The 72,089-nt window shown below is 43.6% G+C and overlaps 2 protein-coding genes across 2 annotated transcripts in view; both read right to left on the minus strand.

The window, feature by feature from the left end:
• Nucleotides 1-11,921: 11,921 nt before the first annotated feature.
• Nucleotides 11,922-40,769, minus strand: LRRD1 (leucine rich repeats and death domain containing 1; the record flags this gene model as incomplete). The annotated part of the gene is made up of 5 exons (XM_082257804.1): nucleotides 11,922-12,158; nucleotides 15,381-15,501; nucleotides 18,356-18,517; nucleotides 20,091-20,289; nucleotides 39,261-40,769. The coding sequence occupies 5 exons, from the start codon at nucleotides 40,767-40,769 to the stop codon at nucleotides 11,975-11,977; spliced, it is 2,175 nt and encodes a 724-aa protein (XP_082113930.1). The 3' UTR covers nucleotides 11,922-11,974.
• Nucleotides 40,770-65,810: 25,041 nt separating this feature from the next.
• Nucleotides 65,811-72,089, minus strand: part of GATAD1 (GATA zinc finger domain containing 1) — a 13,343-nt gene continuing 7,064 nt past the window's right edge. The window contains exons 4-6 of the mRNA XM_082259276.1: nucleotides 72,082-72,089; nucleotides 70,113-70,296; nucleotides 65,811-66,116 (exon numbers count right to left, since the gene is read on the minus strand). The exon at nucleotides 72,082-72,089 is cut by the window's right edge and continues 52 nt beyond it. Of these exons, the coding sequence (XP_082115402.1) occupies nucleotides 65,926-66,116; nucleotides 70,113-70,296; nucleotides 72,082-72,089 (383 nt within the window). The 3' untranslated portion in view covers nucleotides 65,811-65,925. The remainder of the gene's footprint in view (nucleotides 66,117-70,112; nucleotides 70,297-72,081) is intronic.

The following is a 72,089-nucleotide window of genomic DNA, read 5'->3' on the forward strand; positions in this document are numbered from 1 at the left end:
GGTCAGGTCCAAAGAAAAGGAAACATTAACTAACAGTGGGATTTTCAACTTGAGTTCGGCACTTTTAACATCAGAGGAACATCACACGTGGAAGTGAGGATAGGAGCTGTGGCGTGATGACGCGCACGCCCGCTCTGGAGTGAACCCTCGCTGAACCTAGTCGCTGCCTGCCGCTGATGCACTCACGGCCAGGTTGGGGTGCCAAAGGACCCTGAGCCTGAGATCCCCCCGCCGCAGAGCCGACTGAAGGGCCCTGGCTATTGGCCTGATTGACTCCCCCAACACGTGTAAATTGCTTGGAAACATTTTTCCTGAGAGGGGGAGGCCAGGATGAAGACCCCTGAGAGGAAGAAATGTCCCTGAAAGAACTGTTCTCTCATAGATACTTGGCAGAGACCACTTGCCGCTGTACAGTATATGTCTGATAGTTTGCTGTATACTCTGACTGATTACTGTACAACTGGACTGGCTGCTATATACTTTGACTGGCTGCTGTGTTCTCTGATTGGTTGCTGTATACTCTGATCAACTACGATATAAGCTATACATTTAGCGGAAAGCTTTACTTTTTTTTTTGTCTTAAAGGGACAGGGTTAATATTTGATTCATGCTGGTGCCCTTTTAAATATACAACCGATTCCATCTACGATTAAAGATGAGAGGTAAATCTAAAACCAATAAAGAAAAACAACCCGCCTCTAGCCCAGGTGGCATTCAGCGTTACATGTCAGCAGAGATCAGCATTGTGGAAGAAGGCCCTGATAATCTTAGACAAGGGGTCCCAGGGTGGAATGAGATGGGAAAGCAAAATCTATATTCTATAAGAGCCTCCAATAAGGAGGATTAGTGGCCCAGGGGCAACTAGACCCAAAAGTATTGGAGGGGCCTCTTAAGGGGGTCCTAAGATGCAAAACTTATTATAAAGTGATGGTGACTTGGATGATCCCCAAGCAAGCTTACCACTGACCAAGGAAGTATTAGCGGGACATTTGGCTAAAATGGAACTATCTTTGAAATCAGATATTGCAGCAGTCTGAACAGATATTGGAAAGGTACTTGGCCGAGTAGAGGAATTGGAACCCGCTGTCTGGAAAAGGATATGCTAGTTGCCCCTTTGGCCACCCATGGTTTTGATTAATTTAGTATCATATAATGTTTGGGGCCTTAATACATCTAGTAAAAGGCACAAGGTTACTAGAGAACTGCTCCACTATGGGATAGGAATAGCTTGTTTACAAGAAACACATATCACACATGCCTCATGGATTAAATTATCATCTCACCACTTCCCTGTGTGGTTTTATGGTGATATGTCCTCAAACCACTCACAAGGAGTGGCGATTGAGCTTGATAGAAGTAGAGTATTTGTGCTAAAGGAGCTAAAGGAGCAACTGGCAGACTCTGAGGGAAGGTTTCTGTTTATTAAGGGGAAACTATTCGATATGGAGTGTACTCTTGCAAATATTTATGCACCCAAAAAAAAAGCCGAATAAGTTTAATAATTTTTTTTTCAATTGTGGACATTTAAAGAAGGGAGGCTTATTGTAGCGGGAGACTTTAATATGGGAATAGACCCACGTATGGATTCATCGACGGGATTTTCTCATCTCCCACTACAATGGCAGAATGAATTTCAAAGTTTACTAGGGGAATATCAGCTGGTCGATGCTTGGTGGATTAGACACCCAAAAACAAAAGAGACTACACTTGTTACTCCTCGGTACATGGGTCCTATTCAAGGATTGATTATATTTTAATAGAACATCAATTTTTAACCTCCCTCAATGATATGTCTATTTTGCCTATTACACTCTCTGATCATGCCCTATGATGGTCCAGTTAGACTTATCAACAGTAGTACCTAGAGAAAGGGCCTGGAAATTAAATGAATCCCTTATCCAAGATCCCATAATAATAGAGAAGGTGGAAAAGGAATTGGATAGTATTTTTGCAATAAATGATACATTGGAGAGCTCACGAGCTACTCTTAGGGAAACACATAAGGCTTATCTAAGAAGGCTATTGATAGGCATTGGGACACAAAGAAAGAGGGAAAAGAAGGAGAGGAAGAGTCAGCTATTAAGGGAAATTAATATTTTAGAACAACGGGCTAGAAATAATGGTACCCCAGAGCAGCGGGAATTCATTGAGAAGAGAGGAGAACTAATGGCGCTTATGGAGTATGAGAAAAAAAAATAATTTCATATAGTGATGAAGGAAAAATATTAATGGGGAATAAACCTAGGAAATGGCTAGCAAAAGCAGTATGGGAGAAAAAAAAACACATCTTATATTCCAAAAATTAAAGATAAGAACGGGCAAATAGTACACTCATCCCCGGACATTGCTCATGTATTCCACTCATACTATAGCCAGCTGTATAATGTCAGACGTCAGACAAAATAAGGAAGGTAGTGAAAGTTAAAGGGAAGATCCGGCGATGGGGAAATATCTGTGGAAACTCGACCATCCAAGGCTGTCTAAGAAGGAGCTTGAGGATTTAGAGGCCCCGATTACACAGGAGGAGGAGGAATGGGCAATAATGAATGTTGCACTGGGGAAGAGCCGGGACCCGGATGGATATCCTATCATGTACTATTAAAAGGTTCCAAAAAATGTTGTTACCTAAATTATGTGTGTATTTCAATACAGTCGGGAAAGAGGAGAATTTGAGGGAAGAATCTCTTCTCGCTCATATAACTCTTATCCTGAAAGAAGGGAAAGATCCATCGGCACCGACAAGCTATAGACCAATATCCCTTTTAAACACTGATATAAAAATATTTGCAAAAATTATAGCAGAAAGGTTAAAACCCTTATTGCCAAGATGGATACATAATAATCAGGTAGGCTTTGTTTCTGGGCGAGAGGGGAGGGACAATAGCCTCAAGTCTCTTTTTTTGATTCATGAAGTGAAGGGGAAGGGCATTCCGGCCATTTTACTATCAGTAGGTGCTGAAAAGGCTTTTGATAGGGTAGATTGGAGCTTAATGCTGGAGACTCTGAGGTACCTAGGTATTGGAGATAGGATGAGGGGTTGAATGCCTTTTATCGTCATCCAGGGGCAAGAATAAGGGTGAATGGCAGTCTATCCTCCCCCTTTGAGCTATATAATGGAACTAGGCAAGGGTGCCCCCTGTCCCCCATGTTATTTGTTCTGGCTTTAGAACCCCTTTTGACGTCAGTTTGTACAAATCTAGATATCAAAGGGGTTTGAGTTGGGAACAGTGAGTATAAACTGGCTGCATATGCGGATGATATATTATTTTACATAACAAACCCTATGTTAACTCTCCCACTGGTGCTAGGGGATTTAGACAGATATGGGGAACTATCAAACTTTAAAGTTATTATAGCTAAATCGTAAATTTTGAATATCACAATATCAAAGAACGAACAACAGGCAATTCAGCCCAAATTCCCCTTTGTATGCTGCAGAGGGGAATTGGGATATCTTGGAATTAAATTAACTAGATCTTTAGCAACCTTATTTAAAGCTAATTGCCCATACTGAACAAGGTGAAAGAACAACTAAATCTCTTGAGATATAGACCCCTCTAATGGCTGGGTAGCGTCAATGCAGTAAAAATGAACATTCTCCCTAAACTTATCTATATATTCCAAATGGTCCCAATCACCCCTCACACCACCCCCCCCCCCCCCCCGCTTATTTTAGAAAATGAAGAGTAATAATATTGAAATATATTTGGGCGCATAAACATCCTAGAATTGCCTATACAGTATTAATGAAGGGAAAAAGGGCCAAGGGGGGTTGCAGCGCCCGACTTTAAGAAATACTATCAGGCAATCTCTATAGCACGAATAGGAGATTGGATTCCTAGTAAGGAAGGCAGGAGCTGGGTGGGAATTTAAGATACACAGAGTGGGACAGATGTAGGAAAGATTGTCTTGATCCCACAGGCATATCGGGATCTGGCAAATAGCACAAGTATGTTGACTAGAAACATGTTAAGAATATGGGATAGTTTATGTAGAAAGTTGCACTGGGATTATAATGCACCTTTGATTTCACTAATAGACACAAATTATTTTAAACCTAGGAAAGAAGATTATTTATATTTTGTAAAGATGGGCGAAAAGGGAAGTGATACAACTGCAAGATATAATGGTAGGGAACAGAATGTGCACATTTTCAGAGATAACACAAAAATGGGGGAATATGCTACTGGATAAATGGTGATACACACAATTGCACCACTTTGTGCACTCCTTACCACAACTTCTGCGGGGGAGGGATAATATGAGACCTCTGCCACTGGAGAAGCTACTTGGCTCCCCCACATGCATTAAACATAGTATATCAAAGATGTATAAGATCCTAATGAAAGAACTTGAACCTATACATCCACCTTATTTAGGGAAATGGGAATAGGAATTAGGACCCCTTCAAGATGTAGAAAAGAGGTAGAAAGTTTTAAAACTTGCCTGTTATTCCTCGGTGGATTTTAGGACAACAGAGATGTGTTATAAACTATTTTCTAGGTGGTACCTTACCCCGCAGAGAGCCCAGAGGTTCGGTGCAGAGATATCCTCAATGTGCTAGAGAGAATGCAAAGCTCCTGGAAAGTTTGCGCATTTGTGGTGGGAGTGCACAAAGATACAAGCTTTTTGGAAAGAGGCCACTAGGTTAATACATCAGATTACAGGAGATTGTATTCAGGTAGATCCTTGGATTTGTTTGTTTCACAACACATAAGAAAAGGTGACAGTATATAAAAATACGCTAGTGCCCCACTTATTGAATGCTGCTAAAAGCTTGATTCTGGCACGCTGGCGAGCCCCAGAAGCTCCAAGCATGAGGGAATGGGCCGTAAGGGTGGATTGGGGGAGAGATGATATCCACAGCAGAGGACTCTTGTGAGAAATACCTAGAAACTTTGGGGGATTGGTTAAGATTTAGAAAAAACAGAGGAATATATAAAGATATTGGGTAAGTGAGATAGTTTGGTATGTACTCTAGGAGAAAAATCACATGGACCTTATAGGCCCAGGATATGGGTAGGTGAAATAAAATAAAAGAGAGAGGTTATGACGTAAAGAAGATATTAGAGAATAGAGTGGAGGGGATTTGGTTTAAGATGTGGGTTTTTTTTGTTTTTTTCAGGTGGATGGGAAGGTGGTGATTGAGATGGTAAAGCTTTTTAAAGCACTGTTTGAATATAACTGTTGAATTTTGTAATAACCTGAATTGTTATGTATGCTGGTGAAAAGTTAAAATATGAATATATATAGAAAAAACATCACAAGAACAAAGGGTTCTAAACCAAGGATTGAAATTCGCACCACTACGTAAACTTAATAAATTTGAAACGTTCATTTACGTACATAAATGTGTTCGAAAAATGAACATCAGAGACATTTTTTGGTTAATCCTGCAGTTAACCAAAATCTGACATGTTATACCTCTTCTGCTCCCAACTCTGAGGTTCAACATACCAGTTTAACTAATGCCTCTTTATTTACCCCCCAGGGGAATGCAGCCCCTTAGCTTCAAGTGTTTAAGAAGATGGTTCTGAGAGATGTGGATCTCCAAGTGCAGGTCTGATACAGATTTGCAAAAGGGCATTCAACAGATCTGTGAACGTAAAGATATAGTTGTCCCGGACAAAGGAGGTGGTATTGTTTTGCTTAACAAATGCGATTATTTAGAGGAGATGCATAGGCTCCTCTCAGATCATTCTACTTATGTTCCATTGTTATCAAATCCTACAGTGAATTATAAGAAGGATTTAAAAAATATTATTGATGAAGGTTTTAAATTGGGTATCATAAGTAGAAAAGAAAGAGCACACCTGATACCGTATCTCCCAGGGTTCCAGTCATACATTACTTACCGAAAATCCAGAAAAATCTCTCCAAACCCCCTACCTGCCCTATTATTAGTGGCATCGACTCAGTGACTGCAAGGATAGGAACATATGGAGATACAGTATCTCACAAAAGTGAGTACACCCCTCACATTTTTATAAATATTTTATTATATCTTTTCATGTGACAACACTGAAGAAATTACACTTTGCTACAATGTAAAGTGTGAGAGTACAGCTTGTATAACAGTATAAATTTGCTGTCCCCCTCAAAATAACTCAACACACAGCTAATAATGTCTAAACCGCTGGCAACAAAAGTGAGTACACCCCTAAGTTTAAATGTCCCAATTGGGCCCAAAGTGTCAATATTTTGTGTGGCCACCATTTTTTCCCAACGCTGCCTTAACCCTCTTGGCCATGGAGTTCACCAGAGCTTCCCAGGTTACCCCTTACCCTCTTCCACTCCTCCATGACAACATCACAGAGCTGGTGGATGTTAGAGACCTTGCGCTCCTCCACCTTCCGTTTGATGATGCCCCACAGATGCACAATAGGGTTTAGGTTTGGAGACATGCTTGGCTAGTCCATCACCTTTACCCTCAGCTTCTTTAGCAAGGCAGTTGTTGTATTGGAGGTGTGTTGGGGGTTGTTATCATGTTGGAATACTGCCCTGCGGCCCAGTGTCCGAAGGAAGGGGATCATGCTCTGCTTCAGTATGTCACAGTACATGTTGGCATTCATGGTTCCCTCAATGAACTGTAGCTCACCAGTGCTGGCCGCACTCATGCAGCCCCAGACCATGACACTTCCACTACCATACTTGACTGTAGGCAAGACAAGCTTGTCTTTGTACTCCTCACCTGGTTGCCAGCATACACGCTTGACACCATCTGAACCAAATAAGTTTATCTTGGTCTCATCAGACCACAGGACATGGTTCCAGTAATCCATGTCCTTAGTCTGCTTGTCTTCAGCAAACTGTTTGTGGACTTTCTTGTGCATCTTTAAAAGAGGCTTCCTTCTGGGACAACAACCATGAAAACCAATTTGATGCAGTATGTGGCATATGGTCTGAGCACTGACAGGCTTACCCCCAACCTCTTCAACCTCTGCAGCAATGCTGTCAGCGCTCATACATCTATTTCCCAAAGGCAACCTCTGGTTATGACGCTGAGCAGGTGCACTCAACTCCTTTGGTCGACCATAGCGAGGCCTGTTCTGAGTGGAACCTGTCCTGTTAAACCGCTGTATGGTCTTGGCCACCGTGCTGCAGCTTAGTTTCAAGGTCTTGGCAAACTTCTTATAGCCAGCCCATCTTTATGTAGAGCAACAATTCTTTTTTCAGATCCTTAGAGAGTTCTTTGCCATGAGGTACCATGTTGAACTTCCAGTGACCAGTATGAGAGAGTGAGAGCAATAACACCAAATTTAACACACCTGCTCCCCATTCACACCTGAGACCTTGTAACACTAACGAGTCACATGACACAGAGGAGGGAAAATGGCTAATTGGGCCCAATTTGAACATTTTCACTTAGGGGTGTACTCACTTTTGTTGCCAGCGGTTTAGACATTAATGGCTGTGTGTTGAGTTATTTTAAGGGGACAGCAAATTTACATTGTTATACAAGCTGTACACTCACTACTTTACATTGAAGCAAAGTGTAATTTCTTCAGTTTTGTCACATGAAAAGATATAATAAAATATTTACAAAAATGTGAGGAGTGTACTCACTTTTGTGAGATACTGTAAGTTCCTGCAACCTTTGGTTGTGAAGACTCCATATTATCTTATGGATACCACTCAGGTTATTAATTTACTGCAGGGTATAGAATGGAGGGCCAATTACATTTTGGCCACGGCAGACGTGGGCCTCCTTCTATACTATCATTTATCCCTATCATGGTTTAGAAGCTGTCAAATATCAAGGTGGCTCTCTTCCCATGCTTCAGAGGGATTTTTTGAATAATTTGCTGACATTTGCCAGTAGTCACAACTATTTTTGGTTTGGAGGAAGTTTTTATTTACAAAATCGGGGTGTTTTCCTAGCTTAGCCAACTTATTTATGACTTGCTGGGAGAAGGAGGTGATTTGGGATAATCCCCCAGGAGGAACTGCAGCTCTGGAAAAGATACATAGATGACGTGTTCTTGGTTTGGGAAGGTGACCAAGATTCTCTTGTAGCATTTTTTCAATCCTTAAATCAAAACAATAAGGGTATTTCCTTGCAGTATGAGAGGAGCGATTCTCATATACATTTTTTGGATTTAAATGTTCAGGTTCAGGAGGGACAGCTTATTACCACCACGTACTTCAAGGAGACAGATCATAATACTTTTATTCTTCTATCAAGTTGTCATCATAGGTCCTGGTTAAATGCAGTCCCTAAAGGTCAATTTCAATGAATTAGGCGTAACTGCAGGAATATTACGGACTTCCATTAACAAGCCAATACTCTAAGGACCAGATTTTTAGAGAAGGGTTACTCTGCAGATGACATTGACAATACTATTACATCAGTGGCCACCATGGATAGGGAGACTATGCAACGTAAGACTAATGTTACGAATAGAGACCTGATAGATAGCAAATTTGGTTTTTCCATGACTACTAAGTATTCTAACCAGCATTTATCTATTAAACAAATCCTCAAAAAACATTGGGGTATCCTTAAAAATGATAGGGTTTTGAGCCCCATTCTTCCGGATCACCCTGTTGTAATATTCAAAGGGGCTCCAGCTTTATGACATAGGGTGGCACCCAATGTTATCGACCGTCCTAAAACAATTTCTTTCTTCCAGTCCATGTTTTTTTCCTTGCAGAAATGTAGCATTTGCCAAATTAATTCATTTAAAGGTAGGACGTGCTCTACTTTTTAGTCAACACATACACAAACAGTATATGATATAAATGTGTTTATTACATGCACTTCTAAATTTGTCATTTACATGATACAATGTCCCTGCTCTAAATAGTACATTGGACGTACTAAACGGGAGTTACATATACGTCTCTTTGAACATGTTGGTAATATCAAACGTGGGTTCAAGGGACATAACCTGTCCAAACATTATGCTAGTTAAAGAAAAAAATTTAGTAGGCACACAATGTTTTGCTCTAGATAGAGTGGTGCCCCATTGGAGAGGTACCATAATGGTTAGATCTATATCCCAGTTAGAAACTCGGTGGATTTTTGACATGAAATCTTATGTCCCCTTCGGCTTAAACGTCGATTGGGAATGCTTAACTTTTGTTGTATATATTTTTCATTAATTTTATGATATTTTTAATTCATGATGTTTTTAAAATTTTTACGGTATTCCTGCCTTTTGGTTTCTCCCCGGTGTCCATAATTTAAGTATACTTAAAGTATTTTTAATTATATCTTTCACAAAGATTGTTTTTATATACCTTTATGATTGTTTGATTACATTGCGCGGTATATTCTTATTTTGCCACTAGATGGCATTTATATGTATTATTTCCTGCTTTGGGCTATTTGTTTCCTCCCTTCATTAGTTTCTATTAGGAATGGATATTGACCAGCAGTTAAAATGGCGGACTTGTCTTTAAATGCTGTTATGCGGGATGACGAACCGTTTGGACCAACCCCAGAAGACGTTATCTGTGATGAAACGCATAGGGCGGGGTCCACAATGGTGACGTCATCGTGCAATCTGTACCTGATTGGCTGGTTCCTTGCTGAAGCTGAAAGCACAAGGATAAGCCTGCAGGAACGCCACAACTGTCTGTTTACATTCCGATTTATACTTTGGAGTCTGTAAGTGCATCAATCATACCTACTGTTGTAGATAAATATATTTAATAAAATATATTCCTCGCGCCTAGGAGTGCCTAATCAAGTAGGTGATGTGGCTATTAAATATAATGTAATGTATGGATGAGCAGCTGCTATAGGTGCAAAGTGAATATATAAAAAATCCCAAGCTAAATGAGATAATTTAGCGCTTGCTGATATGTGCAGGGGACTGGGAGAGTAAAAATGACAATATAATGTGATCTAAAATTCTCTAAAACTTTAAAAGAGCTGTACCATTAAGACATAAATATCATAGGATTAATTATGTGCCAAAATCAAATCCAAAAATTCACAGTGACAATAAATTGCTGAGTGACATATAAAATAGTTCATAAGTGGTTCAGTGATAAATATTCCAAAAAATGCCAAGAGAAGATGAAAAAGTGCTGGTGCTAAATCTTCCAATGAACCAGGATCTCCAATCATGCAGATATTAGGGTAAGATGTACACTCACCAGATGAGGAGGGTCTCAACTACCTTACGGCAAAGAGACCGATAGCGCTTTAGTGACCCTCCAGGTCAGAATGCTGGCAACTGCTGGGCTCCTGTCCCTCTCCGCTGGGATCCTCCAAACGAGATGTGCGGATTCCACACGGTATCCCCAGGTGTTTTAAGGAAAGAAGGACATGCTCCCAATAGTGCAGTACCATTAAACAAAGTTTATTCAATAAAAAAGTTGACAAAGCCGGTAAAAAATATAAGCAAATCGCTGTGCATAACCCTCTCTTGGATCTCTGTAGCGTGGAGAGCGGTTTGCGTTCCAAACTACTTCCGGGTTTGACGGCGTGTGTTCCACCTGACGTGGGTTTCGTATTGTCACTGTGAATTTTTGGATTTGATTTTGGCACATAATTAATCCTATGATATGTTTTTTTTTTTTTTTTTGATATTTATGTCTTAATGGTACAGCTCTTTTAAAGTTTTAGAGAATTTTAGATCACATTATATTGTAATTTTTACTCTCCCAGTCCCCTGCACATATCAGCAAGCACTATATTATCTCATTTAGCTTGGGATTTTTTATATAATCTTACCTACTATTAACGTTTTATCCTTTATCACACTATGGGAGCGCTTTGTGTTTTTTATTTTTTGGGACTCAACTACATCTTCTGAGCGGTGCCCATCCATTATGACCTGTGAGAGATTGTATCTTGTCATGCTCCATTAAACCACCTATAATCTAGTGGTCTTGTAATCTGGTAAGCAGATTTATGTGCTCACTTTGGGTGTGAAGTAAATATTTTCCAGTCACCCTTTACTATTATACATATCTGCCTCCACCGGTTATTCCTTCCCTGCTAAGACTACTTCTATGGATCCGGCCTTTTACCCACCTCTTTGGACTTTTTAAGTACTGGTTTTTATATGAATGTTTATTTGGTAATATAGCCCTGCACTTTCTGTCTGTAGGTCTATGCAATACCCTAAATTATGGACTTTTTCTCTTGAAGGTCTCTTGAAACATAGCAGTCCTGTGCCCTGTGCCACATAACTGTATATCTACAGTGTGAGATCATCTAAAGCAGGGGTCTACAAACTGTCTAAACAAAGGGGCAGTTTACTAATAAAGCCTCATACCAGTGGTAGGAAAAGTGAACCAAGGACCAAATAAAGGCAAGAAAAGGGCTGCATTCATCACGCAGGCCACCGATTGGAGACCACTAATCTAAAGTACTACTGTGTTTAACTGCAAATTTCACCAGATTTGAAGATGTTGTTACTGTGATGCTCACTGTTCTTGCTGGAGATAAAGTGGGAGTGCAGGTATCTAACTGCTTGAAGTTCCTGCAGCTCTCCTGTTAACACCTGGTCATTTACTCACCAGTCATTAGGGGTAGATCTTATTTAAGGGAGTAAAGTCCTTTTTTTTAACAAGATGGCCACCTCCACAGAAAGACACAGTGCAGAAAAGACATGTTAGGTTAGTAATCGGGGAAAAGATCAGCTGAAAGGTAATTCGAGACAATACTGGTGACCATTCATTTGTCCTCTGCTTGCCTTTTTTTTTAACACACTCAATAATACTAATACAGACTCAATGTAAGGATCATGCAGAGATATAGAACTTTTCAGTGTCTCAGGTTGGTAAATAATTGTATTTAGCAACATTGTCTTTTAATTAGGCAGAAGTTCTTCTTTAAAATAAATGATGTGGCAGTTTCCTTCAAATGATTACCCTTGCGCACACACACACACACTGATAGTTGTGGGTACCAGGCAGGTTTGCGAGAAGCCATAGATCAGACTAAAATGGACTGAGGTTGATATAAATTAATTTAGCATTCCTGTATACACGGTGAAGTATCACATTTTGGACCTCACAGTTTTATTGATTTTGCATTGAGTTTTAGCATGTTGGCTTTTAGTGCAATGTCGTGTAAGTCAGCCATCACCAACACCCTAATTAGCTGTTCGGAAATGGCTGCCGGACTTATATTAGGCTGTCTGACAGTTCTCCAGAGGTTCAACGCATGCAGGACCTTGTCTGGTAGCTGCAGAGATCTGAAACATAAATGGACATTCATTAGTAAGTGTGTGTGGACAGTGCTGAGGTTGTGTTGGTGTTTCTCTAGCAATTAAATGTATTATAACCTGTCTACAAATTATATATTATGTTATGTGTATATACCGTATTTTCCGGTGTATAAGACGACTGGGCGTATAAGACGACCCCCCTAATTTTCAAGTTAAAACATAGGTTTTGGGCTATACTCGCCGTATAAGAATACCCCCCTTTCGAAGCAAGGCAACACCATTGAAAAACCTCAGATTTCTCATAGCTCTCCAAGGTACCCCAAGTACTGTAATACATGAAATCTCTCATAATATCTCCAAGGTACCCTAAGTATAAGTATTACCAGTAGATGTAATCTCAAGACGCTGGCTGTGTGGGAATCCTGTACCGGTATACCGTATGTACCGTAGCTTCGGCTACATACAGTAAACTGCGCTGAGCCAATCACAGTGAGCGATGTATTCTATTATTGATGCAAAGCCTGCTCGGATTGGCAGAGTCAGAGAGGCGGGCTGATGTTACTCCACCAATCCGAGCAGGCTTTGCATTCAATAATAGAATACATCGCTATCCCTGATTGGCTCAGCGCGGTACACTGTATGTAGCCGAAGCTACGGTACATACGGTATACCGGTACAGGATTCCCACACAGCCTTGAGAGATTACATCTACCGGTAATACTTATACTTAGGTTAACTTGGAGATAAGACGACGCCCCATTTTTTGGTGATTTTTTTGAGGTTCAAAAGTAGTCTTATAGTAGTCTTATGCCTCGTTTCCACTGAGTGGTACGGTTCAGTTCAGTACGGTACGGTTCGGTACGGTACACATTGCGTTTCCACTGCCAATAGTACCCTTTCATGATAGGCGTGGTGTAGCAGGAAAGCTGTGATAGAGAATTCTCTGTCAACCAATCAAAGTTCTGCAGAGTGTAGCTCCACCCAGTTGGTACGGTACTAATGTTCTTGGTACCCCAACGAAAGGGTAACAAAAAAGTGGTACGGTACGGTTCGGAATTAGGGTACCATTCATAATGGAAACGGCATAAATAGCGTACCGTACCGAACGGAACCGTACCAGAAAGCTCAGTGGAAAACGGGGCATTATACGCCAGAAAATACAGTGCATGCAAAAAAAAAAATATTGGTTCTAGTTTTGGTGTGTTGTGGTCCTGTCACCAGTAATGTGAATTATCTAAGTCACCAGTCAGTGGTTTTGGCTCTCCTTGTCCAAAGAACATAACTTCACTTCAAAGCCTTCAAAGGTTTTCCTGCACTTAGAGGTCATGGCCCTCATGTTTGTTACAGTGATGACAGATGACATGCAGAAAGAAAACTAAACCAAATTACTAATTTACCATTGAAGAAAGTAGTCTTTAATACAGACAAAGGTCTGGCCAAGTGGAATTAAAGAAACCCTGTCAGGTCTTTAAAACCAGACCTCCCCTGCAAGGAGAGTATAGTCACCACTCTGGCCTACTGTGTCTCCTACCATCCAGTGCTGAGGCCTCCAAAAGCTTCTTTGGCATTAGACACTTCCAGAAGTGTCAGATGCTGGTGTCTGCTGTTATAAGTGGGTTTCTTCCTCAGGACTTAAAAGTCATGTGGGGTCAAAGACAGAAACAATAGTGCACAGTGGGGGGACACAGGCATCCAACATTCCCGCAAGCTCCAAATTCCAAAAGGGGCTTTCAGAGGCTGGCGCTGCAGCACTGGAATGGAGGACAGGTAGAGAAACAGGTGCCAGAGGAGTGCTTGTTTTAAATCTTTAGACCAGCCTTTCTCAACTTTTTCGACACAGGGAACCCTTGAAATAACTTTCCGCTCTCAAGGAACCCCTGCTGAAAATTACTATATCTACAACTCGTGATACATTAGTGTGATGGTCATCGGGAAGAAAGCTCCTTACATTTGTGGACTTTGGGGGGAAAAAATCCTTACAGATGGCTAAAAAGATGAATAGTGTCAGTGGGAACTTATCTGAGAGGCAAAAATTGGTAATAGCTAAAGGAACCCCTAGCAACCTTTGGGGAAACCCTGGTTGAGATACCCTGCTTTAGAGACTTGACAATGGGCTTTTTAAGGCATATTACAGGCATCATTAAAACAAACAGCACAATTCTGAAGACAGGAGAAAAGAGTATGAAGCACTATGTGTTATAATAAGGAACTGTTTTAATACAGAGGTATGAGAAACTGTTTGCAATGGGTATAAAGCACTAAATATAATTTTAGTGTGTAAATGTAATGTAAATTAAGAGGTAAAAGGCATTATGGATAATACAGAGGAATGAGGAAACTTTATGTCATAGAGAGGTATTAGGCACAACATGTGAAAGTCAGTGTGGATGCAAGGCAAATACATTGAAAACCCATATAAAATGCATTTCAAACATTATATCTCTCTACAGGAGAGGAAAGAAGTACATCATATTCTGCACCATAAAGTATAATATTCTGGCCTATGTGGGCACCAAAGCAAAGGGCTTGTTTCTATTTCCTGATGGTGAGGGACTTGCAACTCCATATCACCTGCACTACCTCCACTCCACAATATTTCCCACAGATGTCAGTCCCTGAGGCACAGAAAGTTGAGTAGAGTCAGACTAAAGCCCCGTACACACGTACTGATCGTCGGCCGAACGATCGGCCGTCTTTTGTCCAGGGCTGTCGTGTCTGTTGAAAACTGCAAAAGACTGCACACGAATTTTGTCGGCCAACAACAGCCGACTGCAGAAGTGATGTCATGTGATGGTTAACTTTCCTTGTCTTTTTTCTTTTCTGAGCATGCCCAGTCTTGCTAATCTGCTGTCTGTCGGCCGAAATCTGTACTGACTGGCGAACAATCGGCCGTTCTGGTGTTGGCCAACAAAAATTTTAATACCTGCACGACAGATTCTGTTGGGCCGAAAATGCGCTGTCGGCTGTCGGAAGCATCATACTAACAAGCCTACAATCGGCCGATCAGTCGTCGGCCGAATATTTACGGCCAACAATCGGTACGTGTGTACGGGGCTTTAGAATAAAATAAACTAAAGGTGGTTCCAGTGGGGACACATAATGGATGTCTGGGGTATATTTATGTGCAAAAGTGTATTTCTTGAAATATGAGAAACTCGTTTTTTTTTGAGAAATGCAAAACAGAAAATAAAAGTTATGCAAGAAAAAATTCACTGAAGGGATAGGATAATGTATTAATTAATTTCTTACTTGTTCTTGAATATTGCTTTGACATCTTCACCTCGAAGCTGAAGTTTAGTGCATAGAAATGTAAAATCATCTGTAAAAAGACTGCTTGAAACTATCTTAAAAATCTTCTGCATAATCCTTTCTACAATAAAAAAATATATACGGATATGAAACAGCATCTCCAGGCGACCCATTAAAATCAATTGGTGAACTCCTAGGACTCTTTGACATGGCCGCTCCGTATGTCCATATATCACCCCATCCGTTAGCGGATGATATACGGACATAATGCATGTCAATGAGATTGCGGTTGTCAGCGGATGACCATTAGCAGACATCCGATTTGCGTCCTTTCAGTTCTGTCCCGTTTTTTGGAACAGAACAGAACCCTATTTTTCTTCCGTTTAAAAAACGGAACGGATGCAAAATCGGATGTCAGCGGTGTCATCCGCTGACATCCGCAATCCCCATAGGCATACATTATGTCCGTATATCATCCGCAAACGGATGGGATGATATGCGGACAAGTGTCACCCGTGTCCGTGAAAAAAAAAAAAAAAGTGCCGAAGCGGAGAAAAAAAATGGAGCGACCGTGTGAAAGAGGCCTTAATGTCACTGTAGACATACCACAACCAAGGTAAAAACTGAAACACCATTGAATTTACCTTCATATTTAAGGCTTAAATGAAAAAACAACATTGTGCATTACCTTTAAGTATAATTTATTTGTAAAAAAAACACAAAGTTATACTCACAATTCAACTATAATCAAAGACTCGTAAACTCACCAGGACACCAACTACTTCACGAATGCAGAACACATTCAGTAACCGGACAGGGAGGGTCAATAGCTTACATGTTTCAAGGCTTATACCCTCTTCCTCAGAGCTCTAAATAAGGGGGTATGTCCCTCGAAACACATAAGCTCTTGCTTCTGCCGTAAAGTGTCATCCAGGAATCGGATTGCCACTTACACGTGTCATCAGTTTACTGCACTTTAGCACTGAAGTGTGTAGTTCTATTTGATTGGATCAAATTTACAGATATATAATTGCTCATGAACAGAATTATCAGAATTTTTAAGAGTGCTTTTGAGTAGAACTGCTGTCTCTTTAGAACTGATCGCTCTGTACTGTGTAGCCTTCCTCTCTGAGACTGGAAATTTAGGTGAATTTATAACAATTCAGAAAAATATTTATACTGGTCCGGACACCGGGGACTTGTGCCCTGGCTCTCTTTTTTAGCTCCCCAGGTCTGCAACACACACACTGACATGCAGTAGTCTCTTCCACAGGTTTTATGGCCCACAGCCATGTGGAAACACCTGCATGTTGTAAAGTTCTTTCTTTGAACATACAGATACAGAAGGGCACAGAGCTAAAGTAAGCTCTCCTAGGCCCCTCCTTGAATACCTTGTGATAAAGGACACACGTGAGGAAAACCTAGGAGGTCTCTCTGTAGTTTTACCCTAGGTGGAGGGGCGGGGGTTGGATGCAGAAGAGGGTCTTTGGGTTTGGAATGAGGGACGAATATGATTTGTGTTGGGTAGGGTTTGCTAAAAAGAATGAGGTATTTTGCTTCAAAATATTAGGTTGGGTGTTTGGGGGGTGGATGAGAGGGGGAGACTTCATGCAAGGAGTGGGATTTTTGCTTAGGAGGGCAGAGATTTTTGCTTAGGGGAGTAAGGGAGGGGGGATTATTGCTAGAGGTCATTTTTGCTCTTGGAGAAGGAGGCAGAGTTTTTTTTTCCCGAGGTAGAGATTTTTGCTTGGGAGGGGAGAGAGTTTTCTCTGGAGGAGGGATTTTTACATGCAGAGAGGGGACATTAGCCTGCGGAGAAGGGGGGAATAAAATAATTTGTGTTTGTTGGGTGGTTGAATTGTTGCTGGGGTAATAGCCCTGATCTCTGCACTCTGCAGGTAGGTCTGTATGTTATAAATATTAATAAAGGTACAGCGCCAACATGTGTAAACACAAATGTTGAGAAGATCCAATTCAGTGAAAAGTCCCACAAATGATGATGATACAACCCAAAGGTTGAGAACCAAGAAATCCAGCACCAGGAGATGGGATCAAGGTAGGAGGAAAAAATCACTGCGTGCATCAAATAAAAGGGGTGTCCACTTACCAGAACAAATTGACCTCCGGTTAGGCTAGGTCAAAATAGGCGTATATCCAAAAGTTTCCCCTGAAATGGGCAGATCTCCAGTATGTGATCAAACTAATCGCTGCAGGTAGCGATTCAAAAACTCCACTCAATAGTCAGCCTTAATGCCCCATAAACAGTATATTACTTCACTTCAGGAGCAAATGTCCAAAAAAATTAGGTGGTAGCAAAGCAGCAGCGATCATTTATCTGCACTCTGTCCTCTGTATGGAGAGCTCTGTCTTCAGTCTTCACCATTCATTCATCATTCTCTTATTTCTCTGTCCCTCTTCCCTCCATACATGCAGCATGTCCTTCTATTACACTCTATGTCTGTATGTTAAATATGCCTGACCCCTGCACTCTGAATTGTGTTTTAGGAAACACTGGGTACTGTACACTTGGGGCACAACATACAGAGTCCAGTGGTCCGAGAAGTATGCAATGTACAGCACAACATACAAAGTGCAATGGTCAGGAATATGCCATATACAATGTATATTACATACTCCTGACCACCAGTCTCTTTATACTGTGCTGTGTGTTGTATACTTAGGGGTCCATATTGGGGTCCATACTATTGCTTTAAACAAAACAAAATAAGACGACTACACATTTATAAAACACATATTTACAATTGCAAATTTAGAAATGTGAATTGCACTCCTCTGTCTATGGGAGTTCTCAGTTTTCTGTGAATGTTGGATATGTGAACTAAAAGATTCCTATATCTTGGGGACTTTATTGTTGAGATAAGTTAAATACGCATTTTTTTTCCAGTGGAAAAAAAAAATGGGCAGTCTTTACTACATGATGTTCTTGTGGCCCCTATAGTCATGTTTTTGCTCACCTTCCCTGATGTCAATAGCCTGTAAGTAGCACCCGATAGGGTGGAGCTGTCTCCCTTCACACACAAGACGTGGAGGTCTCATCATTGGATTTTTATCAAGATCAATTGTATGCAGTTTCTTCAGGCGGTGGATGTCTCCTGGCAATGAAGTTAGCTTGTTACCTATAAAAGATTATTTATTTATATTGTCATATCTGCACTGTAATTTGGAAACAGAAGCTGAAGATGCCAATAAGAACAGCTTTGCAGTGCAGTGTTACAATATTATTATACCCACACATGGCAGAAGTGCTTCTCTGTGATCAGTACCCCCCAACGTCCAACCCAAGCACTTACACGCATCTGCAAATTTAAGAGTAAGGGGTGTGCTATGAAATATATATTAAATATAATAATTAAGAGCAAAAAATAACTTTTATTATTATTATGTATTAAAAAAAATATATATATACATATATATATATATATATATATATATATATATATATATATATATATATATATATAACATTTATTATTATTTAATAAATATGCACATTTATGATCAATTAAAGTGTATATATTCCCTAATAATATACACCTATTTTTTGTTCCATTTTGGTCTAATGAACAAAATATTTACCCACCAAATAATTGGTGGTTAAACAGATCGCTGAAAGTGTTTTTCATATCTACTCAAAGTGCTCAAAATAAATTTAGTAAGATGATTTAGTAACCTATATCAAATATATTATTAATATTCCAATTTTATTATTAATATTAATAATAATACATTAAATACATTTAGTAACCTAAATAACATGTATCATTGTTATAAAATTAAATGTATTATTATTATTAATAATAATAATAATAATTATTATTATTATTATTAATAATAATAATTAAATGCATTTAGTAACCTGTGCTCTATGACTGTGCTGCAAAAATAACAATGTGCAGAGGTATTGATTAATTCTGTGGACTATAGAACACCCCCCCCCCCCTATATTATGCAGTGAGGAGAAGGGGAGGTTTTCTGTAGACCTATCACATTTCCTGTCCTAGGGTGACAACATTGCTCCTGCTTAGATACAGTAAGGGAGTGCTGTCACCCTAGGACAGGAAGTATGCTGCGGGCAGGATAGAAAAAAAAAAGTACTGGCAGATAAAAATAAAGGAGAAAAAGGAAAATAATATGGCCACCACTTCTAAGGACTGGCATGCTGAAATCTATTCCATTTTTATTCTTTGGTTTAGATAGACTTTAAGGCTGGGTTCACATATGTGCGAATTGATAGCAGTTTTCACCACATCCAATTTGCATGACATGCGAGTGTGACTGGCTTTCAATAATGGTTCATTAATGTCCAGGGCGGCCGCGGTACAAATTCCAAAAGAGTCCTGTGTGTTTTTGGGTTCGGTTCAGGTGCAAATTCAGGCAAAAATTCTGATCTGAATCTCTCCTGAACCGGTGAACAGGAACGCACCGGACCCCTGGCTGCACATATGTGAACCTGAGAGAGAATATTGAGATTCTGCATTCTTTCCATTTATGACAGTTTCTGTATGAGAGTTATAAATGGGTACATAGTAGCAAAAAATCAAGGGTCCATGATGACAGTTTAGCCCTGGTTGGTCAACTTGTTACCCTCCAAGAAATGACCTTCCAGTCCTCTGCCAGGGAATTCATCTAATTTGGCAGGATCACGAGGAGCGGAAGATATAAAGAAATCACAGGTGTACAGGTATGTACCCAATAGGTTTATGTGTTGCAGATCCTTCATATCAGCTATGGATGCAGGAAGGTAAGAGAGCTGATTGTTGGATGCAGATACATGCGTCAGACTTTTCATTTCCCCAATGTTGTTCGGAATGAATTTTAAATTGTTTTCTGAGATGTCAAGACTCTTGAGGTTTCTCAGTTTACACAGATCGTCTGGGAGATCTGTAATCTAAAAAAAAAACAAAAAGCACACATTTAGAGGATGTATTCTATAAACATATATCACATTTTTACCACTTCTGGACCGGAAGATTTTCCCCCTTGATGACCAGGCCATATTTTGTAATTCGGCACTGCGCTACTTTAACAGACAATTGCACGGTCGTGCAACGCTTTACCCAAATAAAATTGATGTCCTTTTTTTCCCACGAGTAGCGCTTTCTTTTGGTGGTATTTTATCACCTGTGCGATTTTTATTTTTTGCGCTATAAACAATAAAAGAGCGACAATTCTGAATTTAAAAAAAAAACAATATTTTTCACATTCTGCTATATGACATTCTCAAAAAAAAAAAAAATTTAAAAAATCTAAATTTTTTTTACATTTTAGGCCAATTTGTTTTCAGCTACATATTTTTGGTAAAAAAAATCGCAATAAGCGTGTTTTGATTGGTTTGTGCAAAAGTTATCGCGTCTACAGACTACGTGAAAGATTTATGTCATTTTTATTGTTTTTTTTTTTACTAGTAATGGCGGCGATCTGCGATTTTTAGCAGGACTGCGACATTGCGGCGGACAGATCGGACCCCTCACTGACATTTTTGACACTTTTGGGGAGACCAGTGACATTACTACAGTAATCAGTGCTATAAATATGCACTGTTACTGTAATAATGACACTGGCAGGGAAGGGGTTAACACTGTGGGTGATCAAGGGGTTAAATGTGAGCCTAGGAGAGTGATTCTAACTGTGGGGGGGGCATGGCTTATGAAATAACCATAGAGACCTGTGATCCTATATAGAAGGATCACAGGGGCTCTGTGATCATTCCAGGGAGAAGAACGGTCAGCTGTGTTTACAACCGCTGACCATTCTTCTCTCTCAGCGGGGAACAATCGCGGGTGTCAGGCAAAAATCAGAGCCGCCTGCCCCGTGCATCGGAGTCACCGCTGCCGAGTGGGGGCGGGAGCGCGCCGACACGCTCTCTCCCCCTAGCTGCAGGCACGCGACCGACGTAGGTCTGCGTCGTTTCACGCAGGAGGGCGGTCGGGAACTGGTTAAAACCAAAATGCATGCAGTATTACACTATTACAATGCCAGTCTTTACACTCCATCAGGGGCCTCTACAGTATGGCCCACAGGCCAAATCTGGCCCGCTGCAAGATTTTATCTGCCCCATGGTGTAAGGGGAGACACTTGGAAACTCTAATTCAAGGGGGACTCTGATATACGATGGGACTCTGATGTAAGGGGGAACTCTGATGCATATTCTAATGCAACAGGGGACATTGGTGGATACCTGAGGTCCGTTCGGGACCGAGCACGCACACTTGCACAGATGTCACATTGGGAGCAGCAGGTATGTTTGTGCACCCCCATGCAGGTAAACACGCCCATCACATGAGCCATGGACTCATACTCCACGTGTCAATGAGGCCTAAGATTTACACAGACTTGCCAGATAGTACATGTTGGTGGCCACGCTTTTCTCTATTACAGTTAAAGTGGAGTTTTTTTTGAAAAAACATTTTTCAATAAAAATACCCCCGGGACAGTCAGGGCTAGTACATTCCACAATGGATAGCCTCTGATCTGTCCCGGGTCGCACTTACCTGCAAGAAGAAATACTTACCTTGAAAATTTCTTCTCCAGCGCTGCCATCTCGGATGTGGGCAGCTGAAGCCAGCGTGTACTCTTCTGCGTCCTCTTCCGTGTCTTCTTCTCCCAGAATGCCCTGCACCGGCCCCTCTCATCACTTCCGGTGCGGCGCCGCATTCCTTCACAGCTGCCAAGCTGTTTAGCAGGGAATGCGGCGTCGCACCGGAAGTGACGAGCGGGGCCGGTGCCGGCGCATTGATTCCTGGGAGCGATGACGTTCAGCTCCCAGGAATCATTGCAAACCGGAAGTGACGGTGCGGGCCGCGGCCGCCGAGGGAGGAAGTGGAAGAAAGGTGAGTATATTTTTCTACAATAACAAGGTAAGTAAAAAAAAAAAAAAAATCTTAACTATCCATTTCTTTTTCAGGTGACAAATAGGAAGCGGATGGCCACAAAATCAATTATGTCGATTTTGTGGCCGGAACTCCGCTTTAAGGAATACAGGTCACTTCCACAAATCCAGTCTGTGTTTTGACAATACAGAAGCAGGGGCCCACTGATGAGGTCATATCCCTCTTCCCCTGTCAGCACACTCCATGTCAGCTAAGGTATAAATAGAGTGCCTTGGAAAAGTATTCATACCCCTTGAAATTTTCCACATTTTGTCATGTTACAACCAAAAACGTAAATGTATTTTATTGGGATTTTATGTGATAGACCAACACAAAGTGGCACATAATTGTGAAGTGGAAGGAAAATGAAAAATGGTTTTCAAAACTTTTTACAAATAAATATGTGAAAAGTGTGGCTTGCATTTATATTCACCCCCTTAATCAATACTTTGTAGAACCCCCTTTCCCTGCAATTACAGCCGCAAGTCTTTTTGGGGATGTCTCTACCAGCTTTGCAAATCTAGAGAGTGACATTTATGCCCATTATTTTTTGGATGGAGAGCGTCTGTAAACAGCAAATTTCAAGTCTTGCCACAGATTCTCAATTGGATTTAGGTCTGGACTTTGACTGGGCCATTCTAACACATGAATATGCTTTGATGTAAACCATTCCATTGTAGCTCTGGCTGTATGTTTAGGGTCGTGGTCCTGCTGGAAGGTGAACCTCCGCTCCAGTCTCTAGTCTTTTGCAGACCCTAACAGGTTTTCTTCTAAGATTGCCCTGTATTTGGCTCCATCCATTTTCCCTTCAACTCTGAGCAGCTTCTCTGTCCCTGCTGAAGAAAAGCATCCCCACAACATGATACTGCCACCACCATGTTTCACGGTGGGGATGGTGTGTTCAGGGTGATGTGCAGTGATAGTTTTCCACACCATGCATTTTGCTTTTAGGCCAAAAAGTTCAATTTTGGTCTCATCTGACCAGAGCACCTTCTTCCACATGTTTGCTGTGTCTCCCACATGGCTTCTCGCAAACTGCAAATGGGACATCTTATGGCTTTCTTTCACCAATGGCTTTCTTCTTACCACTCTTCCATAAAGGGCAGATTTGTGGAGTGCACAACTGATAAATGTCTTGTGGACAGATTCTCCCACCTGAGCTGTGGATCTCTGCAGCTCCCCCTGAGTTACCATGGGCCTCTTGGCTGCTTCTCTGATTAATGTTCTCCTTGCCTGACCTGTCAGTTTAGGTGGACGGCCATGTCTTGGTAGGTTTGCAGTTGCCATACTCTCTCTGTTTTTGTATGATGGATTGAACAGCGCTCCGTGAGATGTTTAAAGCTTGAGATATTTGTATTTGAGGTTTGTAATCTAACCCTGCTTTAAACTTCTCCACAACTTTATCCCTGACCTGTCTGGTGTGTTCCTTGGCCTTCATGATGCTGTTTGTTCACTAAAATTCTCTAACAAACCTGTAAGGGCTTCACAGAACAGCTGTATTTATACTGAGATTAAATTACACACAGGCTGACTCTATTTACTAATTAGGTGACTTCTGAAGGCAATTGGTTCCACTAGATTTTAGTTAGGGGTATCAGAGTAAAGGGGGGTGAATACAAATGTATGCCACACTTTTTAGATATTTATCTGTAAAAAAATTTGAAAACCATTTATCATTTTCCTTCCACTTCACAATTATGTGCCACTTTGTGTTGGTCTATCACATAAAATCCCCAAAAAAATACATTTACGTTTTTGGTTGTAACATGACAAAATGTGGAAAATGTCAAGGGGTGTGAATACTTTTTCAAGGCACTGTAATAGCACTCTGATTGGCTTCTTGTGGTGCCGCTACTTTTCATTCTGAATGCTGCTGTACAGAGATTGCTAAAATAAGGGCAGATTCTGATACTTGGCCTAGGTTCTCACCAGCGCTGCTGCATAATCATGCATTTCTCTTACGTCCTCCGACAGTCGCCGCCACTTCATATTCATCACTAATGGGGTTATTGACCTTTGCTCCGCAGGAGTAGCTAGGCAACAAAATAGTTAATATCAAAGCTTTTAACATATCCCACCCCTAGGGAGTGGTCCCCTCAGTCAATACCTCCCTGCTTCCTGCATTCCCAACTCAGTTTCTAATGCCTAGCTTAGGAGTAGGCTGGCTGTTCCTGTGCTGGGGCTCTCAGTCTCAGCTTCTTTTCTCTTTTTGATTTTATTTTGAGTCTTTTTCTCTTTCTTTTACTTAGCTGTTGATTTTCAGCATTAGTTAGCTTCTTCTGATGAAGATGATCGTGCGGAGCTGGGTCTCGGACTGGCCACCCTGGATCCCAGGGCTCAGGGCCAGGGGCTTCCCAGCCTGCCATCGAGCGTTCAGCACAGGTTTCCCTGGCACATTGAACGACCCATCCCTGTTCGCTGCAGGGATGCTATCTGTGAGGTGGCTACCTCACTGGACGCCATGCGGTTTCGCACCGCAGTTCCTATGCGTCCTGGCTGCGACACTCCCTGTCCTCAGTGCAGCGGTTTGATCGCTGGAGCAAGCTCCCCACGCCATCCGGACTGGTAAGTGTGCATCTATGTGGGGACCTGTCTGTTTGGGTGTCAGTCTGGGACTGTGTGACCCTGCATGTCTGTGTGGCTGCTGAACTCCCTGTCAGTTCCTGTGTGGAATTGCTGCCTGTGTGTGGACTGTGAGGGGGGGGGGGGGCTCTCCTGCTCTGCTGGGTGAATACATGATGCAGTCTGAGTTTTGGGCATGCTGTGCGGCGATCGCTGCGGCGACCCGCCATTTTTTATGCGGCACTTAGGGTGGCCGGCCTTGTGTGGTAAGGCGCGGCGTTTTGGCGCCAAACACCGCCATTTTGGCGGCGATCGATCAGGCCACACGTCGGCGCCATTTTCTATTTGCCTATGGGAATCCTCAGCCGAGCGGCCATGTTTGTGTAGCCTCTCATAGGCTTCATAGGGGCGGTCAGTCTTGCATCACTTCCTTTTGCTCTGGGACAGCGATCGGTGGCAGCAGCCTGTGGATCTCTCCAGGTTTTTACCTTTCCATTTTCCTGTATTCCTTGCCCAGTGTTCTTATCCCTGTGGGGGTCGGTGTATTCAGTGGGTGCGGGGGGCTACGCTCGCCGCGATCTTAAAGGGGCAGTACCTTTTTTTCCTAATATTGCTGGGGCATGGATTCTCAGGATTGCAAGTTTCCTCCCACCTTGGTGGGGGGCCAAGGGGCTGCTGCTTCCCCCAAGGGGGCTGATCTGGCTACTATTGTGGCAAATTTGGCTGCTCAGGTGCAGATGCTGGTGGCTGATCGATCCACAAAACGGCCCAGAGTGTCTATTTCCTCTGATTCAGAGGGCGATGGGGCTGCTATGGCTGGAGTGCCCTTCTCAGGGTCTCACTCATCTCTAGACCTTGTGGGGTCTGAAGGGGAGGCTGAGGTGGAAGGGGTTGATAATTCTCCCCCTGGCTCGTCTGAAGAGCTTGCACTCATGGATGAGTTGGTTGCTTCTATCAAGCAAACGCTGCATTTGCAGGATGAACCATGTCCTCCTGTTTTGATGTCCTCTTATGGGACGCAAAGGAAACGCAAGACATCGCAGGTTTTTCCTTGATCTACGGAATTTCAGCGCGCATTTGATGAGCAATGGCGCAATTTAAAGAAGCCTTTTGCTGTACCGAGTGGGTTCAAACTGCGTTATCCATTTACACCCACCACTGATGAGCGTTGGTGTGTGCCGCCATGCAGTGGCGATTTTGAATAAGTCCACTGCGATCCCCGCTGAGGATACCCCGGTGTTCCGGGATCCGACGGACAGGAGATTGGAGTCTCTGGCCCGTCATGCTTATATGGTTGCTGGTTCTATGCTGAAGCCTATTTTTGCTTCGATTATGGCAGCCCAGGCTATTGCGGATTGGACGCAGGTGCTCAGGCGCACCCTGGTGGCTGACTCGGCCCCGCCGACAACTTTGGCTTTGGTGGATCAAATTCATCAGGGTGTTATGTATTTGTGTGATGCGGACTTAGATATGGTCCCCTTGGCTGCGCGTCTTTCTAGTGTGGCGGTGTTGAACCGTCGCCTGATATGGCTGAAATGTTGGTCTGTTGACCAATCTTCCCGCAAGACTTTAGCTAATTTGCCCTACGCGGGATCTCGCCTTTTTGGCGAATCTTTGGATACTCTGATAAAGGGAATTTCGGGGGGGTAAGAGCACTCTCTTGCCCCAAACTCACAAGAATAAGTTTGTTCGTGGTAAGAAGAATGCCTCATTTAGGCCCTCTCAGGGGTCCTTTCGGTCGCACTATAAGGGCAAGCCCTTCAAGAGCCAAGGCTCCCAGAAGAAGCCGTGGGCGGGTAAGCAGAAGTCCGGCCAGTCCGGGTCCGCTGCCCATAACAATGCGGCCTGAAGGGACGCCCTCACCCGGTTCTGGGGTGGGGGGACGTTTGCTCGGTTTTCTTCAACCCTGGCTGGACCGCATTCGGGACAGATGGGTTCAGGAAATCGTTCGATCTGGGTACAAGATCGAGTTTCTCTCTCGGCCGGCGGGCAGATTTTTCCCCTCAAACCTTCAGCTGACTCTGGAGCGCTTGCAGGATCTGCACCTGGCGGTGCGGGACCTGCGGGCCCAGGGAGTGGTGGTTCCGGTGCCTCATCGGGAAGATTTCGGGGGTTCTATTCCAATCTGTTCACTGTGCCCAGAAAGGAGGGCAAGGTACGTCCGATTCTGGACTTAAAAGCTCTGAACCGCTTTGTGCGGGTTCGCAAGTTCCGCATGGAATCACTGCGCTCGGTGGTGGCTGCCCTGGTTCCGGGGGAATTCATGGCCTCCATCGATCTGAAGGATGCGTACCTTCACATCCCCATTTTCGGGGGTCACCAGAGGTACCTTCGATTCGCCATTGCGGAGGATCATTACCAATTCGTGGCGTTACCCTTTGGTCTCGCTTCGGCTCCACGGGTTTTCACCAAGGTGCTTGCGCCGGTTCTGGCTTTGTTGAGAGCCCAGGGCATTTCTGTCCTGGGGTATCTGGACGATATCCTGATTCGGTCTGCGACCAGTCAGGGCCTGGTGAACGACCTGTCCATCACGATGCAGACTCTGCAGGAGTTCGGGTGGACGATAACCTTTCCGAAGTCAACTCTATGTCCGTCGGTTCGTCTTCCCTACCTGAGAATGATCCTGGACTCTGCTCAAGCGAAAGTCTTCCTGACGGAAGACAAGCTCCGGACGCTTCAGGACGCAGTCAAGTCCCTCGGGGACAATCAGTACTCGTCCCTCTGGACGTGTATGAGGTGTCTGGGATTGATGGTCTCGGCCTTCGAGGCGATTCCCTTCGCCCAGTTTCACACGCGGGGTCTCCAGGCGGAGATTCTGGCCGTGTGGGACGGGCGACCGCAATCTCTGGATCTACAGATTTCATTAAGTCATCGTGCCAGAAGGGATCTTCTGTGGTGGCTCCGGCTCCCGGCGGTGTCGGGGGGCAAGTCTATTTGCCCTTTCTCATGGACAGTGATCACCACGGATGCCAGCCTGTCGGGCTGGGGTGGTGTTCTGGGCGTTCTGTCCGCCCAGGGAACTTGGTCGGAGGAGGAATCCTCCCTTCCGATCAACATTCTGGAATTGCGAGCAATAAATCTTTGCCTTCTACGTTGGACGGACAGGCTTCTAGGCCTTCCGGTTCGGGTGCAGACGGACAATGCCACAGCGGTGGCCTACATCAACCACCAAGGGGGCACCAGGAGGGCCTGAGCGGTTCGGGAAGTAGCCGACATTCTGTCTTGGGCCGAGACGCACGTCCCGGCGATATCTGCAGTCCACATTCCGGGAGTGGAGAACTGGCAGGCGGATTATCTGAGTCGCCAGACCTTGGACCAGGGAGAATGGTCCCTTCACCCGGATGTCTTTCAGATGCTGTGCGCGAAGTGGGGGTCCCCAGATGTGGACCTGTTCGCGTCTCGTCTAAACAACAAGGTGGAAAGGTTCGTAGCAAGGACGCGCGATCCTCGGGCAGACGCCTCAGACGCATTAGTGACGCCCTGGCGTCCGTGTCGTCTGATGTATGCCTTTCCACTGATTCAGCTGCTGTCCAGGTTCCTTCGCAGGTTGGCCTCGGAACCGCACGCGGTGATTCTGGTGGCACCGGACTGGCCTCGCCGGTCTTGGTACGCAGACCTTGTGAATCTGGCGTCTACCTCTTCGAGAAGATCTCCTGTCTCAAGGACCGATATTCCATCCTGCTTTACAGTCGCTGGCTTTAACGGCCTGGCTGTTGAAAGCCAGGTCCTGAAGGATAGGGGTCTTTCCCCTGAGGTCATTCCCACTTTGATCAAAGCTAGGAAGGCCTCTTCGGGGAAGATTTACTACCGTACTTGGAAAGCGTATTTTGCCTGGTGTGAGTCCAGGGGGTACTCCCCTCGCTCGTACTTGGTATCGAGAGTGTTGGCTTTCCTTCAAACGGGCGTGGACCAGCGTTTGGCGTTGGCCACGATTAAGGGTCAGATTTCTGCACTGGCCGTTCTCTTTCAACGCCCTGTGGCATCTAACTCTTTGGTTAGCACCTTTGTTCAAGGGGTGCGACACCTGGTCCCTCCTAGGAGGGAGCCTTTGCCTCCATGGGACTTGAACCTTGTTCTGTCCGTGTTGCAACATGCTCCTTTTGAAAAGATCAGGGAGATCTCGTTACCTCTGTTGTCCAAGAAGGTTGCTTTTTTGGTGGCGATCACTTCGGCTCGCAGAGTGTCGGAGCTGGCGGCCTTGTCCTACAGCTCTCCCTACTTGGTGATTCAATTGGATAAGGTGGTCTTACGACCTAACCCTTCTTTTCTTCCGAAGAGGATCTCGGAATTTCATCTCAATGAGGACATTGTCTTGCCCTCGCTTTGCGCAAAGCCTAAGCATCCAAAGGAGGTGGCTTTGCATTCCTTGGATGTTGTTCGGGCGATCAGGGTTTACCTGTCATCGACAAAATCCTTTCGCAAGTTGGATTCTCTATTTGTCCTTCTGGAGGGTCCTCGGAAGGGCATGGCAGCGTCGGCTGCGACCATCGCCAAATGGATCAGACAGACCATTGTGCAAGCCTATGCTTTGAAGGGGAAGGTTCCTCCTTTCCCTGTGAAGGCGTACTCTACCAGGTCTCTGAGTACGTCTTGGGCCTATCGTCATCAGGCTTCTGTGGCCCAGGTGTGTAAGGGGGCGACTTGGTCGTCGGTTCACACCTTCTCAAAATTCTACAAGGTGGATGTTCAGGCATCGGCCGATGCTTCCTTTGGCCTCAAGGTTCTTAGTGCGGCAGTGCCTTAGGGTCCCTTGTTTGGGTCCTTGGCTGTTGGGATGTCTTTATCCCTAGGTTCCTTGTTTTCCTGGGTTGTTGCTCCTGTTGAGCACGTTTTTTCCTGTTGCCTAGTTGGTTTCCTTACTTGGTAAGGTTCCTTTCTCTGATGTGGGTTCTGCGTTGCTTTAGGCGCGGCTGCGTTTTTTTCCCACCCCTCATGTCTACACTGCTATGGGACGTCCCCATTAGTGATGAATATGAAGTGGCGGCGACTGTCGGAGGACGTAAGAGAAAACTGAATTTTTGTAAAATCTTACCTGTAAAATTCCTTTCTCTGAGTCCTCCGACAGTCGCCGCCCCCGCCCCTCTTTTGGGGTTTGTTTATGTACTCTACTGCTATGCTACTGAAACTGAGTTGGGAATGCAGGAAGCAGGGAGGTATTGACTGAGGGGACCACCCCCTAGGGGTGGGATATGTTAAAAGCTTTGATATTAACTATTTTGTTGCCTAGCTACTCCTGCGGAGCAAAGGTCAATAGCCCCATTAGTGATGAATATGAAGTGGCGGCGACTGTCGGAGGACTCAGAGAAAGGAATTTTACAGGTAAGATTTTACAAAAATTCAGTTTTTTCTGTGTGTTTCTCTAGTGCTTTTTTATGCATTTTGATACATTTTCATACTTCATTTGTTTTTTTGTATAAGGAGGAGATTGGTTGTTAACCCATTTATGACTGCCCAAACTAATATATGTGACATCCATGAAGTGGGCTTCATTTCTATGCACCGCATATCTCCTCTTCTATGTTTGTTGCAGGAAGTGTGCTTGACTGCGTGCTCCCAGCACTGAGACCAAGCTAATACCCACAGCCCAAGGTCTCGCTCTAACCAATGGGAGCTGGGAGAACCATTTAATAGCTTGCTGACCGCCGCATGACTATATACTGGCATACTAGTACTACGTCGCTAGCCTGTGAGGGTCTAGGGAGCGAGCGCGCGCCCCCGGAGGCGCGCTCCCGCGCGGTCACGGACCCCCCCCCCCCCGTATGTGTGACCGGCGGACCCGATGTCCGCCGGTCACTCGGCGATCGTCGGTGCAGAGGGAGAAAGGCAGGCGGCTGATGTAAACAAGCCGCCTGTCATTCTCCCCGGTGTATGAATGGTGATCATACGGTTCTACTATGTAGGACCGTTGATCACTGTTCCTACAGCTCAAGCCACAGCCAATCAAAGTTAGAATCACGCCCCTAGGGACACACACCACCCCTCCCTCTCAAAAAAAGTTAACCCCTTCACTGCCAGTGTCATTTTACAGTAACAGTGCATATGCATAGCACTGATTACTGTAGAAATGTCACTGGTAACCCCAAAAGTGTCAAAAATGTCAGTCAAGGGTCCGATCTGTCCGCCCCAATGTCGCAGTACTGCAAAAAAAATCTCAGATCGCCGTCATTACGCGTTAAAAAAAAAAAACAACAAAAATGACAAAAATCTTTCCCTTTGTTAGTAAACGCGATAACTTTTGCGCAAACCAATCAAAATACGCTTATTGCGATTTTTTTTTACCAAACATATGTAGCAGAAAACAAATTGTCTGAAAATGTTAAAAAATTTTGATTTTTACATTTTTTTGGGGGTGAATTTCATAAAAAAAATGTGAAAAATATTGTTATTTTTGCAAAATTTACGCTCTTTTTTTGTTTATAGCGCATGATCAAAAAATCGCACAGGTGATCAAATACCACCAAAAGAAAGCTCTGTTTGTGGGAAAAAAGGACGTCAAATTTGTTTAGGTACAGCGTCGCACGACCGCGCAATTGTCCGTTAAAGTCACGGAGTGCCGAATCGCAAAAAACCCCCTGGTCGGAATGGGGGTAAAATCTTTCAGGGCTTAAGTGGTTAAAAAAGTATAATATGTTCAAACTTTGAACAGAGCTTTTTCAAAATTTATATGGCAAGGCAAACGCTCGCGAATTTCGATGGATAAGTTGCATCTCCCAAAGAACATAGGGGGGGGCGGTCTTCCAGATGTTAGACTGTATAACCTTGCATGTTTGTTGAGATATGGGCTGGACTGGCTTGTGGAGGGAAACTGCTATACTAATAATGCTTTGGAGGAACAAATAGCTTATCCTTTGAGTTTGGCAGGCATCCTGCATAGCAAATACTCATCCCTTCCAAAAGCTATACAACAACATGTTTTGCTAAGAGACACCTTTATAGCCTGGAGGGAAACTCAAAAGAAACTACATGTACCGTTAGGTATGTCGAAGTATCTACCATTGGTTGGAAACCCAATGTTTCCTCAGGCAAGGGACCATCTAGCCTTTGAATACTGGAAATCTAAGGGCTTGGTGAGATCATACTCTTTGACACAAATGGAAAATGGGACTTCCAGACTTAAATTTAAATCTTTTCAGGATTTTGCAGCAGAATATGATCTCATCATCTCCCTAAATACCACTTTCTGGCCTATCATCAAGCAACCTCGTATATATCTTCATGTGCTCCAAGCCTGTTAGAGGGCTTTCAACATACAATGATTGACACTCTGATACAACAGAAGTCTTACTCAATATCGACAATATTTAAATTATTACAAGATGAACTGCTTCCCCCCTCTACGGATAGAATTTTTGAAAAATGGCATATAGATTTCCCTGGAATGGAGTTCTCACATCTGATACTTCAGGGCTATAGGCATATCAGGGCACTTACGGTGAACGAAATATGGAGAGAGACTAAATTCTAATTTATTCATAAAGCCTATATTCCAGCCCTTTTCACCAAAGATAAGAAAACAAAAGCTATATGTCCTCTGTTTGTCAATGAGGCCCACATTGGCTCACAGATTTTGGCACTGTTCTAGAGTGACTTCATTCTGGGACAGAGTGGCGCACTATGCCAATACGGTAATGAAAACCTCCCTACGGAAATCTCCGCACCTTATGCTATTTGGAATCAACTTGCCAAACAACATTGCTCAGATAAACCCACTGCCTACTGTCCCCATGTGGACACATTTATGTTTTTTGGCGGCTAAAAGGACCATTTTAAAATCAGGGATCCAGCCTAGCCCCCCTACTCTATCTGCTCTTAAAAGGGAGCTTTGGTTACTATTGTATAACCACTTAAGCCCCGGAAGATTTTACCCCCTTCCTGACCAGGGGGTGTTTTGTGATTTTTTACTGCATGACTTTAACGGACAATTGCGCGGTCGTGCGACGCTGTACCTAAACGAATTTCTCGTCCTTTTTTTCCCACAAATAGAGCTTTCTTTTAGTGGTATTTGATCACCTGTGCGATTTTTTGATAATGCGCTATAAACAAAAAAAGAGCGTAATTTTTGCAAAATTAACAATATTTTTCACTTTTTTTATATGAAATTCCCCCCCAAAAAAAATGTAAAAATCAAAATTTTTTAACATTTTCGGCCAAATTGTTTTATGCTACATATGTTTGGTAAAAAAAAAAAAATCGCAAAAAGCGTATTTTGATTGGTTTGCGCAAAAGTTATCGCGTTTACTAACAAAGGGAAAGATTTTTGTCATTTTTGGTGGTTTTTTTTTTAACGAGTAATGGCGGCGATCTGCGATTTTTTTTGCGGTACTGCGACATTGCGGCGGACAGATCGGACCCTTGACTGACATTTTTGACACTTTTGGGGGTACCAGTGACATTATTACAGTAATCAGTGCTATACATATGCACTGTTACTGTAAAAATGACACTGGCAGGGAAGGGGTTAACTGTATTGGACAGGGAGGGGTTAAGTGTGTCCTAGGGGCGTGATTCTTACTGTGCAGGGACAGGTCTCCTAGTGTAAAAACAGAGATCAACGGTTCTACATAGTAGAACCGTCTGATCTCCATTTTTACACAGGGGAGAATGACAGGCGGCTTGTTTACATAAGCCGCTCTGCCTTTCTCCCGCTGTACCGGCGATCGTAGTGTGACCGGTGGACATCGGGTCTGCCGGTCACACGCCCGCACTCCTCCCTGAACGAGCCGAGGCGCTCGCCCGCTATTGGCTCAAATCCCAGTGACAGGCGAGCGACGTAGATCTACGCCACTCTGCCTGGCCGGGGCTGACTGCCGCAGGAAATATACTGTGCGCAGTCGGCAACCGGATAAGGAACGTATGGATACAGTCCTGCAACATTATATTTCTACAAAAATGTTCTTTGACAAATGGCAACCCTTTATAGAGCAAGAACTCGCGGAAGCGGATATACAACATTTTATGGAACCCTTTAGATACACGCATTGGTATTTAAAGGCAGAAATAGAACAAACCCTGGGAAAATTAGAGATAAGTGATCCGTGATCCGTGACAAACTAATACTCTAGGATATACACGGAAATACTTACCCCTCATAGTAATAGTAAAAAACAAAAATTAATCAATCAGACCAGCCTATATTAATATAATAATATAAGATGTTGAGAAATTATACTTTTCCTGCCTTTTTTTTTTTTTTTTCCCTTTTTCCCTTTTTTTTTTTTTTTTTCTTAATTTACTATAGATCATAGATTTGGATATTGTGATTACTATGTTTTTGAATGACTTGTTGGTTATGAAAAATTAATAAAAAGAGATTTTAAAAAAAAAGTATAAACAATAGCCGGCACTTTGCGGAAAAAAAACAGCTGCTAGTTCTAAATGTAAAATTTGCCCAAAGCTTAGTAAACAATAAAGTGGAAGAACCAGTTACCGATCATGGGATCACTGTGATTGGCCAATCACAGTGCAAGGATGACTCCATAGGATGATACAAGGGAAAGGGGCCACCCAGAAACAGGAAATCTGTGGCAGTGGTCATGGCTCCAGATTAAACACTTGCCTGACCACCCTATAGTGGTTTTACTACTATAGGGTGGCAGCTGTGCGCCGGATCATGTAAATACACTATATTACCAAAAGTATTGGGACACCTGCCTTTACACACACATGAACTTTAATGGCATCCCGGTCTTAGTCCGTAGGGTTCAATATTGGGTTGGCCCACCCTTTGCAGCTATAACAGCTTCAACTCTTCTAGGAAGGCTGTCCACAAGGTTTAGCAGTGTGTCTATGGGAGTGTTTGACCATTCTTCCATAAGCGTATTTGTGAGATCAAGCACTGATGTGGACGAGAAGGCCTGGCTCCCAGTCTCCACTCTAATTTATCCCGAAGGTGTTCTATCGGGTTGAGGTCAGGACCCTGTGCAGGCCAGTCAAGTTCCTCCACCCCAAATTCACTCATCCATTTCTTTATGGACCTTGCTTTGTGCACTGGTGCGCAGTCATGTTAGAACAGGAAGGGGCCATCCCCAAACTGTTCCTACAAAGTTCTGAGTATGAAATTGTCCCAAATGTCTTGGTATGCTGACACCTTCAGAGTTCCCTTCATTGGATCTAGAGGGCCAAGCCCAACCCCTAACAAACAGCCCCACACCATAATCCCCCCTCCATCAAATGATTTGAACCAATGCCCAAAGCAAGGTCCATAAAGACATGGAAGAGCAAGTTTGGGGTGGAGGAACTTGACTGGCCTGCAGAGTCCTGACCTCAACCCGATAGAACACCTTTAGGATAAAATTAGAGCAGAGACTATGAGCCAGGCCTTCTCATCCAACATCAGTGCCTGACCTCACAAATGTACTTCTGGAAGAAGGGTAAAACATTCCCATAGACACAATCCTAAACCCGGGTTACAAACAAAATAAGGTCTGTAGGTTTGTTTTTAAAGTAATTGTAAAGTCTTGTTTAAAAAAAAAAAAAAAAACATGTTATACTTACCCCCTCTGTGCAGTTGGTTTTGCACAGAGCAGCCCTGATCCTCTTCTTCTCGGGTCCTTCTTCACAGCTTTTAGCCCCTCTCTTCAGTCGAGTGCCCCCACAGCAAGTAGCCTGCTATGGGGGCACCCAAGCCCAGCTGCAGCTCCGTGTGTCCATTCAGACACTGAGCTGCCTTTCAAAACCGCCCCCTCTCCCTCCTGATTAGCTGACTCACTTTGATTGACAACCGCGGGTGCCAATGGCGCCATGGCTGTGTCTCAGCCAATTAGGAAGGAGAGTCCAGGAGGGCTGAGGGACTCGTGGGCATCGTTGGATAGAGATGGGGCTCAGGTATTAGGGGGTGCTGGGGGGGCTCCTACACACAGAAAGCTTTTTATCTTAATGCATAGAATGCATTAGGATAGAAAAAAAACCTTCTGCCTTTACAACTGCTTTAAGTATAATTTGTTTGTAAGTCAGAACAGGTACATTTTAAGTGTAGCTCCAGCCAAAAAAAATTTTTTTTTGTATTTTGGGAAAGTATAGGGAAGAGTTAATAAGACCCCTGTATCATTTGTTTTGCTGTCTGTGCCCCTGTTCAGAAGATTTCACCTCACTTTCTGTCCCTATAACAATTCGATTTTGGAAATATTGGGTTGTTATGGTAACAAGGATTGGTGATAAAGCTTCAGTGGAGACATTTTTTTCCCATGAGAACTCTCCCAGGAGTGAATTTCCCTTCTTAGAGGTAGATTTCTCTTCACTTCCTGTTGTCTCCCTCCGTTTGTAAGTAGTAGTCGTTTGTAAGTCGGATGTTTGTAACCCGGGGACCACCGGTAGAGCCTTTTTCAACCTTTTTACCTCTTTTAAATATTTGTTGGGTCTCAGAGAACCCCTGAAAAACACAATTCATTGGGCTTCAATGGGACAAATGAAGCCCAAATGAAATGAAGCCCAATGAATTCAGAGATGGTGAGAATGCCACCCTTACAGACACCTAAAAAGTTCAATAATGTCAAAATGCTGGCTCTGCCAAGTGGCATTGGCCCTGGAAAGTGGCATCAGATGGGAGTTCAGTCAGCCAAAGTTCAAGCCTGGCGTTTTTTTTTTGTACATGCAGCGGCAGTCTCCCTCTTTTAGGCTTATGGGTCTTTTGGCCGAGGGCTTCAAGTGAATGTTTTTTACTAGTATGGCATTTGGAATAAATTAATGATGTGCTCCTGGTTTTATGACGTAAAGTTTTGCTTGACAGCTGGACGGAGACGCCATATATTTTTCGAGATAAGGTTATATGTATATGCATTTGCAAAAAAATAAAACCAATACCTTTTTTTACCTGTGCACCCTGGATTAATTTAAACAAACACTGTGAAAACTTAATGATACAAAGTAAACCAAAATTTAAACAAAGTGAAGCAGCGGGTCTTGAGCCACGATAGGCCAAAACAAAGTGAAATGTGAATATTACTATTTGGTAGACTGTGTTCTATTATATAATAATAATAATATGTTTGTATAAAAAGGATTAGAAGAAAAATTGTCCATCAACACCAAGGTGCTCCAACATGGTGACGGGATCATAAATAATACTCCAACTCTTCCAAGGAACCGTGAACTGTGATAAAGTGTTCATCCACCACCATCAAATAAAATGCCTACTCACCAGAAGTAGGTTTTTAAACACTTGTCCAATCAATAAGAGGTCTCCCTCATGGCAATGGATGCTTCCCACTAATGGCACTATTCCAGTGGAACTCCAACAATTTTAAACATAAGGTATAGAAAAGAACAGAAGGCCCTTCATAGTGTAGTATTTCACCATTTTATTAATAGCGTATAATCATTAAAACACTTACAAGACAGATGATCCACAAGAGCTATTTGTACAGCAGGGACATCATTCCGCGTTCCACCTGCATTCCAGACTAGAGGAAATGACGTGTCACGTTGTATTACCCTACGCGCGTTTCGTCAGTGCGTCCGACGTCATCAGGGGATACCATGACCGGACACATCGCTTCCTCTATTTATACTACCACTGAACCAGGATATCCAATCTCTTGCAATCCTCATAAAACTTTGTTTAAAATCGCCCTCAGTCAGCTCCCTCTAGAGGTAGCTAAGAGAAAGCACACCTATGGTATATATCACTGGTTTAATTTAATAATATGCCCATCTCATATAGATTCACCAGTATTAGCAATAGGTTAAATCAATTTATACATATATATAAATATATATATATATATATATATATATATATATATATATATAAATATATATGAAATTATATACATATCATATATTGTAAATCAATAAATAAAATATTAGTAAAATAATTAACAAAATTAAACTAGTTTAAAACATAAACATATGGATAGGATTGGGAGAAGTTTGGACACCTTTACATAATCAATAATTGGAAATAAAACAATGTAAATCAATGTTCACATTCATTCCTGCCAGACTCAAAGTACACAACTCAAATATCCATTCTGTTTCTGGTCATGGTATCCCCTGATGACGTTGGATGCACTGACAAAACGCATGTAGGGTAATACAACGTGACACGTCATTTCCTCTAGTCTGGAACACAGGTGGAACGTGGAACGGTGGAATGATTACCTGCTGTACAAACAGTGCTATCCTAAGAGCATTAAAGGGCCCCGGGCAATGCAGTGCACTGGGGCCCTGCCTACACAATCACCCATGAGAATAAAAATGCAAATTATCGATAAGGCGATATTTATTGGTACAGCAGTGCCAGGCTAATGACAGCTTCCAAGTTCGGCGGCTGGGTCCGGTGAACACACGGACAGGAGTCAAACTTGACTGGCCTGCGTGTGCCTGTTCCCATGGAGGCAGACAGGCATTCCTGCAGTTGTAGGCTCCCCCTTCACGGCTCAAGTGGCCTGGCAGCAGCGCAGGGCCAACAGGCGCTTGCCACCTGCTAAATTCGGTGGTGGGATGCACACGGGAATCGGGAATCAGGAGTAATGCTTGGCTGGGGCAAGTGGCCAGAATGCCCATTTAGTAGGCTGACCCTGTTTACAAATAGCTCTTGTAGATCATCTGTTTTGTAAGTGTTTTAACGATTATGCGCTATTAATAAAACAATGAAATACTACACTATGAATGGTTTTCTGTTCTTTTCTATACCTTATTTTTTCAACTCTTGGAGTTCCACTGGAGTAGTGCCATTAGTGGGAAGCATCCATTGCCATGAGGGAGACCTCTTATTGATTGGACAAGCGTTTAAAAATTCTACTTCTGGTGAGTAGGCATTTTATTTGATGGTGGTGGATAAACACTTTATCACAGTTCACTGTTCCTTGGAAGAGTATTATTTATGATCACATCATAACCATGTTGGAGCACTTTGATGTTGATGGACAATTTTTCTTCTAATCCTTTTTATACACACATATTTTTATTATATAATAAAACATAATTATTCATTACCAGTGGTTGAGAGCACGGTCTACCAAATAGTAATATTCACATTTCCCGAAAAAAAATGAGGTTGAAGGATTATAAGAGGTGCATGAAAGTCAGCCAGCACCCAGTCCTTCAACCTAATTTTTTTCTTGTTATAGGGATGGAGACGCCGGGCACTACCTGCTGGGGTCTCACTTAAAGTCCCACCTAGCCTATTGTGTGTATATTCACATTTCCCTTGCTATGTCAATGCCTACTGAGATTGTATCGTCTTCATGTACTTGTAAAATAAAGAATACAAAAAAAAAAATAGACGACTATGGTTTGAATTGGATATTTTCAATGAAAAGCATTTTGTCCTCCCACATCTACGACAATGTTTTAAAACCCATAAAGTCAAATGTACTTTTGTAAAATATAGGATGCCCATCTCACTTCCCAAAGACATTTTTTTAAAGTCAGATATATAAACATGAATGCTTGGACCAGTGTGCAAAGATAGCAAATATTTGATTACCTTCTTTCCCTTCTCTTGCTTGAGATTCAGTTTTTCCAATGACAGAACCAAGCAAATCTCAACAGGAAAAGCTCTGAAATGATTGTTTGAGAGATCCAGTTCCATCAATGTTTGTAGCCAACTGATTTGTGCTGGCACTAACTGAATCTCATTGTCTGAGAGGTTTAGTCTCTGGAGTCTCTTTAAAGTGCAGAGTTCAGGAGGGAAACGTGTAAACTTATTACTCTGGAGAAGAAGATCGGTCAAAGAGTCCATTTCAGACACGTTTGGTGAGACTTCACAAAGTTCATTACTGCTCAGATCTAAGTAAATGAGATTGTTAAGTGTGCACAAGTGAACTGAGAAATTACTTAATTTGTTTCCACTCATCTCTAAGCGTTTCAGCTGCCTGTTGTAAACAATGGTCTCAGGTATGTTATGAATTTGATTTTTATTAAGGTTCAAATGTAGAAGTGTTATCATGGAGGACAAAGCTTGTGGAACCTCCGTCAGCTTGTTACCACTCAGATCCAGCTGACTGATTTGCAAACAGTTTTTCAATTCGATTGGAACATAAATAAGCTGATTTTCAGCCCAGGAAATCGAGGAAAGACTTTTGAGGTGAGACAGTTGCTCTGGTAAAACCGCCAATGCATTTTGGTCAACCTGAAGCTCCTTTAGGTTTTTTAGCTTGTGAATATTTCCCGGAAGAGTACACATATGGTTGCCACTGAAATTTAAACTTTCTATACTATGACAGTTGCAGATACTTTCTGTAATGAATTGAAGCAAATTATTAGAAATAGAAAAAACCTTAAGATGTTGCAGTTGCTCTATCTTGTCCGATAATCTGGTTATCCGGTTGTTATCAAGGATAAGTTCTTCCAAGCTGGTCAAGTTGTAAAGTTGTACAGGTAAAAAGGTGAGCTGGTTATTACTCAGTGACAGTTCTCGAAGGGCTTTCAGATTACCAATTTCTTTTGGCAAACTTTTGATCAGGTTTCCACCTAAACAGAGCTTGACCAACTGCAGGAGCCTGAAGATGGACTTGGGCAAGCTAGACATGTGATTGCCATCTACGTTTAGCACATGTAGATTTGTAAGATTGGCGACTGACTCTGGCAATGTTTTTAGGGAGTTCCCGCTAAGTCCCAAGATCTGAAGGGTTGCAAGGTCTCCAATACATGAAGGTAATTGTGTGAGATGGTTATTGTTGGCAAATAGTTGTCTGATGTGTTGGAGGTTTGAAATGTTACCTGGGAGGGATGTAATTTGGTTATGGTTTATGTTTAGGGCCTGTAGTTGTGAAAGATGGCCTAGTTCAAAAGGCAGACATTGCAGCCTGTTTCCTTCAATGGATAATTTCTCAAGCTGCAGGAGAAGCTTCACATTTTCAGGCAAGTGTTGGATGAGATTGTCGTCCAACTGAAGAGTCTTTAAGGCTGGGCATTTAAAAACATCTGCAGGAATTTCATTTAGCTGCTTACTGTTAAGATTGACAGTCGTAACATTGTCCACCTCTGGTGACATTGTTGTTTTTAAAATCTGTAGATGACAATAAATATAGACAGTTTACTTTAAAGCGGAGTTCAGGGCACAGATCTCATTTTTTGATGAACATACCCCGGGACAGTCAGGGCTAGCACATTCCACAATGGCTAGCCTCTGATCTGTCCCAGTTCGCACTTACCTGCAAGAAGAAATACTTACTTTGAAAATTTCTTCCACAGCGTTTCCATCTCTCTTGTGGGCAGCTGAAGCCGGCGCGGTCCTCTTCGGTGTCTTCTTCCGCGTCTTCTTCTCCCAGAATGCGCTGCACGGCCCCTCTCGTCACTTCCGGTGCAGGGGCAGCATTCTGGGCATGCCCAGAAGCTGTTTAGCAGGGGAATGCGGCGTCGCCCGGAAGTGACGTGCGGGGCCGGTGCCGTCGCATTGATTCCTGGGAGCGATGACGGTCAGCTCCCAGGAATCATCGCGAGGCAGGAAGTGACGGGGTGAGCCGCGGCGCTGGAGGAGGAAGTACCCTGAGGTGAGTATTTACGATCTTCGATTACAAGGTGAGTGTACAAAAAAAAAAAAAATAACTATCCAATTCCTTTTCAGGTTATGTGTAGCTAGCGGAGGGGCACAAAAAAAAATATACAGATTTTGTGCCCGGAACTCCGCTTTAAACTACAGTAGACCAAATTTGCAAGCTAAATCTACAAATGTATACTGTATAGCCACAAAACCTATAGAAGAACGATGGTAAAGAGCCTGAATTGTGGTCTCAGTGTTATTTTAGAGGTTTGTGTAGAAGAGATGAGCTTGGCACAAGCGCTCCTGTTGCCCCCTCACTATTTGAGAATCTGGACAGTCGATTCCACCCTATCCCTGGGTCCACTCTACAGATTGTTTGGAAGCCCATATCCTGGGTCAACAGATTGGGACCTACAGTGTTTACGGGGAAAAGGTGCCTCTATCTTGTGCCTGGTGTTCATGATCTTACTCACGTCTCCGACCCCCTATAATAAGGGGTCTACAGCTTCTGGTAAGCGCATGCATATCTTGGGTGTCCTGGTGAAGGTTTATAGTGCCATATTATAAGTGAATCCATTGATATATAACATCTGGATATCTGCTGCCCTTTATGGACTAATTTATGGACACTTACACTTGAATGACTGTATCACTTATTTTTCCACCAATTACTGGATATATTGTTTTGCACTATATTTTTATTCAATAGTTTGCGGATTTATATTATATTGTTTCGCACAGTGGTTTTGGTTTAGCGCAATCGAATATTTAGGAATAAGTATTTATTTTATAACTTTTCACGTATTCGTGCTGATTGCTGCTTCTAATTTGCTGCTTTCAATCTTAATTTGTCACTTTTATAAGTATTGTTTTTGTCTATTTTACTTTAAAAGATTCATTTTTGTTCCTCACGATTTTGTCACTTTGTGCAGGTTTAGGGTTTGTCACCTTATATATATTTTCACATTGATAAAAACAGTATCTATGACTAAGCCCACTGGGGTGAAAGCTGTCAGTGGGGTGGTTTCTGGGACGGGACCAGCTGCTGCTGTCTGTGGCTGAAATTTGTTTTTTTCATTTGGAAGTGACATCATCAATGTGTGGCCTTCTGTCTATTGCATTGGCAGTACTGGGAGCGAGGAGGAGCTCCTTGGTCAATACCTGCCACCTGCCCAGTGCAAAGGGATATAATGGGGTTGAGTTACTAAAGGCAAATAGGCTGTTCACTTTGTAAATGAAGTTGCACTGTTCAAGAAATATTCCCCAGAGCTTAGTAATTGTGATGCAGTTTCACTTTGCAAAAAAAATACCCAATAATGTGCAAGAAAAAAAAAAAAGAAAATGTATTTTTCCTTGCATGTGATTAAGTTACGGAAGTCAGCAGAGCTTCACTTCATTCACTAAACTCTGGGGATAAATCCCTTCCAAAATGAGCAGTCTATTTGCCTTTAGTAAATCAACTTCAATGTCCTTATAAATGGTTCTAAGCACCCTCAACCCTCTCCTGTTTCTCCTTCCTTGCTCTTAGCCGGTGACAGCATCAAGCACAAGTTTCCTTTAATACTTTGATTTGCTGGCTTGATTCTTTGTATCCCTTTAAATAGGTTCAGCTTAGTACTGGATATATTGTAGCATAAATGCGTAATCTAATCACCAACAATTGAAGCTTACTTACATCATGATGCTGAATTATTACTCACATTACCAAGTTGGCACAAAGTGAGCTATTCATTTTTATAAGGGAAAGAACAAGGAAATCTGGGAACCACCAAGAGCTGTGAGCCAGTATAACCCGCACTGGGAAGTTTGGCATTTAGGTGATACTCTTTGCTGACTAACTTAAAGTAAAACTTTCTTTTCAATGATTTTTATTGAAAGTTTTCACAAAAATAGTGCAAAATATACACACATAATAAAAAATCAGTGCATAATAAACGTAAACAGTGGTATAACCATAGCAAACATTAGGTAATACTTCTATAAAAGGTCGAAACTATAACGTGGCAAGGGCTAGCACCTCAAAACACAATAAACAGGAGCCTCAAGGTATCTAGAGGGACCTTCACCGAGGGTAAACAGGGCCAACCACCCCGAGCATTTAATCACACTGTGCGTACTACACAGGATAAGTGGCTAGATCGTGATCCCACAGAACCTTGCCCCAGCCTGGGCTGGGGACATGGGGTACTAAGCCCTTAGAATACAGTACCACTGTTAACCTCATATCGTAAACTGAGACAAATCGTAGAAAGAGAGAAAAAGAAAGGACAATAGAGCCACAAGAAAAGAAGAGAAAAGGGAAAAGAGAGAAGAGGAAAGATTTGTAAGATTGGACCCGACCCCGACCCCGCCCCCGCACCCCCAGACCTTCCCGAGTCCATTAGGCACCCCCAGTGAGGTAGTTAATCCACGATCCCCATACCTTGTCAAACACACGCAATTTGTCCTCCAGTTGAGCCGTCAGGCGCTCATTAACCATGATCCAATTCAGTTTGTGCCTAAGCAGCTCAAATGGTATCGTAGGAGACTTCCAGGATCTCGCTATTGTTATTTTTGCTGCAGTAAATATGAACGTTATGAGCCGCCTCTGCGCTCTATTGGCTGTATCCACCTTTTTGCCCAATAGTGCCTGCTGAGGGGACTTGAGTAGGTTTATTTGCGTGAGGGTGTAGATGAAATTGTACACTCTAATCCAATAGCGTCGGGCCTTCGGGCATTGCCACCAAACATGAAACATCGTACCCTCTTGGCCATAACCTCCCCGACATCCGCCTCCCATCGTTCCATGTATGGAAGCTTCAGGGGCGAGTCCATAAGCATATTATAAATCATAGAAATATACCCCCGTAATTTATCGTATTTGCGGCACAAAAATTCCATGGAGGTCATGGTAGTCAGATCGGACAGGCGAGACAGGGATCGCAGGTAATGATCAATCTGTGCGTACCTATAATACTCAGTGTCAGGCAGGGCATGTTTTTCTATCAGCTGCTGACGTTTGAGGATACCCCTATGATCACAAAAATCCGCTATGCGAAGCAGCCCCTTGTTCGTCCACCACTGAAAAGATCTGGGGGAGAGACCCGGGGGGAACCCGCTGTTGTTAAGAATAGTGGCCAATGGGGTATGTGGGGACCTAAAGCCATGCGTTCTGGTCAAACGATCCCAAATGGCCATAGAATGAGACAAGGCTGGGCACAGGATGGGGGGACGATCCCTAGGCGATAACCACATTGCATGGGAGACTGCCAGGCCCGGAACCGAGCTAGCCTCCAATTCCATCCAGGGCATCCGGGCCCCCTCAGAGTGGAATCTCACCAACTGGGATAACTGTGCAGCATAATAATAGTTCAGCAGATCCGGCACCCCCAGACCACCCCTGACTTTAGGGGTGTACAGCGTCCTCTTGTTCACCCTAGGCCTCTTGTTCCCCCAGATAAAGGAAAGGACGTGACCCTGAAATTTGAGCAGGTCAGACCGCCTTAGCGCGACTGGCAGAGTGCGGAACAGATATAACACCCTCGGAAGGACATTCATCTTGATGGAGTATAGTCTGCCAAACCACGAAGGGGGCTGAATCAACCATTTATCCATGTCACCCTTCAGGCGTGTGAACAGAGGAGGATAATTCTTTGTGTAGAGTGTAGACAAGGATGGGGTTAAATTAATGCCTAAGTAGGGCATAGAGTCCATGCACCATGCAATTAAAGTAAAACTTTAATCAGAAAATGAAGTCCTGCTAATTCACTTCATGGCTGGCCCCTTTTGCAGGAGAGACCTCTTGCTGAAGAAGTCAGAGCCCTGAGCGCCGACGTAACGCGTACAGGGGGGCGGAGCCGTTCTGCGGACATCACACCCTCTCCTCTCATATGGATACACTGTTGTTTGCTATGCCCGATTACATCTAATGTATTGTGAGTACCCTTATTCTGGATTAAACGTTTGCTTGATCAGTTAAAAACAGAGAGCACTAGATTTTGTCTTTTTGTTCCCCTTTACACCTGCTTTATGGACGTATGAGTTATATGATCCTGGACTCTCCTGTAAACATCGCTTGGCTGGTCATATATTACCCCTGCAGGGGACTGCTGTGTCTTACCCTGGGTGACTCCTGGGTCAGATATTGAGGTGAGAGGCTTGCATTTTTGGTGGTGGATTTCTACAGTCACGGAGGTGTTTTGGAATTTACTGATCACAGCACATTTTTTCACACGTGGACTGGGTTCATTTATATATCTCTTTACACGTGGACTTTGTTTATGATTTACCTGAAGGGGCTTATGTACTTATTTGGATCACATGGATGTTTTTCACACTTTTTATGCTGTATAGTTCCATTATATCACATGTGTATATTTATGATTTAGCGCAACACATATATTTGATTTGTTTACTTTTTCTTATATAGCCCCGTTTACTGCTATGGCTGCGAGAACCCCTCCCCCTAGAAAGGTCATTGAATTCTGACCTCAATCCCCCCCACTACCTTTTCTTTGTCCCCCCTGTGTTATTTTCTCTCTGTATGTTAAACATGTATGTCTGTACGTTTGCATAATTCTGTACTGTACCTTGGTTGTTTAAAAAAAAAATTATAAAAAAAAAAAAAAAGATGGGGTATATTAGTGTTGCACTCATGTACTTGGAAATAACATTTCTACTTGATATGTGAAACATTTTTTTTTTTTTTTCTTGTGTACTGTTTCTTCCTTAGTATATGCACATTGATTTTTGTCTTTATTTTATAACTGATCATGTGACACAATAAAACATTTTTTGATTAAAAAAAAAATTATTAATATGGAATGTACTGTATGTTCCTTGCTAAAGAACATTATTTGTATTAAGTTGTTATGGGAAAAGTTCCACTTTAGGTTATTTAACCACTTGCTGACCATCGAACATACAAACAAAACGTCCTGGCTACAAGTGGTTATAACAGTGGTAGTGGCAGCCATGAGCTTTGGTGTCATTTTTTACAGCCAGAAATCGACTGTCAGTAAAGATAACCTTGGCAGCTCTACAACCACCTGATCACTTTACTGTAGTGAGAATTGGTGGTCTCTTCCTCTGCCGGGCAGCCCAGGACCGTGGTAAATGGTGGAGATAGCTAGATACAGAAGTGATCAAGTGCGGATGATTTAATCACTTTTCTCTTTTGACAGTTTCAGAGCTGTCATTCCCCAGCTGCTGCAGTCAAGGAAGTAGCTAATCAAGCACAATCTGACCCCTGATGTCTCCATAAAGACTACCTATAAGCCTCTGTTTGTTGGTTAGTTAGGCTGGCCATACACCATACAATTTTCTTATTCAATTTCCTTTAGATTTACCTTCAACTATGTAGTGCAAGGGCCTGCCTGATTGCATACAAATTGAAAGTGTTCAGGTTTGAACTTATATTATATGGTTTTGGTAAATCTAAAGGAAAGTTGAACAAGAAAATTGTATAGTGTATGGCCAGCCTAAGTTCTCTTGTGAGAGCAATAAAGTTACATTAAAAAGGGCAAAATAAAATAAAAATAAATAAAAAAAAATATTAAAAAAAAGCAAAGGCTTCCTTCCCCCCCCTGCGCATACACTCAAATGCAAATGTGTGTGTAGGTCCCGCATGTGTAAATAAACAGCGATTGCACCACATGTTAAGAATCACTGTGAACAAGTGAGAACAATAATTCTAGTGCCACCATTCAGGGTTAAAGCGGAGTTCCGGCCTTAAAAAAAATTTTCCGATAAAAATACCCCGGGACAGTCAGGGCTAGTGCATTTCAGCAACGATAGCCTCTGATCTGTCCCCGGGTTCACTTACCTTTTAGAAGAAATACTTACCTTGAAAATGTCTTGTTCAGCGCTGCCATCTCAGGTGTGGGCAGCTGAAGCCAGAGCATCCTCTTCGGTGACATCGGGGTCCCAGAATGCCATGCACCGGCCCTGCTCGTCTCTTCCGGTGCAGGCGCATCATCCCTGCGGGCATGTCATTCCTGCACAGCTTCTGGGCATGCCCAGAAGCTGTTTAGCAGGGAATGAGGCATTGATGGTCAGAGAAACACGCTGAGTGTGCGCTCTCCTGAAATCAACAACAATCTCCTTCGTCTTCTCCACGTTCAGAGAGAGATTGTTGTCACTGCACCACCCGGCCAATCGGCTCACCTCACTCCTGTAGTTTGTCTCATCTCTGTTACTAATGAGACCCACCACAGTCGTGTCATCCGCAAACTTAATGAAGAGGTTGGAGTTGTGTAATGGTGTGCAATCGTGGGTCAGCAGAGTGAAAAGGAGGGGGCTCAACACACATCCTTGAGGGGCCCCAGTATTCAAAATGATGGTGCTGGATGTGTTGCTGCCGACCCGTACTGCCTGAGGTCTTCCAATCAGAAAGTCCAACAGCCAGTTGCACAGCGAAGTGTTGAGCCCCAACTCGATCAATTTATGAATGAGCTGTTGAGGGATGATTGTGTTGAATGCTGAACTGAAGTCTATAAACAGCATTCGAACGTATGAGTCTTTTTTTGAAGGGTAGTTGAAATAGCATCATCGGTCGACCGGTTGGACCGATATGCAAACTGGAATGGGTCCAGGGAGGAGGGGAGGGCAGACTTGATGTGAAGAAGAAGGATTACTTTGATGCAGTTGGCCAGCTTAAACATTTATTGCAATACGTGCGAACTAAAAATCCCTGTTTTTCATTGCATATTTGCTGGAGAGTTTGTATAGCAGTGTGCAGAGCGTCCATCCAGAATTTTTAGAACACATAAAGGTTCCTGCACTACTTTGACGCTACTTGAATGCCAGAGACTGTAAAGTGGCATCAAAGTCACACTACATGAACAGAACTGTCATACATTCCTATTAGCAAAAAAAAGAAGAACAAATTCAAAATGCATCGCAAAATGCGCCAAATAAACGAATCAACCACAATCTGCTTAGGTGTGAACCTAGACTAAATGTTTCTTGATTAAAAAACGGACATAAACAGAATGGACGTAAATGGATGGCATTCATTTACATCTGTCTAAATGGAAAAGGATGCCGCCTTGTTCTGTTTAACAAAAAACAAACCTAAACTAAGATGTAGGCTGATGTAAGCAGATGGTCATCCATGTCCATCTGTCCGCCTATAGACATACATTGTGGTTCAGTCTAAAAAAACGATCCAAACTGAATGCCCGTATGCAATGGTCCTAATGGACATACAGGTGTGATAACTGAAGCGAATGAACATCTATCAGTCCCACTGGTTACAGTTGGACTAGATGTAACATTAAGGCCGGCCATACATGGTTCCTGCTGAACCAGTCGAGATTAGAACCGTAAATAGACAGGATGAAGTCGATTGATCAACTTGGGTACAACCAGGCTGCTGGATTCTCTAGCAATTATTGCTAGCGACTGCTATAGCCGCTAGCAATAATCATGGTCTTCTCCTGGCGGGGACCCCCTCCCCCCTGCCCAGATTAGACAATGGCCCGGCAGGAGGATTCCCGAATCAACACTGTCTGTGTTGATGTGGGAAGCGAGCGTTTTTTTTTTTCCTGCAACCAGAGAGAGAAATTAGCTCCGTGTATGGCCAGACACTGCTAAGCTGAAAGAAAACTCCTCTTGAATTGAAATTCCCCCGGTATTGGGGACATATTTCCTTAGGCTGAGGCAGAACAGAAAGTCTACATTACAATACACCCGGTTGCTATGGTGAAAAAGATTGGATTAGCTGTCATACTGCCTACTTACCAGAGCTGTTCAGGAGAAGCAGGCTGAAGAATTCTGAGTCTCGCAGATGATTTGAATCCCTATTGAACTGACAGAACATTGAGGGGGGGTCAGTGAGCAGAACTTCACTAAACCAAAGTTCCCATTTCTCCCCTCAGAGCTCCTTCTAAGCCCCAGCTGACTGCAGCAGTGATTGCAAGCAGCAGGAGCAGACATGTTGCTATGGAGATGTACATAAACACTGGCTGAAGGAAATGTAGGGACTTGGTTACAATGGATGTGGTCAACAACTATTTACTTTTGGTATTTCTCAGGAGAGGCCATTCCCGTACTCCAAACATGTCTATTCAGTCTCTACCCTGAGCTGGCCATTGTAAAGTGACAGCTCAGATGATTCATTCATGACAACAAGGCTGTGTGTATAATGGATATGCAGAGTGTGGAGGAGGCCGTATGTAGGGCCTGTCCTTCTGGTATGCCAGTAAAGTGTATTCACTCGAAATCTTTCCATAGAAACCCACTGCAGACACATAGTATTTCCAATGATGTCAACACAGGGAACATTGGGCCAGTAGGGTGAAACATTAAAGTCATAGGTGTGCACAGCCTATTGCATTAGGCCCCTTTCACACGGGCGATCCGATCCGATCCGCCTGAATCCGATGCTCCATGCATCCCTATGGGGCAATGGGGGTCAGCGGTAACATCTTCGTGCTATCCAATCCGAACCTGTCCATGAAATCCGGACGGATGGAAACCCTATTTTCTATCCGTCTGGAGGATCGGATTGGATCAGATGAGAACGGACAGGCGGTCCGTTCTCATCCGATCACCCCATAGAGGACAGCGGGGATCTGACAGCTCCTTCTCTGCACACAGAGCGGAGACAGAGCTGTCATCCGCCTGCTCAGTGGGGATCGGCGGATCGATTCCCCGCTGAGCAGAATGGACTCTGTTGGGCGGTGCACCCGTGTGAAATGGGCCTTACGGTGTGCATCTCTAAGCTCAAACACACATGCATGTGCAGGGCTTTTTTTCAGTGGGAATGCGAGGGAACGCAGTTCCGGCACCTCAAGCACTGAATGTATCTAATGACAATTGGGGGGTGGGGGGTGCTGGAGGGTCCATTGATGCTGGCCGCTGGAGGATCTATTGTTGCCTGGGGATCTATTGTTGAGAGAGGGGTCTATTGTTGCTGGGAGGTCTTATGTTGCTGAAGGGTCAATTGTTGCTGGGAGGGATTAACTGTTGAGGGAGGGGTCTATTGTTGCTGGCTGCTGAAGGGTCTAATGCTTGCTGTTGGGAGATCTGTTGTTGCAAGTGGGGGTATATTGTTCCTGGGGTGGATCTGTTGTTGTTAGGGGGTATTTTGCTGCAGGGGGTTTATTGTTGTTGGGTGATCTGTTGTTGCTGGGCGGGGGTTTTATTGTTGCTGGATAAATCTATTTCTGCTTGGGGGGCTATTGTTGCTGGCTGCAGGGGATCTATTCCATAATTTCCATTCCCACCACAAATTCCATAAAAATGATTTAGCACCACAAAATAATACTTGGCTCTATTTTCTTAAAAGGGGAGGTACTGAGAGGTGGGCAGGAGGTGTCACCAAGGGAAGGTGCTTTGAGGTGGGGGGGGGGGAGGCAGAGATAAGGGGTGACTTGTAAGAGGGGAGTACCTGCACCTATTCTTTGAGAAAAAATGCCCTATGCGTATGTGTATATTTATATATATATATATATATATATATATATATATATATATATATATATATACTGTATATACACACACATACATACATACATACATATGGAAGAGGTCAGGGATTTTTTTTCCCACAGCAGATTGCGTTTTGCGTGTAATAGACTTTAGTAGACCTGCATCAAAAACGCAAGTGTTGTGTTTTAACATGCGTTTTTTTCTCTTTTACAAACAGTGTATAGATGGTTGCTAAGGAGCAGGTCAGGAAGCCGGCCACCATGTCCTTAACAACCGATGAGTTGTTGTAAAAACAAGAATTGCCGGCAATAAAAGAAATCGGCAAAAAAATGGAGTGGGGTCACCCCCCCAATCCATAACAGGCCCTTCGGCCCACGCCAAAATAAAATAAAAAAATGCCGTGGGGCTCCCCACAAAATCCATACCAAACCATTATCCGAGCATGCAGCCCAGCAGGTCAGGAAAGGGAGGGGATGAGCGAGTGCCCCCCCCCTGAACCATACCAGGCCACATGCCCTCAACATGGGGGGGTGCTTTGGCTCTGCCCCCCCCCCGCCCCAAAGCACCTTGTCCCCATGCTGATGGGGACAAGGGCCTCTTCCCCACAACCCTAGACTGTGGTTGTTGGGGTCTGCGGGCGGGGACTTACCAGAATCTGGAAGCCCCCTTTAACAAGGTGGCCCCCAGATCCCAGCAACACCATGTGAAAAAGTATGGGGGTTTTGGCAATTCCTTTATTAAAAATAAAAAAAACAATGTCCCCTGATGTGGATCCATCGTCAATCATGACGCCCTCTGCCACTGCCGGACCTAAAATAAGAATAAAAAAAAAAGAGCTCCAGTTGCGCCGAATACTCCTGCGGTCCACCTGCTCAACCATGTGACAATTTTAAAATAGCTAAGGGGTGGGGCCAACCGGCGACGTCACCTAGTTGGAACCGCCCCCCTGTGACATCATCGAGCGGTGCATGGTCTGCTGCCGATGTCACATGGGGTCGGTGCCACCAGGTAATGTCGCCAGGTGGCCCCGCCCCCTAGCTATTTAAGAAATGTCATGGTGGAGAAGGCAGACTGCGTTTGTGATTGATGGTAGATCTACATTGAGGGGACATTGTTTTTTTTATTTTTTTATTTTTATAAAAAACTCTTGTACTGTCTTTATTCACTTTTACACTTTTTTGGTGAATAGGTAGAAGTATTACGTAACCCATACTCATTCACATGGGGGGGAAGCCAGGATCTGGGGAGCCCCCTTGTTAAAGGAGGCTTTCAGATTCCGATAGCCCCCCTGCCAGCAGCCGAAGAGGCTCTTGTCCCCGTCAACATGTGCAAACCAATCAACATACGCTTATTGGGATTTTTTTACCAAAATCATGTAGCAGGATACATTTACGAAGAAAAAATTTTATTGGATGTTTTACAGCAGAAAGTAAAAAATATTGTTTTTTTTTTTTTTTCATAATTGTCAGCTTTTTTGTTTATAGTGCAAAAAATAAAAAAACCCAGTGGTGAGCAAATACTACTAAAAGAAAGCTCTATTTGTGGGTAAAAAAGGACATAAATTTCAGTTGAGTAAAGGGTTGAATGACTACGCATTGTCAGTTAAATTAATGCAGTGCCGTATCGCAAAAAATGGCCTGGTCAGGAAAGAGGCAAGTCAAGTAATCAAATGGTTAAAACATTTTTTAATAAATAGACACTTATTAATGTAAACAAACACTTTCATTTTTTTAACTTATCAAAAATGCGGTGAGAACTGCCAGCCAGTGAGCAGTGTGCGGTGAGGACAGCCAGTCAGTGAGCAGTGTGCGTGGAGGACAGCCAGTCAGTGAGCATTGTGCGGTGAGGACAACCAGTCAGTGAGCAGTGTGCGATGAGGACAGCCAGTCAGTGAGCAGTGTGCGATGAGGACAGCCAGTCAGTGAGCAGTGTGCGATGAGGACAAGCAGTCAGTGAGCAGTGTGCGGTGAGGACAGCCAGTCAGTGAGCAGTGTGCAGTGAGGACAGCCAGTCAGTGGGCACTGAGCGGTGAGGACAGCCAGTCAGTGGGGAGTGTGCGGTGAGGGCAGCCAGTCAGTGAGCAGTGTGCGGTGAGGACAGCCAGTCAGTGGGCAGTGTGGACAGCCAGTCAGTGAGCAGTGTGCGGTGAAGACAGCCAGTCAGTGGGCAGTGTGCGGTGAGGACAGCCAGTCAGTGAGCAGTGTGCAGTGAGGACAGCCAGTCAGTGGGCACTGAGCGGTGAGGACAGCCAGTCAGTGGGGAGTGTGCGGTGAGGGCAGTCAGTCAGTGAGCAGTGTGCGGTGAGGACAGCCAGTCAGTGAGCAGTGTGCGATGAGGACAGCCAGTCAGTGGGCACTGAGCGGTGAGGACAGCCAGTCAGTGAGCAGTGTGCGATGAGGACAACCAGTCAGTGAGCAGTATGCGGTGAGGACAGCCAGTCAGTGAGCAGTGTGCGGTGAGGACAGCCAGTCAGTGGGCAGTGTGGACAGCCAGTCAGTGAGCAGTGTGCGGTGAGGACAGCCAGTCAGTGGGCACTGAGCGGTGAGGACAGCCAGTAAGTGGGCACTGATCGGTGAGGACAGCCAGTCAGTGGGGAGTGTGCGGTGAGGGCAGTCAGTCAGTGAGCACTTCACTGTACCCCCAGTTTTTTGTCCTCTAGTGCCAACCCTGCCTGGATTGACACCTATTGGAACCTCTGACTCCTTTTGGCAGGAAGTACTCTTCCTTCCAGAGGACCCCTTCTTGTCTACACCACTTTATACTATTCCTGAGCTTTCCTTACCCAGCCTACCTTTCTCCCCCTTTCCTACCTTCCTGCTCATACCCGTTCCAACCTCCCTCCCTGCCCGGAGAGAGACCCCCTGCCCCCTGTGCCCAACCCCTGCCTCCTCCTCGCGCCTTTTTAGCTCAAACATGTCTACCTTAAATGTACTCACCCTCAACGTACAAGGCCTCAACTCCCCCTCCAAACGCGTGAAAGCTTTTAGATCCCTCTCCTCTTAATCCATTCCAGTGGCTTGCCTCCAGTAGACGCATTTCTCCTCACAATCAACTCCCAAACACTTCGGACATCAGTATCCACAGGTCTATACGGCTTCCGCTTCCACAAAGCAGCGGGGTGTGCTAATAGCTTTTCATAGCACTACTCTGTTTACCCTTCAGAGGGAGATAAAAGACCCTGAGGGTCGATATCTCCTTCTGGTGGGCCGACTCCTCGACTCTGAAGTTACAATAGTTTCCTATTATGCCCTTAACAAAAAAACCCTGGCTTTCCTTTCCCATCCACTGTCTATCACGGACACACACAAGCGTGGTACGCTTTTGCTCTGTGGTGACTCTAACCATGTATTCTATCCCCTGCAGGATAAATCCCCTGCCCCAACTTTGGCCCAACGCCTCTCCTTCCAACAACTCTTGAATCAACACTCCCTCTTGGACACGTGGCGCGAGCATAATCCGACTCGGAGACAGTACACTCATTATTCTGACCCACTTAAACTGTTTTCACGGATTGACCACATCTTTACCCACACTGGCACGTCCCCTCTTCTCACTGCCTCCACCATCATCCCATGCTCCTGGTCTGACCATAATGCGGTTGTTTCCTCTTTCTCCTCCATGGTTCCTAAACCTAATCCTCGCTCATGGCAAATCAATGATAGCATACTAGCCAATGCATCTCATCGCCTTGAAATAGAGCGTGCCATCACTGACTACCTATCCATTAACACTCACCCGGATATTTCTCCTCTGACCTTGTGGGAAGCGCATAAAGCTGTCATACGAGGGGTCGGCTTCAGCAGAGCGTCCTATTTACGCAAAGAACGGCGCCTCCTGCTTCACAGACTAGAAACAGCCTTCTTTAGGGCCTCCGCGGCATTTCAAGATGTCCCCACGTCAGCCAACAAACAGGCTCTTGACAAGGCTCGCCTTGAACTTGATCTTCTCCTCTCAGAATCAGTGGAACAAATACTTAGAAAGTCGAAACACACGCTCTATATGAAGGCAAATAAACCTGACACCTTTCTGGCTTTGACACTCCGTAAAGCCGACTACACCCCCAAACCTATATGTCTTAAACTATCTAAGGATACTTACTCCAGTAATACCCTTAAAATTCTCCATCAATTCCGTGACAAACTTGCTACGCTTTATAAGAAGCCCTCCACATTTGATCAGACTCAACTGGACGCCCTCTTGTCTTCTGTACGTCTCCCTACGCTGTCACCCTCTCATAGGGAGACGCTTGAACAACGCATTACTGCTGAAGAACTACTACAGGCAATTAAATCTCTGAAACCACGCAAGCGCCCTGGCCCAGGTGGCTTTTCGGCTACGTACTACAAGCGTTTTGCGCCCATCTTTGGTTGGGGCACTAAATTCTTTGCTTGACAGGCAATTCTTTCATGTCAACTCAACTCACGGCTGAGATTTCCATGATTTCCAAACCTAACTCTGACGACACTTCCTGGTCCAACTATAGGCCTATCTCTATACTTAATATGGACATTAAACTGCTGGCCAAGGTCCTTTCCTCTCGTCTTATTGCCATCATCAGAACCTTAGTCCATCCTGACCAAACAGGTTTCATCTCATCTCGCCAGGCTGGTGATAATGTCAGCCGGGCTACCTTACTGGCTCATATCGCTAGAAAATGCCGTATTCCCTCCTGCTTCCTTTCACTCGACATCAGAATAGCATTTGACTCTCTATCCTGGCCATACCTTACCTCTGTCCTCGGTCGGTGGGGATTCCGCACACACTTTTTGCAATGGGTAAACGCCCTCTACCGGAACTCCAGAGCTTATGTCTACTACTCAGGCTTTCGGTCGGACTACTTCCCCATCGAGAGAGGCACGCGACAAGGTTGCCCCCTCTCCCCTCTTCTCTTTGCCCTGGCTATTGAGCCCCTTGCAATTCTTTTACACGCAGACCCTAATATTCGGGGCATTGAATTAGGTGGGCACCAACATAAGCTCTGCCTTTTTGCGGACGATGTTCTGCTTTTCCTCACAGCCCCCCTCCTATCAGCTCCTATTCTTCTTGATACCTTAACCAAATTTGGGTCTGTCTCCGGCCTCGTAGTTAACCCTCGAAAGTCACTGGCCCTGAATGTATCATTATCCTCCGATGTCCTTAACCACCTCAAATCTTCTCTACCGTTCCCTTGGGCACACTCATATATTCCCTATCTGGGTATCAAATTTACGGCAGACCCTGCCGAATTTTACTCTGCTAACTATCCTCAGATGCTCTCCACGCTTACGAGCCTCATGTCCGAATGGTCTTCTCTACCCATCTCATGGCTGGGGAAAATTACAGTACTTAAGATGTCCATCCTACCTAAAATCCTGTACCTGTTTGAGTGCTCCCGATACAGGTACCAGCCTACTATTTGCGCATCCTGCAAAAGCGAGCTCTGGATTATGTTTGGGGCAACTCCAAACCCCAACTGCCTAGACCGAACCTTGTACCGACCGCGTATCCGTGGTGGGCTTGGAGTGCCCCATTTCGCTAAGTATTACTATGCAGCACAGCTGGCTCAGCTTCCTAAGTATCACGCAACAAGGCAAATTCCCTTGTGGGTTTTCCTTAGAAGCAGTGGAACTTGATCCACTGTCAGTGGCTATCCTCCTCTGGCTGCTCTGGCTGCCACCCTCACACAGTTTAACCATTTGGGACAGACTCAAAAAATGTTTCGGTCTTCAATCTCCCCACATCCCCCTACTTTCTTTTCTTCGCAACCCCTTGTTCCCAGCCCTACGTGAAGCCTACAATCTCCCCTCCGGTGAAGTGTTTCGCTACCTACAACTTAAACATTTCTTTACGCAGGCTACACCAATTCGGGATGGCCCCTCTACTTTCTCGACTTTTGAACGTGCGTGCAAAACAGACCCTCATAGGCGTGGGCTCATATCTGATATCTATGTTCAACTCTTGTCTACTCAGGATGCCACCCCACCCACATATACCACTAAATGGGACCAGGACTTGAACCTCACACTAGACGACGCTGTTCGGATACAAATTTGGCAGGCTACTAAATCTGCGTCTCCTAATATTGTCGCTCTGGAGACTAACTATAAAGTCCTTACCAGGTGGTACTTAGTCCCAGCCAGAATCTCTAAATACGCGCCTCAGTACTCACCCCGCTGCTTTCGTGGATGCGAATATCCCGGTACTCATGCACATATCTGGTGGGAATGTCCCATAGTCTGTGCCTTCTGGTCCAAAGTCTACAGTACCCTATCTACTATTTTTCACACTCCTCTTGCCCCTGATCCGGCGACTGCACTCCTGAATCTCAAGCCACCTGATCTCACACATCGTCAATTTAAACTTTTTTTTGTATATCACGACTGCAGCCAAGCAGACAAAAGCGAAAGCCTGGAAGACCCCCACTCTCTGTTTTCTGGCAATGAAGAACAGAGTCACCCAGGTACTGATACATGCTAAAACGGAAGCAATTTTGTTAGACAAATTGACCCCCTATGAAAAGCTTTGGAGGCCCTGGATAGACAATTGCCTGCCTTCCGGCCTTGACGACACTCTTGTACTCACTTGACCAAATGCACTTACTCTCTCACCCTGCGTACCCATCTGGGCCCCAATGGTGGTTTGGGACTCTCTCCGGGCATCTACTACTGCTACCTCCCCTCCTTGCCCCCCCCCCCCCTCCAAGTTGCCTCTGGCTCTCCTGCTCTAGTTTTACTCTTTTAATGTGCCCGGGTGACCTAGACCACTCCTATACCTTCTGGTCGATTTCTATGCACATTAAACGAGGCACCAGGACCACCCTCTTTTACAACTTACACTGTTACATGATTGTTATGTTCTTGCATAGTATTTCCACTGTGAATTGTTTTGACATGATATGTGTTTATCCTTTTATACTGGCATTTTACTGTACCACGTTTCATTTGGCTTCAATAAAATTGTTTGAAAAGGATAGCCATAACTCAAGATTTCTGGCTGCACATGTAGATGCTAAGGCTGGTTTAAGACAACCGATCAATCCCGGCCCTGCGTAAAAGGATATCACCTCTCTCACCCATGGGGTCCCTTGGCGTGCCCATGTTGCCAAACGCCAGGTCCATATTCTTGGAGATTTTAGAAAGAGGTGCGTCCAACTTGGGGTACTTGTTCCTTAGGGCTGCTGGAAAAAAATGGTTTCCTCTCTGGATTCTCCTATTCTACTTTAATTGTATCTAGAAGGGAGCAGTGCACAGAAAAAAAACCCTGGCTTTCTTCTTATGCATTCCTTCATGCTTTGACATTTGCACCTTCTCCTCTTCGAGTTCAAGTGTCACATAGATAGCTTTTAACAAATAATCAACATCTTCCAGTGATAGTTTGTACCTAGAGCCCCTGACAGATTCCCTATCCTTAGGCTCTGTCTCTGATTCTGAAGCTTCCTGGGAAGAATGGGGAGACCTAGTCCCCTCTTTTGGATCTTCGCTTTCCGCACCCTGCAGCGGAGCGCCAGCAAAAAAACCGACGGCCTATCAGAAGACGGACCTTGAGAGGGGACCTGCATCTTGTCAAACAGGGATCTGAAAGAGCTAAAGGTGGAGAATAGCTCGTCCCTCACAGAAGTAGGCATTTTATGACAAGATACGGCTGGGTCATCTTTTACCAAGCCATCTATACATGTGTGGCAGAACGCTTTACTCCATAAGGTGTTTAATTTGGCCGTACAGATTGCACTGGCCTGCAATTAGAAAACAGAGACCACAAGGTTAAAAGTGAAGCCACCCCAATTCTCCATAAATACACCCCAGTGCAGGAGAGAGGAAAGGTGCCCCCTCACCAAAAGCCCCTTAAGCCCATGGGAGAGGAGAAAAAAAAACCCTACATGATATGCAAGAGGGAACAAGTCCCCAGGCTTAACTGTGAGATGCTAGTACCAAAGCCTGCATTCACTGCCTGAGCAGAAACTGCAGAGGAATCATTTCTGCTCTCCTCGTGCTTGCCACAGCCTCTGCTGGGTCCTTATACAGAACACCAGCTGCCCAGCAATGTCCCTGTCCGCGTCTTAAAGGAGATTGGAACCAGCACCTCTGGTACCCATTGATGTCGTCATCCCTGCCGAAAGTGACACTATTGCCACTTCCTCTAGGCCAGCATTGAAAGCAGGAGCTCCGCCCCCTCCACCTCACAAGTTCAGGAAGCAGCGTTTCTGCCATTCAACCCTAGCTCGGCCAGCAATGCTGCTGGCGGGGACAGGTTAAGGGATCCGCCCTGCACAGCCAGACTGGGGCTACTTCCATCTTGCTCCCCAGACATTTTTTAGGGGTCCTGGCCTTCTCCAGGCACTGAGGACAGGGGATTAGCAGCCACCCCAACCCTCCAGGAGGAGGTATTGCTCTGGGCAGGAGAAGTTAGGTTCTAGATACCTTACTGAGTCCCAGAGAACAGCTCATGAGACCTAAGGATCCACCAGGTTACAGGAACATGTTAACCCCCCTGTCTGGAGGAAACAATAATACTGAAGGGGAGGCCTAGAGGACCGCCTTTTATCTGGTGGGGTTAACGTGTCTCCTGTCCTGGTAGGAGGAGGCCTAAGTCTCATGGGCTGTCGCCTGGAAGACGACTGGAGAAATCATTTTTTGTGATTTTTCTCTCTTGCAAAGTTTCCTACCTTGAAACCTTATTACAGCACTTCCTGTTTCAGGCTGACAACAATGCCTTGCAATTACCAGATATGTTGTCAGCCTGCTGTATAGGCTCCAACATTTGGCTATTTGAGCTACCTGCGAGGTCAGAAGAAGAAACGCACAGATTGGACAGACAGCCCAATGGGCAACTGAAGGAACGCTTATGGCAGGCTGATATTGTTTCTGCTGCTTTTTGAAACTTTGCAACATATTCTCAAAACAGTACTTGCTTATGAAAACCTGTAAACATTCAGACAGGATGCAAAACCTTTCGAAAAATGGAGATTTAATGCTACAGGGCGGCTGTTCTGCATAGGGGGCATGCGCTCGCCGCTTTTGCTGTGATTAGGTCACAGCAGATGTCGATCAACAAACGCCGACCACTGGATTTCGGCTGGCACCCGCTGATTAGCAAGGAGAGACACAGAACAGAACCCTGCCTATGTAAACAATGCAGAGCTCCATCCTTGTTGGCAGGGATGTGGTGAATTTGGTTTCCCTGCAGAGCAGGGGAAAAAAATCCAGTACATTCACTAGTAAAAACACCCCACTGTGAAACACTTGTTAGGCACACATTTAACCTTTTGATCACCCTAGATGTTTAACCTATTCCCAGCCAGTGTCATTAGTACAGTGCATATTTTTAGCACTTATCACTGTATTAGTGTTACTGGTTCCCAGTGTCAAAAGTTTGTTAGTCTCAAATTGTCAGCCACAATATCGCAGTACCACTATTAGTCGCTGATCACTGCCATTACGTGTGTGTGTGTGTGTGTGTAAAATGAAAGAAAAAAATTCCAGTGTATATACCATTGTTTGCAGCCGCTATAACTTTTGTACAAACCAATCAATATACGCTTATTGGGATTTTTTTTTTTTTACCAACAACATGCAACAGAATACACATTTATGAAGAAATTCGATTTTTACATTTTTTTTGCATTAGATATTTTATAGCAGGAAGTAAAAAATTGTTTTTTTTTTTTTATTTGCAAAATCATTTGTCTTTGTTTATAGCGCAAAAAATTAAAAACCCAATGGTGATCTAATACCACTAATAAAAGCTCTATTTGTGGGGGAGGACATAAATTTAATTTATGTACAGCGTTGCATATAACAGTTAAAGTAAGGCAGCGCTGTATAGCAAAAAATGTCCTGGTCATGAAGGGGGTTAAATCTTACAGCACTACATGTTTTTCTGCAGCTTCTCCATTAAAGTCTATGGAATAAAAAAAGCAACGCTTTGTGTTCAAAAAAAGTCCATGACCTTTTTCAAAAATGCAGCGGCTGAAAAAAAGCATAGATGTGAACGCGTCCCATAGGAAACCATGTTAAAAATGGACTGTAGTGTCTTTCTGCAAAAAGCACATAGGTGTGAACCAGGCCTCAAAGACTGGGAGCAGGCAGGCCATGCAATGTCTCTTCTGCCAAAAAACGTACCTACCTGCATGCAGTCTTTAGAATGTACAGTAAGCTGTGCAAGCGCAGTTCTGTTTAGGTTTTGGCACAGATCCTGTGTAACAGGATAACTGAACTACTACACATTAGCAGAAGTATATTAAAGAATAAACCTATGCGTTACCAATGGAGAGAAGGAGACGGAAATGAGGAGCAAGAAGAAGATCAATGGAGCACCAGAAATCTGCAGCTAATTCTGTAGTGTCACCACATACAACAAAGTATAAAAAGGAATAGAAAGTCAGCGCAAATATTCGAAAAATCGGTGAACCATAAATATATTTATAAAAGTAGATACTATAAAATCTTCAAAAAAAATAATAAATATCAAAGTGCTCATGTGCCAAATAAATATCAAAGAAGAATGATAGTGCTGCACCACTATCATTCTTCTTTGATATTTATTTGGCACATGAGCACTTTGATATTTATTATTTTTTTGAAGATTTTATAGTATCTACTTTTATACATATATTTATGGTTCACCGATTTTAGAATATTTGCACTGATTTTCTACTCCTTTTTATACATTAGCAGAAGTGACGTCATTATGCACCATCCAATGAATAATACCACAGCCCAGCTCTTAAAATAAAAGAATGAAGATGCTGGCGCCGTTTAAGGAGAGGATAGGTAGGCATTCGTTTCAGTTTAAATATTACTACACCTTATTCCACCTATCAGGTTTTTAATGTTATTAAAATGTATAACAGTCAAGGTGCAGCTCTTAAAGAATCGAATGTGAAAATAAAACACGAGTCAATAAGAAAGAAATAATTTTAATGTTACTTCAAAGATAGCGCGTCATAAGTTATATATTTTTGTTAAAAGTTTACATACACCAGTAGGGTTTGATAAACAAAAAAAAAAAAAAAAAAGTAATTTCTGTTTCCACAGTTAGCCATTATTTCCTGTAAACGCCAATTTAAAACAATCTACTTTGTCTGTTGAAACTGCAATAAAGTTTGTATTTTAGATTTCCAGAATCTTCGTTGCTGTACTCTTGTAACCACAGACCTCGATTTTAAACTGTAAGCAGCCTGCTGCATAGAATATGGCACCCCCAGCAATGTCCACATGTTCCATCTTTGGTGAGGTACTGGTGAGAAGTGCTGCACATCTATATGGATACTGAGGGGAACTAGGGAATTTCTTATTGTAACACTGGAAAGGAGAATGAGATTATAGTAAAAGCTTAACTCCAGCAAATGTGCTACAACGGCTTATCTCAGTACATACAAATCAGTGCTCAGGATCTCAGTGCAGAGATCCCACCAATATAGTCCTGGAAGAGAGAAACCAAACGATCAGGGGCTTTATTTCTCCAGCGTCTACCAAACACTAAATTATCACTTGGGTGAACAGACCCTTTGATTTTTTTTTTATAAACAAAAAGGTCTTATGCAAATTAAAAAGGAAAAAACTTAATTTCATAAAAGCATAAATCTGACGCCAAAACATTGTTTGTTTTTTTTTTTTCATTTTGGACAGAGTAAGAGGGTTCAAACCTTTTTTTCTTTTCCATATACACAGTAGTGACCGACCAATATCGTTTTTTTAAAGCCGATACCGGCTGATATTTTTGTACATTTAAAAAATGTTTTTTTTTTTCTTCACAGGTACTCTTGTGGAGGGATCTGGGGGTCTAAAAGACCCCAAACCCCTCCTCTGCACTTAAAAGCATTCAAAACGCCAAGTTTGGCTGTTTTGAATGTTGTCATTTTTTTAATTTGGCGCCGAGTACCTGGAAGTGATGTCATGACATCACTTCCGGGTTTTTACATGGAGACCAGATCAGAGCCGAATGCGGCTTTGATCAGGTCTTCGACGGTCGTGCAAGATGTCCCCTCCCACTCCTTGTAATGACAGCCGAGCGACTTCTCAGCCGCATCGGTTGTCATTACAAGACAGCTGACCGTCTGCTATGGACGCCGGTACCGGGGTGATGCCTCTAGCTGCAGGCATCACCCCAGTACAAGGACTTTCCCGAAATATTGGCTATATCGGTTACCTCAGGGGCCGATTCCGATATATATCGGGGAAAGTGCCTATCAGCCTCCAATATATCGGCATTGCCGATAATCAGTCGATCTATAATACACAGTATGGGGGTTGTAACTCGAGAGTGCAAAATCTGGTGCAGCTCTAAATAGAAACCAATCAGCTTTCAGTTTTTGTTGTCAAAGCTTAAAGTGGTAGTAAACTCTGTTAAGTCACTCGTACCTATGGGTAAGCCTATGATAAGGCTTACCTGTAGGTACTGTGAATATCTCCTACACTTGCACTGTTTAGGAGATATTCAGAGTGCAGCCAGTGACAGCACTGGCACATGGGCTCTGAAGGTCCGGCATACAATGCAGACCTTCAGAGCCCGTGCTGTAAATGGCAGCTCCCGCATGCATGTGTGGGAGTGACGTCATCGTGCCCCCGGCCAATCATGTAGCCAGAGGCCATGAACCCCGGAAGGAAGACTGAGTGAAGATGGAAGCCCTCTCAGTGGTGACAGCATAGCGTTGGAGGGCTTCGTTTTGAGGTAAGTCTCTCAATGTGCTAGTATGTGAATCATACTAACACACTATGACATTGCCTTGCAGTGGATTTTTTTTTCCTCAACTGCAATTTACTACTGCTTTAATTGAGCAAGTTAAAAGTTAGAAGCTGATTGGCTACCATGCACAGCAGCACCAGATTTTGCACACTCCAGTTTCAGTAAATCAACTACGTCTAATTAGGGAGATTCCCCTTCACTTCCTGTCCTTTAGACACAACAAAAAGATCTTTCCAATGTGAAGGAAACCTTCTCTTAGGGACCCCTTACATGTTACAATTTGACCATGCACTTTTTGTACAATCAAATGTATATTTACCAAAACTATATCATACAAGGGCCCATGTAATCTACCCAATCAATTTGTATCCAATTAGGCAGGCCCTTGCACTACATAGTGGCTGGAAAGTCTAAGGCCCCTTTCACACAGGCAGACCGTTCAGATCCGCCTGTCCGTTTTTTTGGCGGATCTGAACGGTCCCCCCATGCATTCCTATGGGGCATCGGATGTCAGCGGAGACTGACGGTCCGTTGACATCCGATTTCCCCCATAGAGATGCATGGGGAACTGTCAGCTGTGTCTCCACATACAGCGCGGAGACACAGCTGTCATCCTCCTGCTCAGCGGGGGATCGGCGGCTCGATCCCCCGCTGAGAAAAACGAACTCCGTCCAATGGACGGAGAGTGTGAAAGGAGCCTAAAGGAGATTGCACAGTCAGATTGTAACATGTGTGTTGTGTTTTGATGAAAGTGAATCTACCCAACAGATACCCAGCAATAAAAACCAAAAGGGGCTCTAATCCCTCCACTCTAGCCAAAAAAGCCCTTTAGGCTGCTTTCACACTGATCCACTTTTGTTCAGTCCTTTAAAAAAAAAAAAAAAAAAAAGCAGGAGAAAAATGCATCCCTTTAAATCCTATGTGGCTCTTCACACCGGTCAGTTGCTTTTAAAAAACAATCCTGCTTGCTGCATTTTTGGTACATGTTGTCAGGTAAAAATGCACCAAAAAAAACACCTACCAATTAAAATGAATAGAAACTCCATCAGAAACACAACATGCCTGTGAAAAGGTCTTTGTGATGTAAAAGAGGGGAGTTAAAATGCAGTGCAAATGTATTAAAAACGCACACCATGCTTTGCGTAAATTTAACGCAATGCACCAAAAAAAGTGACAACGTTTACGCATTTTCCATATGTTTTTGCTGCTTCGATGAAAAGTGCCCTTAGTTATACTTTAAATTATTTATGCTTTGGATCAGATTTTTTTTTTTTTTTTATGTAAACAAATATTCAGTACATCTCTTTAATGCATACACATTTCCCCATGGTAAGTCTCTTTAAAAACAGTGCAAGTATAGAAAAATACCAGATGATCCTGTTATAAATCCAGTATGCTCTTACCTTCCTGTAGTGAGCTGACAGCCCTTCTGCTGCACAGATATCCCAAGTAGTGTCAGCCCTGTACAGGGGTACATTTACACTGTTTTTTATATTGACGAAAAATGGGTAATTTTATATGTATTAGAGCAATGTACCTGGACTAATTTGACTAGAGCAGCGAAGAATTACCCATAAACTTTTTTTTTTTTACTGCTGCCTGCGTTCCATTGTAGAGATTTCCCTTCAATTCTTGTCCCAGAGACAAAAGAAAGTGGGAGGAAATCTCTACAGAGTAAGGCCCCTTTCACACAGGCGGACCGTTCAGATCCGCCTGTCCGTTTTTTTTGCGGATCTGAACGGTCCGCCCATGCATCTCTATGGGGGATCAGATGTCAGCGGAGACATGTCCGCTGACACCCGATCCGATCTGTCAGATCTGGACGGATGGAAACCCTATTTTCCATCCGTCCAGCAGATCGGATGGGATCGGATGAGAACGGACTGACGGTCCGTTGCCATCCGATTTCCCCCATAGAGATGCATGGGGAACTGACAGCTGTGTCTCCGCACACAGCACGGAGACACAGCTGTCATCCTCCTGCTCAGCGGGGGATCGGCGGCTCGATCCCCCGCTGAGAAAAGCGGAGTCCGTTTGACGGACTTACTGTGTGAAAGGAGCCTAAGGGAAATTCCTTCTTCGCTGTCCCTGGAATAGGTGTAGCCACTGGAAGATTATCCCTCACCTCTTGTCCTGGTGACAACTGTAACAGTTTTGGATTTCCCATCTCTTACTGTATCAGTAACAATGGTCCCCAAATACAGAGGGTGAAGTTACGCAACAGTTACCGAAACAGCAAGAAAAAATTTGACGGGATTTTTGCACCCAAAACTGAAAATAATATTTTGGCTATACATACAGTAACTTAAATATCACCAACGACTGGACTGACCCTTTTAAAAAGATGGCATTGTTACGCTTTCATAGAGGATAGCTGGAATCCAACTGGCTGTGATAGGTAACAGACTTCTTTTTTTTTTTTTTGTAGATGAATGTATGAATGTAGCAGTTCTGTCTCCAGAGAGCGCCTCCTCAGGTTTCTGCTGGCATAAGATCCCACAAAGTCAGGGAGAGTTATTTTTAAAAATCCTCTACTGCCACCATCATAATCATTCAAAAGTTCCTCTAGAGGGTCCAATTATCTATGAGATTATACATTGCTGCCAACTGTGTCCTTAATAGTGATTGCGGGTGTAGGGCCAATGTGAGTCCAAATAAAGCCTTTCTCAGGGCGGGAGGGGAGAGTGGGGAACGGTGATGAGCGAGATTTGAAGTACTCAGAGGGGGCATGGCAGACAAAGTCCAAACAATCCATTTTGCGAGGAAGGTCTTCATCTGGTCCTAGGGGAGCCAAACAAAACATCATAATCACTAAAAGACATGAAAAACAGCACTACCAAAGTACTTCTATCTAATTTTTTTTTTTTTTTTTTTTACAGTCAAGATTGTGTTAACAGGCATAGACAGACAAGATACAGCTAATGGACAAACCATCTTAAATTTGCTTGTGTCTGCTCCGTATCTGTCCATGACGATTTCTCTCATTTCGCCCCGGTCATCAGAAAGCATTTCTATTCTAGGGAGATTTTGTGACAAAGGGAGCAGATTTTATCTCCATCTGTGTATCAATCCCCCACCACTTCTATCTAATTTATATCAAGTAGTAAAAAGTACTTAAAGCGGAGTTCCACCCTAAATTTATACTTACCTCCATCTTCTCGCTCCGGGTCACCTGAAAAACAAATGGATAATCACAATTTTTTTTTTTTTTTACTTACCTCGTATATAAGAAAATATACTTACCTTACTTCCTTGTTCCTCCCCTCGGCGGCCACGGCGATTCGTCACTTCCTGGCTTTGCAATGATTCCTGGGAGCTGAACGTCATCGCTCCCAGGAATCAATGCGCCTGCACCGGCCCCGACGTCAGTTCCGGTGCAGGCGCCGTCATTCCCTTCTAAACAGCTTCTGGGCATGCCCAGAAGCTGTGCAGGGATGACGCGCGCGCACTGGAAGTGACAGCGGGGCCGGTGCAGTGCATCGTGGGCCCGAAGAAGACGGAAGAGGACGCAGAAGAGGACCGCGCTGGCTTCAAGCTGCCCACACCTGAGATGGCAGCGCTGGACAATACATTTTCAAGGTAAGTATTTCTCCTAAAAGGTAAGTGCAACCCGGGACAGATCAGAGGCTAGCCATTGTGGAATGTACTAGCCCTGACTGTCACGGGGGTATTTTTTATTAAAAAGATGTATTCCCAGGGTGGAACTCCGCTTTAAACATGTTGCATGCTCAGCATTAACAAGGTTAAAGTTGTTATAAAGCCTACATTTTTTTTACCTTTACCTTAATGGCTCTTTCACACGGGCGCTCTGTATGTCCGTATTTCATCCCATTTTTTTTGCGAATGAAAAATGGACATAATGCATGTCAATGGCATTGCGGATGTTTTTCGTCCTTTCAGTTCTGTTCCATTTTTTAGAACGGAACAGAACCCTATTTTCGTTCCGTTTAAAAAACGGAACGGATGCAAAAATCGGATGTCAGCGGTGTCATCCGCTGACATCCGCAATCCCATAGACATACATTATGTCCGTATATCATCCGCAAATGGATGGGGATGATATGCGGACATACGGAGCGGATGACACAAGTGTCATCTGTGTCCGTGAATAAAAATAAATAAAGTGCCGCAGTGGAATAAAAAAAATAAAATAAAAATCGGAGCGGCCGTGTGAAAGAGCCCTAATGCATATCCCCCCTCACCCCCCTCTTTTACTTCCGTGAGCCCTCATTCCATCCAGCGCTACTCACATCTGCAGCTCTTCTCTTCCCTCACTTCCTGGCTTTGCTGAGGTAGTGGGAGCCATTAGCTCCTGCTGCAATCAATCAAAGCCAGTGATGAGGGACCCCGCTTTCAATGTCAATAGATGCACACAGCGAGGCTCAAGAACAAGCCCGCATGAGTGCCCCATAGAAAGCTGCAGTCTATGGGAGGCTGTGTGGAGGATCTGGGTTTCCCTGTGCAAATCCACTGCACAAACCAGGTAAAGTATAAACATGTTTGTATTTTTAAACGAAAAAAAAAAAAACCTAGGATTTAGGATCACGTTAATATCGTATAATAGTAATTATTAGAATACATTCCTAGTTGTGGACGAGTTCACTCTGTTTCACATTAAAAAAAAAAAACGCTGCAGTCTTGCATTGTATTATATTTGTATTTTGATGGGAGAACGTGGATAACAATTGATGTGTGTGCTGGGTCCTTTTGTGAAATTGAATAGTCTGTTCCCTCTAGGAATGCAGCGGTCTCTGGGCAGCCAGTCTCTTGGTCACAGGTTGTGTTTTGCAGAACACAACCCGTCAATCAGACACTGGCTGCCTGGAGACCACTGAAATCCCAGCAAGAATGGACAATGCAGAGTTGCAAGAACAAGCGATGCTGTAAAAATCAGAGCCCAGCGACATAATGTTACAAGGAGGTTTCTTTGAATCCACTGATGAAATGGTAAATTAAACACAAATAGGGGGTGCTATTCCTTGCCTACTTGGCCTCCTGGACGCCCAGGATCTCTGTTTGCCACTGGCGTCCGGCAGCATGCTTCTCGCCTTGGCTGCAAGCCCTCCACCCTTGTTAATCAGTACCCTATCTTTCTAAATGAAAAGCGATGTACACGGGTGTATGGTGCTATTTGACTTCTCCCTTATTATCCATTTCTTTGCATGATGTTTATCTAGCCATTTTCTTCATCTTCTTCTATGTTTTTGTGAATTGTTGCAAATTGAAAATAAAGATTGTTTAAAAAAAACAAAAAAAAAAAATGTAAACACAAACATATACATCCAAGCTCAGCCTGTGATAAGGATGTCAGACATACCAGGGAATCGATGGGAAGAGGCCCTAGAAACTGTCCGAATTTGGTCATTGAATGTTTTGCCGAGATTGTCCCAGCTCTATATATTACTTAGAACTCATCGTACCCTGCTAAAGCTTCACTCTATGGGATTATGCCCAAACACTTTATGTAATCGGTGTGAAAGGGATGTAGGTGACCTAATCCACTTGATAAGGAGATGCCCAAAGCGTCACGGTTATTGGAGTACAGTAGTGGCAATAATAAATAGTGCACTGTAAGTTTCCATTCCAGTGGAACCTAAACACTGTGTTTTGGGTATACACGATGCCGCTTTTCAGGATACAATTTTAAGAGGGGCGGCAGGCAGCTAGGGCATGGTTTTAGGCCGTAGGCTTATACTTCTACATTGGATCTCACCAGTCCCCTCTACATTGGATCTCACCAGTCCCCTCTAAATTGGATCTCACCAGTGGCTTGAACAAATGGGTACCATGTTGGGCTTTGAAAAACATGTACCGTATATCAGCACAGGGGCAGCCCATTCAAATTCGAGAAGGTATGTGGGGGATGGTTAGCTACCCTGGGTTTAGTCCCAACTGACCTAATTATGGAAAGAATACTCTTCGGATACCTCTCTTTTAAATCAGTGGAATACTTTCCTGGTTTGTACCCAGGACAAGAGGGGCACTCTCCCATTGGAAGTAGGTTCTCCTTTTTCTCACTTTCAGGATGCGGAGATCTGGGGCTGTATGTGACATTGATGGGGGTCTCTTTATGGTGGGTTGGCGACATGTTACTCTGGAATGTTAGGTACTGATTGGTGGACCCGATTTAAAAAAACAAAAAACACACAAACATATGCAGTACGTCTCTGCAATATTTTTGTGTTTTGTTACTTAAAAAAAATAAATGAATAGAAAATGCTGCAAGAACAGCACTGTTAAATCAGCCAAAATTCCAGTGAGCTCCAATCCTCCCTGTTTGGACTGACAACATAGTGCCTCTGCTGCACTGAAACCCCAAGCAGGGTTATCAGACTTTTGCTGTAGGACAACAGAATGTTTCCCTCTCTGTCCCTTTCCAAATACATAGATTTATTTTCCAGCAAAACAATACTGCTCCTTGACTCCCAATAGCCTGCTCACACACCATATGCAGGGAAAGACTCTTGAGAGATGTGATAATCAACTGCCCCAGCAAAAATGTTTCAAACTTGGTGATCACAGCTAGTAATAAAAGCCATTCATCTCCAAGGTACAGGATAAAAAGGAAAAAATAATGATAGTACATACTCTAAAGAATATGTGGGAGTAAATTTGGGTAATGTCTGGGTATACACTTTAAGGTTTGAGAAACCTAGTTTCTTTGGTTAGTTTGTAACACAATCAACAGATGTTGGGAAATCTGCAGCTGGTTGTTTTCATTAGTTACATTGTACACTGCCTGGAAGGATGTAATGGATGAAGGCTTGGTATACACACCTATGATGTAGGTAGCTGGATCAAAGTGATCTTTGGGACTGGCGGAGGTAGGGATGAGCCAGGTCAGAGCCGCACTCTTCTCACAGTACTGATCCTGAATGAAGCCTCTGATCTGAGCATAGTACAGCTTTCCATCATCCTCGTCGATGACCGACACCACATCACCGATCTGATAGTACAGTCCCTGCAACAAGTCACACCCTGGGAGTTAATGACTCATTTAACACTTAAAATGTTTTAAAGGAGGAACCTATTTCATTTTGGATAGTGTGTGGAGGGGTTTAGCACCCCATTTGTTATAGCATATATTTTGCAACAAATCTTTATTACGTTGTGTCCCCTCAACATCCTCCCTGGTGACCACTGTCACTGAGAATAAAAGTAAGAAAAAAAAATGTATATTTCTTAGGGGTCACCAGAACTGAATAGAGGAGAAAAACAACCAACAGAGCACTTTTTTAGGGACTAACATCGAAGAGCAGTTTCACCTCTTTTTGGAGAGATTTCCTCTACTTCTGGATGGGTCTACAGGACTGGAAGTCAAAGGAAATCTCTGAATGGGACACTGAAGGGAAAAAAAAACAAAACAACTAAACACACATCACAAAGAATAACAACATTACTAGCTGAAATGACAATCACAATGTACCCAGAAAGTGAAGTGATACTGGGGGGGGGGGGGGGGGGCGACAGGGTCAATCTTTTCCACTAACTCCCTCTAGAGTACAGGCCCAAGTTTTGCTCCCTGGTACAGCTCATGGTGGGCACTGACTAGTTCCAGTGTTACAGGGTTGTATCATGTTACAGTCAGAAGTCCTGTTCTCCATGCTAGGGTGATTAAAATGAGAATTAGGGCACTAAGCATGAAGGGGTAGCATATAACCCTAAGGCACATGTCAAACACAAGGCCCGGGGGCCTAATGCAGCCTGCAAGGCCTTGTCATGTGGCCCTCCCACCCAGTTTTGCAGCCAGAGCGTGGCAGAACTCCAATATGCCATCTCTGGCTCTCACCTTCCGCTTCCTGCTGTAACTTCTAAACACAGAAGTCAGCTGTTTTTACAAAGAACAGCTTTGCTTTTAGCTGCTTCTGGATGCAACAGGAGCCTCGTGGCAGGGCACTGCAGGGACCGCTATCCAGAATGCAAGTCACCTACACAGGGGAGGTAAAACAGAGCCAAATACATGGGTAGTAGAGGTGTTGCACACTGCATAGCGCGCACCCCTAAACCCTGCACCCAGCGTTCTCCTGAAATCTGCACTCTGTGCGTAGTGTAATCCTGATCTCCACACGCTTTATGTAGTGCGCCCTAGATACAACTGGCCATTTGACGGCAACTATCCTGCTGATGCGGCAATGAAATTAAGTTTGACATCCGTGCCCTAAGTGATAACGGGCACCTAGGGTAATTCTAAAAAAAATTTTTTTAAATTTCCATTTTTTTTTTTTTTACAACAGTGGGTGCAAGTTCCTAAGGTGTTTTTCTTGCATTGCTTCAAATTCACTGGTGGACATTCATCCATTCTGTTACACAGCACAGTAGTAGAATGGATCATTAGAAATATTTACTATTACCTTGATTCATAAATGGTCACCCTCTGCTGCTCTAAAATAGCACTGTATTGGAATAAAACTTGGTCCTGACCACTTCCTAATTATGTGCTTGTCTACAGTAAAATTTGGGGTTCATCTTTAGTGAAAAACCTGTCATAGGTGACTGCCCAGGATTCCAGGTGCAGGGAGTCACAAATGCACATTAAAAAAAAAAAAAAAAAAAACACACGTCACACAGACTTTGCGTCTAATTGTGTCACAACAAAATTTCCTTCATTGTGTCTAAACATGACTAACACACAGTATATTTCAGGCAATACAACTACGATTAATTCTTACTTATTTGAAGAATTACATCATTGTTTTTTCTTTTTTTTTAAACAGCAGAAAAACGGTCAGTATATACAAGAATGTACCTTATGAA

Source organism: Pelophylax lessonae (assembly GCF_965119305.1).
Source record: "Pelophylax lessonae genome assembly, chromosome: 5".
NCBI lineage: Eukaryota > Metazoa > Chordata > Amphibia > Anura > Ranidae > Pelophylax > Pelophylax lessonae.